The sequence below is a fragment of the Hakea prostrata genome, chromosome 2, assembly GCF_041222555.1.
Source record: "Hakea prostrata isolate BN-2017 chromosome 2, UWA_Hpros_2, whole genome shotgun sequence".
Lineage (NCBI taxonomy): Eukaryota > Viridiplantae > Streptophyta > Magnoliopsida > Proteales > Proteaceae > Hakea > Hakea prostrata.
The window spans coordinates 61,254,397-61,326,485 of NC_142601.1; the positions used below are offsets into that span (position 1 = coordinate 61,254,397).

General features: G+C 40.1%; 1 pseudogene; it reads left to right on the forward strand.

Moving 5' to 3' along the window:
- The first annotated feature begins 32,928 nt into the window (after window positions 1-32,928).
- LOC149025437 (putative LRR receptor-like serine/threonine-protein kinase At1g53440) lies at window positions 32,929-60,108 on the forward strand (annotated as a pseudogene).
- Window positions 60,109-72,089: the final 11,981 nt, after the last annotated feature.

Below are 72,089 nucleotides of genomic sequence, written 5' to 3' on the forward strand. Positions count from 1 at the left end.
TCCAGTTGTCGAGCTGACAGTCAGAACTGGCAGCTCCGTCATCGTCCGTATTCTAGATGGCCTTGTCACCTACTACAGACCCAAGGCTTACTAGAAGCTATGTTTCGTCACCTTAGGGCTTGCAGAAAAGGGGTTTGAGATGAGTCCGGATCAGCGACCCCGAAGGGGAGCACAAAGTGCTCCCCTGACGCTTCCTGGTCACAAACATCAGTGGGGCCCACGGTGAAAAACACTTTTTGGAAAAAAATAAAAAAAAGTTTTTTTTCACCAATGGGACCCACTGGATTTTGTGGTTAGGAAGCCATGGGGGAGCACAGATTGCTCCCCCGACGGGGAGAAGATCCGAATTCGTTTGAGATCCGGTAGAGGTATGGGGTTTCATGTTGTAAAATTGCAATATCAAATCATTAAATATAAAAGTAGAAAATTATATTTACATCTATACCCCGGCAATTTGATTTACCGCTCTCGGATTGCTCCTTGTACATGTTGAGCAATCCTGACTTCTCGGTGCAGAAAATTAAAATCCTTCAAACTCTTTGAATTCGAAGCGTTGGTCGTTAGAAAAACACCAATTCTCTGAAGCTCTTTGACCAATGATTGACCAAAATCATATATGATCATAGATCTAATTCCATTTTTCTTTCTCTCTTTAAGAGCTATACCCGAAGAAAAATGTGGTTTTGCAACTTGACCTCAAGGAGATTCAAGAAATGTGTGATTACATTGATCCAAGGAGATTCAAATTGTTTGACCTCATCATTACCAACTGGACCAAGCCCTTGGGGTTCTAATCCCCAATTTCTAATGCTACGTTCAATTGTATGATTCTACAAATCTCAAATTTGTCGAATCATTAATCCAATTTTTAATAACCATTTGGTTAATTTTGTTAAACTATTCATTATTGTTATGAACGAGCTAGCACAAACCATTGAACCGGAACGAACCAATCAAGTCGGACCAAAGACTCCAGGCCCGAGGAACACAAGACTTGCTGAAAAGGTCCAACCAATGGCACTTCTTGGGACAGGTGATAGTGAGAAGGGCAGGAGTTGCAGGGCTTGATGACAACTGCTGTCATGCAATGGCTTTTCAGCCGAATTAACGCTGGATAAGGGATTCGGAATATCCACTCCCAAACGTCATACCTCAACATTTAATTCAGCATTAAATGTTCTGAATCCCATTAAATGTCAAGGATTAAGCTTCTCATTCGCTCTGATGCTGTCTCGAGTACTATGAAGTTCTCCTTTGTCTCCTCAACTAAGGAACAATGTCACATTGAGGTCAAATTCAAGTTGACTCCCTGATTCACCTGAGAAACCAACAGCTGTCTTGAGGATTGTGCAATCAACCTACAACATCATTCGCATCCAGAAGCCATCTCCGCCGCCCATTTCCATCACAGGGCCAAAGCGTATCTTGAAGCCACCAGGGCTAAAGGTTCATTATAAAAGATGGACAGTTATGCAGGTAAAGGGAGGCTCTCCAGCCATTACTCTCCTTCATAAATCCACCAAGAACATTCTCTCCATTACTGTCCTGCATACTCCTTAAGCATTTACTTCTCTAGGAGTGATTCGCAGCTTTCTTCTTCAAGGACCGATCGAATCATTGGATGTGGCTTCTCGTCCCAAGAGGCGGTCCACTCTCACCTCTCTTTTGATTTCAGGAGACCTGGATCTGGAGTGAACCTGAACCAGTACGAGGAAGATCAATTTTCCCCCAACATTTAGCGCCATTTGTGGGAACTGCTACGAAAAGTGCGGTAGCTTTCCCTGTAGCTGAGAAATATTAAGTCTCGCAGAGATGGCTGGAGACGACTCACCAGATCGAGGGTCCCCACCCCCCAGTCTTCCCCCCAACAAAAAGGCCCCCCCCCCCCCCCCCCCCCCCCCCCCCGGTCCCCAAGTCTCGGGGGGCCCCCCGCATACCCGAGAGTGTGATCCACAGCCCGAAGATCAGGTATCGAGTGATCAACCTCCCACATAAACAATAACATAATCATGAACAATCATAACAAGAGTGCGGAAGATAAATCATAGATTCAATAAAGAAAGAATGAATCATAAATGAATTAGAATAATAGATATAATCAGAGTGTCAAACAGATAAGTAAAGTGAAGCAAAAATCCCACTTTACATCCAAATGGAAAAGTAGCTCTAAAGAATAAACTAGATAAAAGCTAATCCCAGTAGCAAGTACATTGGGTAACTAAATTATTCTCCACTTTGTAGACGACATCCTTGTAGGTATAGATCTCATAAATGGCACAAGGACGCTTCCACTCAATGGTCGGACTAAGCATCGTACGGAGCATAACCACCCGTGGGATCTTCAGAGTAATTGTGGTAACCGCAATCACCTTCCCGGAGATATGTCTCTTCGCCTTGCGCTTCCTCATAGGAACCGTCATAGTACTCAAGACTGCAGGATAGTCTAACAACATTGTACAATAAAGGAATGAGTTTCAAAGAAACTCGCAAGGCGCTTAAAATCCATAATAACATAAATGGCAGGATTCCGTAACAATCATAAATGCAATATGATATGAGACAAACAATGAATGAATGATTCTAACTCTATGTATGCTGGTCTCTATTGGCAGACATGCTTTAAGTCATAGCACCGTACTTCCTTAGGAAAGTCCACTCACATCCTCAACCATTTAAGATATCTTGGATTCCCTCCAACCATTTAAGATATCTCGGGCGACCGATTGGTAATGGGTCCTTCATCCCTCAGGACAAACCTTGGCAGGGGGTTAAGTCAACACACTCTCTCACAACCATTTGGTATAAGTACTTGGCGCATGTCGTGGGTAAAACCTAGCCAAATGCAAGTCTTCTACTTGGTTACATCAAGTCGATCCAGATACTTCCATTCCTCGTCCCCGACGATCCTTTCCGGTATCCTTCACACTAGAGTCCTCATAGTCCCCGACTACTACGGACTCACCAACCCTATTGATCATCCACATATGGTAAACGGGAAGCTCTCACGTCCTCTCACGGGTTGGTTACCGGTCTTAAGCGCCCGTGAGCCCAAGTCTAACCATATGCAACCCTACCAACAAATGGCCCCCACAATGTGATTCCTGTCCTCTCACGGGTTGGTTACCGGTCTTGAGCGCCCATGAATCCCCATTGCTACCACGGGTCGTTCGGTCTCAATACCCCTCCGATTAGGGTCCGACATAACAGACATCCTAGCCAAACACTACTAGACAATCCTATATATGTCATCCAACAGTTTAGGAAGGTGTCCAGAGGGCATCTCCGGAAATATCCCATAATATTCCCGTAGTAGTCCAAGGACAGAAGTGTCAAAAGGACACCTCTCCTTTCCCAAACCATACGTAAGCATACACATGCATCAATTCATATCATCACATATATGGTAACTCCATATATGGAAAGAAATCAATATTTGCAATCACCTTGTATAACATTGGTAAGTAAATCATACATGAATCAATTCAATATGAATAAGTAATGCTACTGTAATCAAAGTTATGCAACAGTAGCATATCATTGTAAGAATCTAATTTAGGAAACATATTAATGATATTCAAATATAGAAACTAGATTCATGCTATCTATGTAATTAAGGAAATAACCATCCTTACCTTTTATAACTCGCAAAGAATCCTAAGAAATCAAGTAAGATCTTGGCAAACTTGAGAAGAAGGTCCTAAACAAGTATATACAACATATTAGGAAAGATCCCTAACAGAATATATATCAAAACATCCGAAATGCACCAATTCGAGTTGCTGTACTCATTGGTCCAAAGGATTGGTCGAGTGGTCCAGTCGACCAATCAACGACCAATGCATACGTAGGCTTATAAAATCGTAGTTTTGAGATATGAAATCCGAATTTGGTGGTTCAAAAGGGTACTAATCAAGGGGTAGACTACATCAGTAGTATTCTAGCATATAGGGGACCTCAAAACACTAATCAAATCAAGGTATCAAGATCCAAATTAGGAAACAAAAAGTTACCATAAATAAATCAAACATGGATCTTGATGAATTTTGAAATAGAAAACAAAGACAAGAACAATAGGAGGATGGATCATTGCTTTTGGTAATGAAAACATGAAAACATGCATAGGTCTTCATGGAATAAGGCTTAGAAGCATAAATCTAAATAAGGAAATAAAACCTACCATATATGTAACTATCATGCATCATGAAGAACACATAGTAAGGTAGAAGAGAACAACTAGAATTCTATGGATTATGGATCATAGAAAGAAAACACAACCATTAACCACTAACATGATCAATGAAAGAAGATCCAAAGAGATCAGAATTCAGATTAGGAAATTAACAGAGATTAAATCATGGTTTGATCATGAATCCTTCAAAAGCTTGCAATGATCATGGTTAAGATCATTGTTCTAGCCTTAACTCCTTAGGATGATCATGAGAACATGTTCAGAGATGTTTGCAACAGAGGATGCAGCATCTCTTCTACTGTCTCAACTCAAAAAGGAAAGAAAAACAAAGATGTAGGAGAAGAAGAGAGAGTAGACATACCTTTTGATGCAAAAAGAAGAGTTCCGACGAAGATCCGCCAAGAAAACTCCAAGGATGCAAGAGAGATGACTTGCAGAGGTCTTTGGTTCGCTCCAGAGGGTTTGGAGGCAGCAAATACGAAGTGGGCTCGAGGTTAGACTTAAATAGAGCAAGAATCAACCTAATTGCCAAAGACAAAGCACCCATTGGTCGAGTGGATTGGTCGACTGGCCCAGCCGACCAATCAGCCGACCAATGCAAGACAAAGAAGGCCAAAACAGGGAATTGAAGGCCCAGGATCAAATCCAAACCTAAAGGGGTTTTGCACACAAGTCAAGTGACTTACCTAGTAGGTAGAAATGCCTTCAAACCAAGATAGAGAGCACTCCAAGTCCATCAACTAATTAGATCTTCATCAGGATTCTGTTTCCATAAATAGAACCTCATCATCAACCTTCATGGATTCAAAGCCAGACACCAAGTCCTCTACTGGGATGGCCCAAAGCTGACTTCTTACTTTACTTCGGGTCATCGGACCTACAAATAACAAGGTTTCCGGGTCAAGGTTAGGGCTGGGTTTCACAAGTCGGAAGGTTGGGATTTCAAAGGAAGTGCAACCCTTCGTGGAACGTGAACAACATGAGACCATTCCTGATCCACTTGCTGATCTTCCCCCACTAGCGCTGACCCTAGCTCTAACTTCCAACCCCGAATTGCCGGCAAACATGCAACAAATGATGTTCAAGATGCTTAGTTCCCTTGACTCCATGGCGACCTAGGGTGGGCATTTTAGACCTTCTCCAATTCCTGCCACTAGCCTCCCCGAAACTGCAAACCCTACCCTCGTCTGCACTATTGATAGGGCCCTGGGAGATGATGGCGACACGCTTCGTCACCGACGAACTAAGCGTAAAGAAAAGGGGAAGGCCAAGGTAACTAGGAGAGGAGCTAACGGGTCTATTTTTTATAGACTCAGAGCTCTTAACGACACATATTCCTGTCCAGGAGCTATCATGAAGCTTCCTCAAGTTCCTACTGCAAAGAAAACCCCGAAGGAGCACATGGAGGAGTCGAAAGGCCCCCAGCGAGATGATAGAGCCTCTGGAACATCCACGTCCTTCGTGACAAAAGCCTCTATCAACAGGTCTAGGATATGAATGAGCGTCTTTTCCAGCTAGACAAAAAGGTCCTTGACGAGGTCCAACTCGTGCAAAGTTAGGATCCTTTTGTACTAGAGATAATGGCGGCACCCCTTTCAATAGGCTTCCGTACCCCTACTTTCACTTCTTACAATAGGACTACAGATCCTATGTCCCACATAAGTCATTTCACATTTATCATGACCATGTGCGGAGGAGGAGATCCCATAAAATGCAGATGCTTTCCAGCATCGTTGACGGGTCTGGCCACTACCTGGTTTTCCAAGCTACCTAGACACTCTATACACAACCTCACAGAGTTGGGGTACGCCTTCGTAGCAAGATTCAAAAGCATCATAAAAAAAGATAAGATGGAGGACAACCTATTGGCCCTCAAGCAGGGACGACATGAGTCCATCAGAGATTTTATTTCCCGTTTCAACGGCATCTCCATTATGATCAAGGATCTCGACGATAAGGTGGCATTCACCACTTTCAAAAGAGCAGTGACCAGCGAAAAGTTGATCATGTCCATCGTGGAAAAGAAGCCAAAAACCCTAGCAAAACTTCTTGACTTAGGGTACGAGATGGCCACGGTGGAAGAAGTTCTGGAGGCCAATCGAAGCCATTATAAGGACCAAGAGGGTCCGCCTGCCAGGAGAACCCCTGAGTCCAGCACCAAATCTCGTTTCTCGAAAAGAGATTCAAGGCCTAGGAAGGAATGGCGCAGCAAGAAGATAGTGGAAGAAGATGAGGAAGCCTTTACTCCCCTTAATAAGTCGCAATCTGTAGTACTGATGCAGATCTGAGACTCAGGAGACTCTGGGTTGTTGAAAACCCCTAGGAAGTTACTCGCGCGCCCACAGAATAGGGCTGATATGGGAAAGTGTTGTCAGTACCATAAGTATAGGGGACATCATACCAATGATTGCCGCATGCTGAAGATTGAGATCGAGAAGCTGATTGCCAGAGGACATCTGAATCAGCATGTGAAGGCCGCACATCGCCGAGAGGTCTCACCCTTGCCGAGAAGGCGCAGTAGAACCCCTCCTACCAAAGGACTGGGATCTAGGGAAAAAGCTCCAATGGCCTTAAGGAACGAGGACCTTCATCGAATAAATACAATATTCGGAAGGCCCACTCCTGGGTCAATCAGGCAAATGAGGCAAAGGACACGTGTTGTAAGCGCCATTGAGCCTATTGCTATAACACATTTTGTCCAAAGCGAACCGATCATATTTGCTGAGAAGGATCTTGTTGATGTTTATACCCCGCCTGTGGATGCTATTGTCATCAAGGTCAGATTGGCAAATCATATGATTTACAAGGTTTTGGTTGATTGGTTGACACTGGATCATCAACAGACATTCTTTCTCTGAATGCTTTTCGAATGATCAAGATTGACCAAGAAGCCCTTATGCTTGCTCATGATTATCTAGTACTTGCATTTATTATTATTGATGGTAAGATCGTGGATCCTGTGACGGATCGCATCCACGGGTTGTTGGGCAGGTAACCGAGATTGGCGGGTGGGGTGTGACAGTCTAGATCAGCACTTCTCCAATTACATAGGATGGTAGTGCACAAAGTAATCGCAGATCTTCTCCCAATGGGCTGGACTATGATAAGAAGCCTAATTCACAGGGAGCTTTTTAAGGAGGAGGAGGGGGTGAGGGCATCAATTGGAGTTGTAAGTGGCCTCATGTCAGCCCTCTTGATGACATTCCATCGTCTCTGAGTCCTTTCGCTAGCTCTCAACACTCTCCTTGTTGCCTCTGGATAACTCTATGAAATAGAGTTAAGTTTGGTAATTTTATACTTGAGATAGCTTGATTTAAGAGTATTTTATTTTTGTTTTAGTGTTAGTTGTCATTAGATGTTGTTTTAGTGAGTCTTAACATTTTAAATCTGGTAAAGGTAGTTTATGTCATTCTTGCATGAATTTCTTTTCAATTAATGGATGAATTTGATTAACCCTCTTTCCCTTGGCATTGTAGGTGAAGACCCATAAGAGAAGAAGAACGTGTCTTCTCACTTTGCTGTAAAGATGCTGCAAGATCACGGAGCATAATATTCCCAGATTGAATTCACGTAGAAATGAATAAAAAGGGCTAACTAAATGGGATTTTCTTCTTGTCAATACGTGAATGATCTCAGCCCTGGATATCAAAAGGGAATGTTCTAAACCTACAGCCCAGGTTCTACCCTATGATTGGAGGAATTTTTGGGGGAAAGAGAAAGAGGGTTGTGGATGGAAAGGAGGCAGATCACAGAAGAAGAAAGGGGAGGAAGAAGCTGAGCTCGTGGAAAAAAAGCAGACCTACTGGATATAGGAAGCCGGAGCAATGTGGAAGCATCTCCTAGTTTTCTATTCAGTTTTATAATTCTAAATCTTCATACTCTAGTTGAACTATGTTGATGATTGTATATATTTTTTTGCTTTTGAATTCTGATATGAGCTAAATTCTTGTGTTAGGATGATAAGAGTACCTAAACCTATGTTTTGAGCTGTAATTATCCAATGTTATTTAGCTTTGCTGCAATACAATCTATTATCAATGAATTCATCATGTTAGTTTATGATTAATTTCATTTATTGACTGATCATCCATGAATGAATGCTTTGATTTTAGTTAACTGGAAAGTTAATTAAGTCTAGATAATTGCTGAATGGCGTGAGTTAGCTTAATCCTTATTTAGGTTTAGCCATTCAATGGGTAGAGTAGGAATACTCACCTGCCTCATGTAATAATGATTGGAATTTGGCATAATTTTCATTCTCAATTTACTTCTCCATAGGAATATGAGGATTATGAATTAGGATGTTAACGCATATGTGGATTGGAAGATACCCGTATGTAATTTTGTTCCAGGTTCTTTGATATATGTTGTACTGCAGTGTTGTTGTAGTTTTGACAATATAAATTAAGGGGAGGGGAAATTGATTCCCAACACTCATTCCATCTCTAATAGTTCCTTCTATTGCATATTTCCCATTTAGTATGTCTAGTTTACTTCACCTGTCTTTTGTCTATTTAGTTTGTTAATCACAGGGTCACTTTATCATTCTTGTTTAAATTAGTCTTCCTTTTACATTGATATTAGAAGATAAAATTCTCCATGGGATCTATACTCTACTTACTATATATTACTTGATTGCGACATGTGCATTTGCGTAGCATTTTTAGACACAAGCAACACCTCTCCTGAACCAATCTCCCAATTTCTCACTTTCTAGGAGGAGATGAAAGCACGCTATGTCATGATGTTTGGCTACCTGTTGAATGGTCCTCTTTTCACTCCTACAAACCAGTTGAACAACATGGCATCAACGTCAAATAGGACTCAAGCTTTCCCTTATCATCACTATAAAGATTTCTTTAATCTGTGCATTGTTTACTTTGTCTCTATTTTGGGCAATTATCTACTACTGGTATAAGGATTCTTGTTTGAAGTCTAACTCTATTTCTAGAAATAGGTATTTTGCCTCATACATACCCCTCTGCATGCTTCAGTCTTTGGTTTGTCGTTTCCTTTCTCGTTGGTTATGATTGTAGCCCTTTTGTTTGCCCCAATCTATATTACTTCTTATGTTTTGTTTAGCTTCTTTATTGGTATTTTGTTACTTCTTGTTCCGACTCTTTTTCTGTCCTTCAATTTGCTGCTTTTGTATGCATGTTATTCGGGCTCTCTTTGCTGTCTTGAGAGCTTTTATGCACAAATGAAAATATTTTCTTGGAATATCCTAGGTTTGAATTGACAGCTTTCCCAACAAACCCTGAGAAAGTTATTTTACAAACATAAACTTGACCTCATTTTCCCGTGTGAAAGGAAGATTTAGAATCATTTAAATTCCTACTCTTCAAGAAGACAATTCCTTCACGGCTACAAGTCAGGAGGTTTTTGCAATAGCCTTGGCTCCCAAGGTCTTAAGGGGGGGGGGGGGTTGGGTGCTTGCACTGGAAAATGACAAAACTTCTTGTCTTATGCTTAGCAACTATTTTATTGTCTCCGTTTGGTGGAACCCTCTCCTTGGATTGCTATATGTGTCTATGCCCCCCCCCCCCTCTTCATCGCATAGATATCCTTTCTAGAAGCTACTTGGGAACTTGGTTGATAAGCTCGATTGTCCTTTCATCATTTTTTAGAGGATTTTAATGAAATGCTTTCTGTTGAAGACAAAGATGGGGGATCTTTTGAACCCTCCCCTTCCTTTTCTGCTCTCCAACAAATCATCTACTACATTGACCTTTGTGAGATTTATGCTCCTGGAACCTACTTTACTTGGACTAACAAACAGAAATATCCCAATTTATTCAAATAAAAGCTTGATCAATGCCTTGTGGAACCAAGATGGCTCTCCCTTTACCCAAATGCTAAGTTAATGAAATTATCCACGTTATGTTTAGATCATAATCTCGTTCTCCTTTCTACCTCTGACCTGGCTCCAGGGGTCGTCGACTGTTCCACTAGCAAATTGCTAGGCATCTGCACCCTAAATTTCTTGATGTTGTAGCCTCAAACTGGACTGCAAATGTGAAGAACTCTCTTCCTCGCAAGCTGGAAAACCTGCCCTGATTCCCCCAAGGATGGAATAGAGTTGTTTTTGGTAATGTTTCCCTTCTTTTTGAACAATTGTCTCTCGAATTTGATGCCTTGGAATCTGAACCTCACCCAAACTAGTAAAGCATCTTTGAGAAAAAAGTAGGTTCTCTCTCAGATCCTTAATGCTAAGGAGTGGTTTTGGTTTCAAAAGTCTATATCATTTTACATCTAGGATGGAGACAGGAATACAAAGTTTTATTTAACTGCAAAAATTCATTGCCATTAGCAGAGAATTGTCTATTGAGCATGATGGGGTCACCTTATCAAAACCCCATTCTATTGCAGATGTTTTTACCCAGTATCTTCAAGACTTGTATACAACCTCCAATCCCCTTGATACAACCTTTGTAGCTAGCTTGTTGCCTCACCTTGATAACTCTTCCTTGTTGGAGGGGTTATTGGCCATCCCCTCTATTGAGGAATTAAAAAAGGTTGTTTTCTCCATTGGCTCATTTAAAGCCTCGGGGCTTGATGGATCCAATGCTTTCTTTTTTCAAAAGAACTGGGATCTCATTCAACATGATGTATTCAAGTTTGAAAAATCTTTGTTTGAGGATCTTGTTCTGCCTTGGGGCACTAATCACACATTAGTCTATTTCATCCCGAAGAAAGTCAACCCAAATGTGTTGACTGATTTTCGACCTATCAACCTCTACAATGTCACATACAAAATATTGGCCTAAACCCTAGCTCTGAGACTAAAACCCTTGCTCTCTACTTTCATTTCCCCTCTACATAAGGCCTTTCTCCCAAAAAGACAAATAACGGAGAACATCTTTTTGGCTCATGAAATTTTTCACTTTATGAACCGCACTAGAGGCAAGTGTGATTTCGTGGCACTTAAGCTTGATATGTCTAAAGCCTATGATAGGGTTGAGTGGCAGGTTCTTTCTAATCTCTTTTCTTTCCTATGATTTGTTCAGGTCTGGTGCAATTTGGTTCACAAATTGTTTAGCTCTCCCTCGTTCTCAATTAAAATCAATGGCTGCCCATATGGATGGTTCAATGGAAGCCGTGGCCTTCGTGAAAGGTGCCCCCTAAGTCCCTAGCTCTTTTTCCTTATAATGGAGATTCTCTCCAAACTCCTCAATGATTATAAGAAGCTTAATTTATTCAAAAGTATAAAAATTGTCATTCAGGCTCCGAAGATTTCCCACCTATTTATCATCGATGATACTTTTATCTTCTGTAGGGTTGACATCGATGATGTCCTCTCTATCAAAGTTGTTCTTGATCTTTTTTCTAACCTCATTGGCCAAATGATGAATTTTAGAAATAGTGGAGCCTTCTTTAGTCGTAATGTGCCAAATGACCAAAAATCCCAAATCCTATCGATTTTGGGAATTTTGAAAATGAAAAAAGATGCGGTCTACCTGGGACAAAATTTGATTTATGGCAAGGCCAAATCCAAAAACCTAAGTTTCATTTTGCAAAAGATTTCTTGTTTAGAAAGCTTTTTCTCTCTCATTTGTTGGGAGGGATGTTTTGATCAAATCAGTTCTGCAACTCCTCTCTTTGTACCATATGCAATGTTTTCGCTTTCCTAAACAACTTTATCAACAATTTTATTCTCTTTGCCAAAGGTTTTGGCTTGGAAATCTGGCAAAAACAAAACAAAAATCCTTGATCTTGTGGGGAAAATGTTGTCAACCAAAACCTAGGAGGTTTGGGCTTCAAAAAAATGAATGAAATCAATTGTGCCCTTCTGCTTAAACAAGGTTGGAAGCTCTTGACAAAAACCCAATCTCTTTGGGCTTTGGTTGTTAAAGCAAACTACTTTCCAAAGACCAGTCTTTTTAACCTTCGGCCTTGGCGGAGTATATGCAGTATCATTCCCAATTTACAAGGGATGGTGTCTTAAAAAATAGGGAATTGGGGTGGACACCTCCTTTTTGTTTGACCCTTGGTTGCCCAGGGCCAAAAGCATTGTTTCCCAACACCCAGACAACATTGTGTGGAGAGAAGAATCTTAAATTTTTAGAAATGTCTCGTTTTTACACACTAAACAGGGAGCACCTTTCAAACTTAAATTTGCCAAATACTCTTCTCTCCTCTATATCTCTCATTTCTACTTTAGATAAGTGGATCTCAACTATTTCTTCTGAGGATGTGTTCTCTGCCAAGTTGGCAAGGCACACTCTGCTGAAAATAGTATACCCTCCCCTCTCAATAGCTTGAATCCGTGGTGGAAATTACTCTAGAAATTACCACTAAATCCTATGTTTAAATTCTTGTTTTAGAGTTCTTTGCATCCAAGACTTCCTATTAAATCTATCCTTGCCCAATGGATGGAGTTGTAAACTGAATGTCAATTATGTGGAAATATGACAATGATTCTCTAGCATGTATTCATCTCATGTGAATGGACCAAGTGGATATGGACTGCAGGGCCTCTAGGATTGCGGACTGAACATCTACCCCAACAATCAATATTGGACTTATGTCTCTCTTTCTTTGGTGGGGGAAACCATATCTACAGGAATGACACCCTCTAGTTTTTTTCCATGTTTATAATTATTTGTTTTCCTATAGAAAGAAAGAAATGTGGTGACCTTTAGTAAAACAAACCCAATCCATTCAAATTATTGGCCAATGTTTCCAAATGGATTTCGGATCTCCAAATTACTCCAATTGTGGCCTCATACAATGACCTACAAACATATGTTATCAATGGTCATCACAAAAATAAGTGCTTATGCCATTCATTACGTTATGATGTAAAATGCGACTCACATTTACTTTTTTGTACAAGGATATTTAACAGATTTCTAAACAGGATTGCATGGAGTGTGGTGATTATTAGTAACCAAAGATCAATGTTGCTTAAAGTATGACTTCTAGAATATGGAAGTGAGTTAGAAGTAGTGCTAGAGGTGATTCATGAAGGACTCAACCACCCAATTGTAGGGTTCACAACTAGACGAAAGTTGGTATTATATAGCAGCAATGCAATCCAGTTTTTACCTAAACCCGAAGGTGTAGCATGGCCCTTCAATTTGCTTCCAGCTCTATTAAAAATATCTACTCCAACATTTACTACTTCTTTTTGCCAATTCAAATCCCCCACCTTGCTAGAATGGTGTTTAATATTGCTAACCAAACCTTTCACGAACCTAATAGTATTACTAATAGGAATGAATTATCTATACGTATTGTACGTATGTAACTGTTTTATGGCTTAGTTATGTAGTTGTTTTTATGATAAAAAAAATGTGGTTCATGTTGGGGTTAATTTTAACTTTAAGTATCTTTATTTCCTTAGTTGCAATTCCACAGCCCTTTCTAGACCTCCAAGTCAAGTTTTTTTTTTTTTTGGCAAGTCAAGTCAAGTCCATTCATATCATGTTTTCATGGTGTCATATCTTAGGGTCGGTCAAAAAGTTTTTTTTCGGTAAAGGAGTCCAAAAGTTATTGGGTATTCATGTTTCCAATAAAGATGACAATTGAAATTGAAAGGACAGCAACCCTTACAAAATGAAGAAAGAAAAAAACATGATTAATACACACTGCCATTTCTTTGTTCTTTACTTGTCTATGCATTAACTATGCATTCTTAACCAAAAAAAAAAAAAAAAAAAAAACCTACGCATGACTTTTTTTAAGGGCTAAACATGCTAACAAATAGCAACTTTTTTTTCTTCCAAAAATAGCAACCGTTGAGATGGTTAGCAGATATTTAATGGCTTATGCAAAATCCATGATTTTCTATTATAATCAAGTCGTAGCCTATAATACTAGCAACCAATGAACAACTTATCACCGAAATTCGATGAAATATCGCCCCTTAACAAACCGAAACCAGGGGGCGAAACGAGATTTGCGAGATATCGCCGAGAATTCAGCAATATCTCACTTTATTAATCTAAATTTCACAATATATGGCAATTTTTTGTAATTTCTTGCTGATGTGTCCAAAATCTGCTCAGCCCTTGGATCTCCACGTGATGTCCTGCAAAACGAAAGCGTCAGATGTGGCCCGACCGCTGGGGTCGGGAGTCCACCTCCGAAGGCTAAGTCAGTAGATGAACTTAATCACAAACGGCTCTACTAGAAGCACAGAGCTAATGAATGAAGAAACGGGAAAGGTGATCTAGATAGCAGGACGCTGATAGTTTAGGTCTATCAGTATGTATCTGAACCTGAGTCTCAGATAGTATTCTCCTTGATCGATTGATCCGTCCCTCACCTTGTATGGTAGTGAGGTTTATATAGAGTGTACCTTCGAATCTCCTTCGTTGGATGCACTCGAGCCTTCTTCGGGTAGTCGTTGGATCTCACTAGTAAGATCCGTTGAGTGATAGACTTCTACTAGTTTGGGCTAGTAGAGGACTCCTAACATAACCGTTAGGTTATGCGATAGTTATCCCTTTGATGATGATTATCCGCAGCCGTCAGTTTGAGTCTGCTGTCATCAGGGTGATTACCCTAATCCATAAGTAAGATTAGGGCACGCTTGTAGCAGAATAATCTTTCTTCTTCAGCAAGCCATCTTCTGGATCCGGTTCGCTCGGGAGCGATTCGGTTTTCTCCGTCTCGACTGGGGTCGGGGGTCGGACCAGGTATGAACCCGGTTTGATCATAAACTCTCCATATCACGAGCCCCCGCGGACCAAGCGTTCGGTCGATCCCGAGGGCTTGGTTTTTAACCTGGGTTCGTCGTCAGGTGATGATCTCTGTGTGCTTCATTAAATGTCATATCACATTTAATGCGGTGGTCACTTTTCCTCGAGCGTTGTGAGTGTAAGGCCACATGTCTTTGTTGCAGTTGATCTGTCGTGGCTCACGTCATCCAAGCGACGGTTTCCGAACGCCTATTTCGGATTCGTGAGTTCAAACTTTCAAAACTTCTTTGAATCTTGATCGTCAATTTTGAATCAATCTCGATCGTTTAGATTCCCGAACACTCGTGCGGGAGTTTTAAAAGCGGTTCGTTGTCTTCGTAGGTTTCATTCTTCCTGTCTGGAATTTGAACCTTTGTCGTCTGCTTCGCACCTTTCTGCTCTCAAGCTTCCGTCTCACTGAATCAGTAAGTTTACTGGTCTTTTCTTTTTGTAGTTTACTGAAACAAGTAATGGCGGACGATAGGGCTTCTTTAGTACCCCATGTTGGTGATAGCAGTGATGCTTTTGCTTCTCCTACTCCCAAACAACCACGGATAGTGATAACAAAACCCTAACCGTCCTCTCGGCGGAGTTCGCTAAAGTTTCTCAAAAAGGTTTTGAAAGAAAAACCGAAACTTCTCCTCGTCCTTGTCGAGTCCGGATCTTCCAAGATCGTTGATTCCTCTAGGCAACCTCGGACCTCCGGGTCCAATGGTGGGCTCGGCTCTGTTCCCTCCATTTATAATGGAGAAACTCTTCTTTCCGCTGTCCAAGATTTTGACCTTCCTTCCTCATATCGAGGTTAGGGCTCCCCACCCTGATGAGAGGGTTGATTCATCCCTTCCGGGTGAATTTTCTCTGTACATAGATACACTGGAAAGCGGGGTTCACTTTCCCTTTTTTAATCCTTTATTTTCCGCAGTTTTGAATCACTGGAACATTTGTCCCGGAATGCTCCTCCCCAATAGCTGGCGTCTCATCGTCGGCTTCTTGGGCTTGTGTTTTGAGCTTGGCATCACGCCATCTCTTTCTCTTTTTGTACATTTTCATGTTCTTTCTATCTCCCATCCTCCCGGATGGGTCTTTCTTTCCAAACGCAATAGGGCTGAACTTGATTGGAGGGGCAGCATCCTTGCCAAAGGAACTTGCCCTTCTAACCACAAAAGATGGCGCGAACGATATTTTTTCTGTCGAGCGCCTCCATCAGATCTTAACTTCCCGACCACCTGGAGGAGGTTTACTTCTTCGTCCGAAAGTAACCGGGGCCTTCCCTTATCCAAAGAAGATGAGGCGGCCATCAGGAAGATCATGTCCATTCCATGGTATCAAGAGATACATGGATATGAAATGGAGTATAACTTCATCCTTCAGTACTGGGGCTTGGCTCATTGTGAGCTTCTAACCATCATCCTTTGATTTGATTGAAGTGATATGTCTTGAATTCCGATTCTTGTCTTTCTTCTTTGCGGTGCCTCCCCTAACGAACCCCGAAAGCCTGCGGGTGAAGGCCGCTAGAGCCGTTGTGACAGCCGAGCAACGATCGCCCAGGGTCTTGACTGTAGATCAAGAGGCTTCTCTTCCCTCTCCCGACCCCTCTTACAGGGGTATCAGGAATATCAGGCCTGCAGCTGATGCTTCGGGTAAAGGGAAGAAACCAATGGTGGAGAGGGCCACCGTCTCCTCCTCCGTCCGAACCAAGAGGAGGCATGACACAATTGATGCTCCCTCCAACAAAAAATCCAAAGCTTCGACGGATGGTGAGGAAGTCTTCCTCCCCCAGTGGACCCTGAAGATGACCGACAGGGTCACTCGGGATCCTGAGAAAGCTGCAGAGTGGAGCTCTCTCAGTCTTGCTCCTTCTGATCGCCAGGAGTTTGAAGCCCTGGATGACACCTCCCTTGTGAGTCAATCTACAAGGTAACGGTCTTCTTGCTTATTTATGTTTTCATAATTTCTTATGACTTCTTCTGATGTCTTCCATCTTCCCAGGAATGCTGTGTTGAGTTTTTATCAACACATGGAAGCATTGAGCCGTGTTGGTCGCACTAGCTATTTGCTGCAAACTTGTGAAGAGAAATTGGCCATGGCCAATTCTGAAATAGACCAGCTGACTGCAGCTACTGTGGAGCTACAGAAAAAGCATGAGGAAGAAGTGACCTCCCTCAAGGAAGCCCTTGAAGCTTCAAGAATTCGTGTCTCTGCTGCCGAGCGCGAGGCCAGGAAGCAAAAGGCAGCTGCCACGTTGTTTGGTGACAGCCTTGAAAGGATCTCGAAGAACATCTGAAGTTGGCAATCCCTAGCAAGCCTGAGCATATAAAGCCAAACCTTCGGAAGGAGTGCATCCGGAAATACCTGGACAGCGTACCTTTCTCCGAATTGCTAGGTTTCTACAACATTCATGCTTATCGCATGGGGCGTAACAACGTTTGGGAGCAGATCCTTGGAACGATCCCTGACTTCGACACTGCTCCTTTTCGTGAGGTATGCCACCCGGAGGTCTTCGGGAAAGTTGGTATGGATCTCCCAGACTGGGCCCAGGGAGTAGATGATCCTTTTCCAGCTGACCCTCAATATGAGGCATATCTAGATGACGAGCCGGCACTTCCAGAGGAGAAATCACAAGCCAAGTCTCAAGTTGTTGCTGTAGAGGATTCAGCCGATGACATTCTTGAGGAAGGCTCTTCTCAGGATCCTGAGAAAAGTCATCCCGACCAGGTTCCCTCGGGCAACAATGAAGAAAACGCTTAGGGTGTTGTTCCTTTGTAAAGATGTACCCTCATTTTAATGAATAGACATTTCTTTATTCATGTTGGCCTCAAAATTTCCCCATCTCTTGCCGAAGTATTGCCTTGAATATCAAAGTATTAATGATAAAACTTATCACTTAACTCTTCATTCCTCGCCGAATAATGATCTTGTAGAAATATTGTGAAGATGCGTTTCGGGAAGATGCGTTTCGGGAAGATGCGATAATCTTCCCCACTTCTTCATTTATTGCAAAGTCCGCACGTTTCCCTTCTGCGAAGTTCAAACGTTTTCCTGCTTTTGTGTACCATTCACTGTTTCCAATGAATCGGAAATACCTCCATTATTTTAATGGCAGTGCGACGATTGGAGGTTTCTCTGCATCAGTTGCTCGCTTCCACATGTTTCCATGTGGCATCCCTTCGACCGTTGATCTTGCTTTTTGCGGATTTTGAAGCGTCATTTTGATCTGGGTAGTCGGTTGTCCTTAGCCTTCAACCGTCGTCTTATACCTGAGGCTATTTAAAGCCTTCGTGGGTACTCTCCATCTATCCTGACTTCTGCAAGATAGATTTGCTAAAGTGCCAAAGCAACCTTTCGTCCTTCGACCTGCCTCCGTATTCCTCGTACTTCGACGACAGCTCTATCCATTTCTGAACAAGTGAGTTTTTTGATTTCTCATCTTTTTCCCCTCTTCTCCCCAAAGTAATCTGCACAGTAGTTATACTTGGGGTTTAGTTTGTTGGTCTGTCAGATGCTTTAGGAAACTAGGGTTTCCCCATTGTTGCTGTCGTTTATTTTTGTACTGATACAGCTGTTTTTTTTTTTTTTTATAGTGGCTCCCAAGATCAACCCAGACTTTATCAGAGCAAAATCTCGCAAGAATAGCATTCCGTTGGTGGTGATTGGGGCCAGTGTGGTGGTTTCAGGTGGTGAATCCTCCAAGCGTAAGGCGACTGCTGGCGGTGAATCTTCAAGTCGATTCCCGCAGCTTCGTTGATGCCGTCCTCGCGCCTTCTTTGCCCGAAGTGACCGCTTGTCTTTCCCGGAAGATCTTGATCACTCCGTTGCCGATGGTGCTGGGGCGGCAATCCTGCTGGTGAGCTCGTTGGTGAGCTCTGTCGGTGCACCCCCGAAGGAGACTCTTCGGGCATCCGAGGCAACTATGTTGGCGTCGATGAAGGTGTGGCCCCAACAGTGCTGCTCCTATTTCTAACTCTAGTGCTTGTTTGGCATCCTCCTCCTCTCCTTCGAGTTGGAGGATTTTGCCACCAGGAAGCGCCGGCGGGTGACAAGTGATGAAGCTCAGCCTTTGCTTGATGTAGTTCATCCTTCTCATCCTTCGCTTGAATTAGTGTCAAACGAGTTTGACAGAGCGTTGGAATGGTGTACTGCTGCTCGAATGACTTCTGAGAGCGCAGTTCTTTCCAAACTTCCGGATGAAGTCTTTACGAAGTCACTGGTGATGTAAGTCTTTCTTCATTATCCTCTCGATTCCGAAAAATTACTTTTCTGCTCCTCGCTAACTCGAAAGTTGTTTGCGGGAGTCTTCTTGGTAACTTCCACAACCAAGTGGAAGCAGTTACTAGACTCGAGAGGTTGAGCAATGAAGTTTCTAGGCTTCAGGGGAATCTCCGAAGCTAAAGATGTTGAGATTGCTCGCCTTCGGAATCTAGCTTGGGAGGTGGCAGGAGAAAAGAATTCGATGATTGGTCGTCTTCGGTCAGATTTGGATGATGCCAGGGAGAAGATCCGGCGACTGGAACAGACAGTTGGAAAGTCAGGAGCTAAAGGATCTGAAACATTACCCGAAAGGCAAGCTGTCGTTCCTTTGCCCGAATCCCTTCCAACCGATGTTCGCAGAGCCTGCGTCTTCAAGTATTTACACAGTAAGCCTTTTGTTGATATGCTGAATGCTTATAACTTGCAGGCGTACCGGGATGGTTAGAACGAAGTATGGGAATCAATATTAAGGAAAGATCCTCATTTTGATACGACTCCCTACAATGTTGTTTGCCATCCTGAAGTATTTACCAACCTGGGTATTCCTCCTCCCGACTGGACCAAGGATAAGATTGATCCTCCACCTTCCGACCCAGATATTATGCAATATCTGGAAGATTCTCCTGTTTATTCTCCGCTGGAAGAAGTCAATTATGACGAGCTTGTGCCGAATGCGAGTTTGGTCGAGGACCATTCTTCTCCTGGACAAGCTGGGCAAAGAGTATGAAATTGCAGAGGATTTTATGAATATTGAAATATTTTTGTAATCCTCATTTCTTCTTTTCCTCACCAATGGTGGACTCATATGTTTGTTCTAGCAAAGTCGCGTCGATCTTGTATAACTTGTTAACAGTCACCTGTAATGACTTTCTTCTTTGATCAGAGATTGTATCCAGCTCTTGTAATTGTTTTGATACTGGCCTCTTTGGATCTTCTGAAGAAATAAGAAATTACTTTATCTTGAACTTTGCTAGCCACTTGAATCGCCGTTGCATTAGGTCTTAGTTGTTTGAAACAATGCCTACACTTAGGGATTTCCGGAGAAATACAATAAGTCTGAGAAGGAACTCACTCGGGTTTTAAACCGATGCCTTATACTTAAGGATTTCCGGAGAAATACAATAAGTCTGAGAAGGAACTCACTCGGGTTTTAAACCGATGCCTTATACTTAAGGATTTCCGGAGAAATACAGTAAGTCTGAGAAGGAACTCACTCGGGTTTTAAACCGATGCCTTATACTTAAGGATAATTCAAAAATTCAATAAGTCTCGAAGGAACTCACTCGGGTATTAAACCGACGCCTTGCAAAAGGAACTCACTCGGATTTTCATCTGATGCCCCGACTTAAGAAAGTTCGAAAGATTTTCCATAAGTGTTGAAGTGTTGAAGGACCCACACAAATTTTCATCCGATGCCTTATAGTTGGATCTTGTTCTTGAATGTGTTCTTGAATGTGGTGTATGATGCCCCCCAATCAAAAGATAGTTTGTTGAAAACCAAAAATTGCATTGATTGAGTTGAAAATGATTACATCACGAACAAAATTGGAATCATCTTCAAGGATAAAACTTTTTGAGATGCCTAGCATTCCACGAACGATCCAATTCTTTCTGGGAATCAATGTTCTTCAGCTTGTAAGCTCCTGAACCGACCGGTTTCACAACCATATAAGGTCCTTCCCGGGGAAGGGTCCAACTTTCTTTGGTGACGCGGGTTGGAAGCTAGGGTGTTTCTCAACACCAAATCTCCGGCTAAGTACCGACGATTCTTCACTCGAGTATTATAATGAGACGCTATCCTTCTTTGATAATGTTGAGTTCGTGCTATTGCCTTTGCCCGAACTTCGTCCAACAAATCAAGACTATCAAGCAGTCCTTGTTCATTTGCTTTTTCCTCGAACTCACGATCCCGTAACGTCCCCGCCATTATCTCCACCGGTGCCAATGCTTCGGATCCATATGCCAACCTGAATGGAGTTTCTCCTGTAGGTGTTCAAACCGTAGTTCTATAAGCCCACAGTACATTATATAGTTCTTCGACCCAAGAAGCTTTGTCAGCTTCGAGTCTTCTCTTTATTCCTTCCAGCAGCGTTCGGTTAGTAACCTCTACCTGGCCATTGCTTTGGGGGTATGCCACTGAGGACATACGATGCTCGATCATATATGTTCCACAGAATTGCTCAAATTGTGGACATTCGAACTGAGTACCATGGTCAGTGACAATTATTTTTGGAATCCCAAAGCGATATATGACTTATTCAAGCACAAATTTTTCCACTTTTTTCTCAGTAATTGTCGCCAGTGCACTGGCTTCTACCCATTTTGTGAAGTAATAAATTGCTACTATCAGATATTCCCGTCCGCCCGATGCCTTGGTGAATTTGCCCATGATATCAATTCCCCACATTGCAAAGGGAATAGGATTTAGAATTGAAGTCATAATTTCCGCCGGGCGCTTCGATACTGTAGCATGAATTTGATGATTACTACATCGACGAACGTAGTCCATAGCAGCTTCTTGGATCTTAGGCCAATATAACCCCAGTCTTAAAATTTTGTGGGCCAGGGCTCTGCCACCCATGTGAGCGCCACAAATTCCTTCATGAACCTCAGCCAAAGCTGAGTTTGCTCCTTCGGGGCCTATACATCTCATAAGGGGTCCAGCATAAGATCTTTTATATAGTCTCCCATTCTGAATGACAAATCTAGCTGATCGAATCTTGATCAACCTTGCTTCTACTGGATCCTCAGGTAACTTGTCATCTCTTAGATATTCAATTATTGGATCCATCAAGCAACGTTCTGCTTCAATATAAGAAATTTCTTTCTCATGATAACTTGGAAAAGTTACCTCTTCAATGTAGACCGAAGGGTCTAGATTCTTTTCCTTGGCATTGGCTAGTCGGGATAGCTCATCTGCCACTGAATTTTCATTCCTCGAAATCTGAGATATCTTCAAATTCCGGAATTGGTTCTGAAATGCCTGCACTATCTCCCGATATTTTTGCAAGCGTGGTTCTTTAATGCCATACTCCCCCTGGACTTGGTTGACTATAAGCTGAGAGTCACTATAAATAGTAACATCTGCAATAGCTAATGCCTTTGACAACCGAAGTCCTGCTATTAGGGCCTCATACTCCGCTTCGTTATTACTTGCATCAAATGCGAATCTCAAAGCATATCAAATAATAAATCCTGCTGGACTTTTTAATAGAATTCCAGCGCCTGCTCCATCTTTATTACTCGAACCATCGACATATACCTCCCAAGTGGTTGGTATAATGGGATCCTCAATAGTGGGTTCCACTGGTGCAGTAGTTTCTATTATAAAGTCGGCTAATGCCTGAGCCTCGATTGTAGTCCTGGGCTTAAAGCTCACTTGGAACTCACTTAGCTCAACCGACCAGGATACCATCCTTCCAGACAAATCAAGTTTGTTAAGAACTTTACTAAGAGGAAAAGTTGTAAATACCTCAATTGGATGAGCCCGAAAATATGGCCTTAGCTTCTCGGCGGCCATCATGAGAGCCGAGCACTGCTTCTCAATCTGCGAATATCTCGTCTCCGCATCCAAGCAACACGTGGCTTACATAGTAAATCGGCCACTGTTTTCTTTCTCCCGAACAAGTACTGCACTGACCGCGGAAAAGGATGTCGCTAGATATAGCTGTAATATTTCCCCCTTCTCTGGCCTGGACAGGATCGGTGGTTGTCCAAGTGCTTCTTTTAATTTCTCAAAAGCTTTCTGGCACTCTTCAGTCCATTTTGCTTCCTTACTGCCCTTCAGGTCTTTAAGTGCCTTGAAGAAAGGCAAACATTTCTCTCCAGACTTGGAGATAAATCGATTTAAGGCAACAACTCTCCCTCGTCAAACATTGTACATCCCGAACGGTTTTGGGAGCCTCCATATCAATCAGAGCTTGTATTTCGGCAGGATTTGCCTCAATTCCCCTCTATGATACCATGAAACCCAAGAATTTGCCCGAGGAGACTCCAAAGGCACATTTTTCGGGGTTCAACTTCATTTGATGTTTCCTCGATCTTGAAAACCTCGATCAAATCTGCAATGTGATTTGCTTTTGTAAAGCTTTTCACCAGCATGTCGTCAACATATGCTTCAACGTTCTTTCCTATCAGCTCTTTGAAAATCTTGTTGACGGCCCTCTGATATGTTGCTCCTGCATTCTTCAGGCCAAAAGGCATGACCTTGTAATAATAGCTTTCGCGATCAGTCATAAAAGCCGTATACTTCTCATCTTCCTTATTCATAAGGATCTGATTATACCCCGAGTAGGCATCCATGAAACATAAAGTTTCATACCCTGCAGTAGCATCTATCAAGAGGTCAATCCTGGGCAACGGGTAGCAATCTTTTGGGCAAGCTTTGTTTAGATCCGTGTAGTCTGTACACATCCTCCACTTCCCATTCGCCTTTTTCACGATCACCACTTTGGCCAACCAAGTTGGGCACTCGATTGGTTCTATGAAACCAGAATTTTTAAGTTTTTCAACTTCGTTCCGAACGGCTTCATACTTTTCAATAGAGAAATTTCTTCTTTTACTCGTATCACTTGGTTTCGCCTTAGGGTCTATCCAGAGTTTGTGCTCTGCAATGGCCCGATCGATCCCCGTCATGTCCTCAGCAGACCATGCGAATACATCCTTATTCTGTTGAAGAAATAACTTCAATTCATCTTTAAACTCTTCCAGCTGTTCAGACCCGACATAAGTAATCTTTTTCGCATCCTCGGTACACAGCTGGATTTGCTCCAGTTTCTCCACTGGTTCGGGCCTTTGCATCTCCGTCTCTTCCTGATCATCTCGAACTTCTATGGGGAGGGCAGTAACCTTCTTCGGACCCTCCTTGTCTTTTAAATAGGCAACATAACACTGCCGAGAGATCTTCTGGTTAGAGGAGACTTGACCGGTTCCCATATCAGTCGGGAATTTTATCTTCAGGTGCTTTGTTGAAACAATAGCACCTATCTTGGATAAAGATGGTCGCCCGAGAATCATATTATAGGTTGGTAGTTCTCGAACCACCAGAAAATTGATTCGGACAGTTGTTTCTTTGGGAAAACTTCCAATGGAAAGATCAAACTGAACCGATCCTTCCGCTACTGCAGATGACCCTGCAAAGCCATATAGGTGTGTAGATGAAGGTTTCATCAAGTCCTGATCCACCTTCAATTTTTGATACACTTTGTAAGAAATTAGGTCAGCTGCAGACCCTGTATCAATCAATACTCTATGCACTTCCCGCCGTGCAATCTCTACCTTGATGACTATAGCATCATCATGAGGTAAACAAACATCTCTCTCATCTTCTTCGCTAAAGGTGATAGAATCTTCACCATTCAGCTTCTTCCGCTTCTGCACCTCTCCGGCTCCAACAAATTTGGATTTGGTTTTTAAACTCCGGAATGATTCGGCTTTGGACCCCCGAAGATGGTAAGGATCGGTGACCGAGTAGCAGCTTCAATCACCTCCTTGCCTTTTTTGGACTTCGGGGCCTCCCCTGATCGTTCTGAACTAACCGAACGGTTCCTTTTAGGGGCAGCCGCACGAGGCCCGCGTGGCTCCTCCCTTCTCCTGCTAACAAAGCCGGACAGATGTCCCCGAGATATCAATCTCTCAATATCTGCCTTCAGATGACGACAGTCATTAGTGTAATGACCATAGTCCTTGTGGAATCGGCAATACTTTTCCCGATCCTGCTGCTCTCCGGGATTCAAAAGAATTTTAGGCGACCACTTCAAAATATTTTCTTTTGAGGATATTCAAAATATCGGCCCGAGGAGCATTCAATGGAGTGTACTCACTTCTGCCAGGGGATCTTTGGCGCCAAGGTTGGGATCTTCCAACCCGATCACGAACATTCTTCTTTGGCTTCTGCTTCTGCTCAGGAGCCTTTTGTTCCTTATTGGAGACTTTATTATCTCCTTGGCGCGCATCTAGAATCTCCATGACTTCAGCACCGCTTCGGCATCTCTCGCACCAACTCGGCATAAGTCGTGGGTATATCCTGTAGTAATAACTCCAGGAGCTTCCGATTTGTGAGTCATGTGAATAGAGCGGTTCTGGCTACCTGTTCATCCAAGTTTTCTATCTCCATCGTCACTTTGTTGAATCTTTTCAGAAATTCTCTGATCGATTCGCTCATTCCCTGTTTGACAGTAAACAAGGTTTCTTCCGTTTTCTTGACCTGTATCCCACTCTGGAATCGCCCTATGAATTGGCGTGCCAATTCATCAAAGTTTACGATCCTTCCCAAGGGGAGGTTAGAAAACCACTTTTGTGCCGCTCCAGTTAGAGATGATCCGAAAACCCTACATAAAATTTCATCAGAATTACCTGAAACTGCCATGGTCTGTTGGTAATAACCAATGTGAGCTGTTGGATCTCCGGAGCCATCGAATGTTGAGAAGGTAGGCAAACAGAAGTTATGGGGAAACCGATATCCCGCAATTGGCTCAGCAAAAGGAGTCTTCCGAATGACTGAGTAAATATCCTCAGTTATTCTTCCTTTAGCCAATTGCCCTAACTTCTCATTGATGTTGGCCAATTCTTGACCAATCTGGGTCGGGTGATCTTCAGCAATACGATCACGACCTCGATTAACACGATCATCACGAATGGTTCTTCTGACAGTGGGTGAATGAGTTCTTACCCCAGAATCCAACCTTGTATTTGAATCGGTTGTACACTCTTGCGGTCTATCAAACCGATCGCCTCGCCTTGGTTGATCATCAGTCCTCCGAAGTCCTCGGTCTCCTTCACGGAAATTCTGATCGACATTCCGATCCTCAGCCATTCTTTGGTCACGTGGCAATGCACGTCTCCCTCAGTTGTGTTGATCAGGTTCTTGTGGTAAAACCACTCGTCTGGTGAGCAAGCGGAGTGCTTGGCTCACCTCCAAGAGTTGAATCTTTACCTGATCCAATTGATCTTGGATTGTATCAGGAGGAAGATTACGTCCTCCCTGGCCTTTATCCACTTCGATAGGATTTTGGCTTTCCTGGGGAATATCTGGATTATTCACCCCAGGTATCTGAACACCGGAATTGCGTTGTGCAGCGGCTGCTGCGGCTGCTGATCTAGTCACCATGGCTTTTTCAAGTCTTTCCCACAGACGGCGCCAAATGATGCGTCCAAAATCTGCTCAGCCCTTGGATCTCCACGTGATGTCCTGCAAAACGAAAGCGTCGGATGTGGCCCGACCGGCCTGGGTCGGGAGTCCACCTCCGAAGGCTAAGTCGGTAGATGAACTTAATCACAAACGGCTCTGCTAGAAGCACGAGCTAATGAATGAAGAAACGGGAAAGGTGATCTAGATAGCAGGACGCTGATAGTTTAGGTCTATCAGTATGTATCTGAACCTGAGTCTCAGATAGTATTCTCCTTGATCGATTGATCCGTCCCTCACCTTGTATGGTAGTGAGGTTTATATAGAGTGTACCTTCGAATCTCCTTCGTTGGATGCACTCGAGCCTTCTTCGGGTAGTCGTTGGATCTCACTAGTAAGATCCGTTGAGCGATAGACTTCTACTAGTTTGGGCTAGTAGAGGACTCCTGAGATAACCGTTAGGTTATGCGATAGTTATCCCTTTGATGATGATTATCCGCAGCCGTCAGTTTGAGTCTGCTGTCATCAGGGTGATTACCCTAATCCATAAGTAAGATTAGGGCACGCTTGCAGCAGAATAATCTTTCTTCTTCAGCAAGCCATCTTCTGGATCCGGTTCGCTCGGGAGCGATTCGGTTTTCTCCGTCTCGACCGGGGTCGGGGGTCGGACCAGGTATGAACCCGGTCTGATCATAAACTCTCCATATCACTTGCCAACCCAACCCCTCTCTCCTCTCATGTCATATTGGGTTCCATGCTATGAATAGAAAAATATATATATGGTGGTGAAGATTCCAACGTTGTTAGCACTTCACTCAAGGCCAATGTTTACTTGTGATTTACATTACTCTTCTACTCTTTCATTTCACTCTCACCGTCTCTTGTTATTAAGTGTATTTTATTCTCCTCTTTTTCACTTATCTTATCAACTACCATTAAAAAAATCATCTTTTAAGTAATTTGTCTTGTCTTCATTAATGTCCAAAAGTATGAGATAATACTACTTGAGGTTGGTTTTCGTTTCTTTTTTCTTTCCTTTTTTTCTTTCCATTTTTTTTTCCATCGGTCATTAAATTGGGAACTAAGAGACCTGCACTAGGAACATGCTTCCAGAGCTAGGCCGTGGAAGATGGCCAAATTAATTTAATGTCAATGACCCACCTCATTAAAGTTGCAACGATTGTCTCCTTTTTCTAACAAGTGGGAAACTCTCATTTCTCGATCTAGATAGTCGAGCAAAACCATCAAGGGGAATCCTATGGAGTTTCACTTTGAGTATCAAAAGGAATTACCTATAAGCATTGCCATAAAACTTGTCATCCGGAAGACTTCTTAGATGCTGACGATCGAATGGGATCATCCCTTCGAGAAGCCAAGTTCAGGCAGCATTAGGATCCCCAAGAACGGTGTCCTCAGAAGTCAAATTCCATCCAGGAACAAACATAGGAGAAGCTCTGTCACGCTCCTCGGGAGCATCTTCGGCACCTCTCGGTCTCTTGGTAGGCTTGCCCGAGCGACTGGACGGGAAGGCCTGAGGAACCCCAATCTCGGTAGGACCCCCAATAGAGGAACTTTTTCTTGAACTTTTCTTCAAGTGGCCAGAGGGCTTAGATGAGTCGGGAGCACTGAGGGCCTGAATAACGGGACTAGACTCCTTCACGGTGCTCTTCTTCGTTGGCTTGTGGGCAAAGGCTTCTTTGGTATTCCCACTTGCAATAGCACGAAGAGCATCAATATCCAACTTGTTAGCCACTTCGATAACAAACGAAGGAGATTAGAAGAAACAAGATGAGAAAATCCAAAAAACTTGAAGAGCGTCAAAGAATAAGGGGCTCACCCAGAGAAAAACCTCACAACTGAAGAATAGAAGGATACTCAGATGAGTATCCGTGAACTATGGCTGAATCTCCTTCAACCTGGATAATCTTTTCTAAAGCCGCTTCTTCGGCGGTGGACAACTCAACAGGATTATTGGGTTCTTCAAGATCTGAGTTTGTTTTCTTCACAAACACGATCGGGAAAGGCGACGGGACTGGGGACTTGTAGAAAAGGAAGTGACGTCTCCACCCCTTGGTGGACGTCGGCATAGACCCTGGTAAAATTATGTTGCCCGACCAGTCTACCGCGTCAGTTACCCAACGATGAAGAGAAAGCCAACACTCCTTAGATTGACTCTTAACTTCGAAGAAACGATGAAGAAGGGGGAAAGTGGGTTTAATCCTTGCATTATAACAGAAGCCAACAAAACAAGTCACATTTCTCCAACTATTCGGGATTAAATTGGAGGGAGAAATTCCATAATGCTTGAGAAGGTCTTCAATAATCTGTTGTACGAGAAGACGAAGACCTCCCAAGAAAGCATCAAAGTAGAGGGAAAAGGCCTCTTCAGGGGGCTCTCCAACCCGACTGGACACAGACGAGAGGATGAAGGAATAATCCTTAGGAATTTCACAGAAGTCTCTCAAACGTTTAAGATGGAGCTGCTTAAGGTCTCCGGAATAGAATTCGGGAAGTGGTTTGGGCTAATCCCTTACCTTTTCTCAACTTATCCATGAAATACATAAATGGTAAAAGAAATGGAGAAAAGTTAGAAGAAACGTACTGGATGAAGGATTGAAGAGCAAATCGAAGCTAGTGACGCAGTGAAAAGGACTTCAGAGAGAGTGAATGCAAGCAAAAAGATAAAAATGAGGTTGAACCTCTATTTATAGTGAAGAGGAGGAAATGAAAAGATGCAATCCAACGGTTAGAAATCAAGTAAGGCAACGATTAAGATCAGGTATATGAAAGGTCACGATCCAACAACCGATGGTGAACAGACACGACGATTGAGATTGAGAAGGCTCAAGATATCAATCGAATGAACCACAATTAGGTATCTCAACGGCTGAGATTACGTAACCATTGGCATATCAGAAGTTGCAATAAAGGTGAATTAATGCAATAGTTGGGAATTAAAAACCATAGCTTTTAACGAGACTTTAGAGAAATGATGGCTATCATTCAAGACGACGCATTATAATTTCCTCAAAAAGAGAAGACTTTCTAAGAAGCCTGAGAATAACATTCCATACGTTTGAGAAGTCAATCGCGCTGAATGGGGGGCTCTGTTGTGGAGAACAAGAGTCCTGAGTGACCCCCTCAGGAGAGATACACACCCCACTCGGGCTGGTGTATATCTTCCTTGGAGAGCCATGCTCGAAGCAAGTCCCAGAGGACCTTATTGACTATGTCAAGGAGAGTTAGTTACGAATAACTACTCAACCTATCCATTCTGAGAATTGGGGAGAATTTAGCAAGTAACGGCTCTATCTGGCTCGCCTAAGGAGTCACTTTTCCGAAGATATCTCACCCACTATTCAACCAACTATGCAAGACTCAAGGAAGCGCCGCCTCCAGGTAACTTCTATATAAACCCACATCCTACATGGAGAAAGGTACGAGATTCATCTGATCAATTACTCATTACGTTCTTGAGAACTCTCTCAAGAACTCTTATTGTTGCCTAGGCTGACTTGGGCGTCAGAGGCGGTTCCCCGGCCAAAACTTGGCCTAACGGTTCTTGTTTTCTTTGTGTGTGCAGGCATCTCAGCTATTCCAACTTGGCTAGGGGCCTCTTAAGGTGGTCATCTCAGTATCCGGCCCTCGAAGAAATTCTAGACGCAACATTAAGTAAATGAAACTGTCTATAGAAAACCTCCTCCACTGATGGCAACACCATGTCTAAATTGCTACTGTGGTAATGTAATATTCTAATCCAAGGCACCTATTCAAAACAACAATGGTCACATGCTGGGCCAAGGATCATGAGAATAAAGTTACCCCAATGCTGGCCATAACATTATAGAATACTACATTTGTCCACACATAGATATATAAAATAAGCAACAATGAAAATAAACTAAACCAATAGATGGCAAACCTATTATCTATTCGACACTGCATACATTGAATTAATTGAAATAAAATAAACACATAACATCCCTCAAAATAGAGCATTAAAATATCTAAATCTGCAACATTGATGCATTAAGATTGAAACCAAAGTTAAAATACAAGGGAGAGCATAGCTTAAGAGAGTAATAAAATTCTAAGGTCTATGAAAAAACCAATCTATTCTTACCTGAGATTCAGCGAGCAAGAGCAAGAGAGAGGGCCAAAGAATTGAGCTAACTATCTTCTGATCCCAGACCAAAAGCAAACCTCTGAAGAAAGGCCTCCTTTTGAAAAACGCAAGGATTGCAAAAGCTAGAGAGAGCCAGAGAGACGAGCACAATCAGATTTTCGGAGGAACCAAATCTGCGATATTGATGCATTAAGATTGAAACCAAAGTTAAAATACAAAGGAAAGAATAGCTTAAGAGAGTAATAAATTTCTAAGTTATGAAAAACCAGTATGTTCTTACCTGAGGTTCAACAAGTGAGAGCAAGAGAGAGTTGAGGTTGAGGCAATCCTATTGAAGCACAACCATTTCTGTCCAACTTGAAGAAGCTGAGGTTGCTATTTGCTTATGGCTGCAAAAAAATTCTGAGATTCTAGGTTGGGGAATCTACACAGCGGCCAAGATTGCGAGAGAGACGTTGGGGGCAGAGGGAGAGAGAGAGAGAGAGAGAGAGAGAGAGAGAGAGAGAGAGAGAGAGAGAATGAGGTTTTCAACTCTTCATCTTCTGAAAATCGGAAGTGAAAATAGTGAAAAATAGGCGCTGACGTGCGAGGTTGGGTAAGAGGAGTTTGGGAAAAGCCGGCAGTATACTTTCAGGTATATACCGGGGGTTCCACAAAATCGACACAAATTAGGGTTATTCGCAGCGGTTTTCGTAAAACCGTTGCAAATATTCTAATATTCAGTGTTGTTAACACGAAAAACGCCACTAATATATTTATAGTTGCCAACGGTTTCCAAAAACCGCCACTAAATGGATGTTTCTTAATTTCATTCCCCTTCCATTCTCTCCTCGGCATCGGGCGGGGCTCGTGGGTTTTTATTAATTAGTGGTGGTTTAAAATAAACCGCCACTAAATGTATATTATTGGTGGCGGTTTATAATTAAATATTAAAACAGTCACCAATTCCCTTTTTCTTGTAGTGGTTGTTGTCTATATTACTGGCAACTCAGTGTTCATGAAGGGACTAGATAGAGTAATGAACCAAGGGAAGTTGTTACGTGCGCTTTGTGGCATTAGTGCCCTATTACTACACTTTGTACTCTTGGTAGGGTTTAACCTAGAGTCCAACTCCCCTTGGTTTGGTATCCTGTTTATAAATAAATGGTAGACTGATGACAATAACTTGCAAGTTCAGTATATCGCTATTCAATAATTTTTCCATCTTCTTGTGCTTTCTCTCTTATCACTAAAACTTTCCTTTTTTAATCTATCAACCCAAACATAGAAGGTCTTCAAGCATTCCAACATCTACGAAAATTAATGAGTTAAATGAGAACAAAAACTAGGCATCATATATCGTAGCACATTTCAAATATTTAAGTACAACATAAACCAATTAAACAAGGAATAGTACCAAATTTGTGATACACAAAGATGGATCATCTTTTGGAAGTGATTGAGATCTCCATTGTATTCATGCTTATTGCTGGATCAACTTCGTTAGGAACTGATTGTTTAGTGGCTAAGAAAGGTCTGGGTGGCAGTTATAAAATTTCATGACTTCCTTCTTGCATCTCCATAACTTTTGTCATGGAAGACGATCCCCAAGCTTTAGCTGAATGCACCATAATGCTACTATGATCAACTTCTTATCTATTTCCTTTTCATCCTCTTTGTTGCATCTCAATTCCTCAAGTCTCACACTAGCTTTTGATGCAATGATAAAAATTGATCAACTCTTGTTGGAGAGAGAAAACAGTGAGATGAACAATTAAACTTTGATCATTGATTCTTGAGGGATCATGCTCGCAAGTGTAACTTTTTTTATTATTATTTATTCTTAATTTAATAAAATGGCATTTTAACAAAAAGAAAAAATAACTTATGAATAGTGCATGACCATCCATTGGCTGTTTCGTTGATTCACCATGATCATTCATTCTTCCATGAAATTTAACGAATTTTAAATTAGACAAAATTTTACACAACACATGCAGCTTCTACCCTTATAAAACCATGTCGTGCTTCAGCAATTAATGCGCAGCACTGAGTTGCCTAATTGTGGTGGTTGAGATCGAATCTCACCACTTTAGATCTGAACTGTAGACAGCTCAGTGCTGCGCGTCTGGAAGCCAAACGCAAACCAGCAATATTAATTAAAAAGTTGAAATGATTGTCTCCATTCACTTTCAATATTAAAAGTGAAAATGAGATAAATCATGATAAAAGCTAACAATACTAATTAAAAAGTAGTGATGATTGTCTCCATTTGCTTTTAGTATTAAAAGTGAAAATGAGATAACTCATGATAAAGCCAACAACACTAATAAAAAAGTGTGGATGGGTGTCTCCATTTTTGAACGATTGAGAAACTCTCATTTTTTAATCTAGAAAGTCGAGCAAAACCATCTAGGGGAATCCTAAGGAGTTTTGCTTTGAGTATTAAAAGTGAAAATGAGATACTGTACTCATCATCGATAATGACAACTAAAACCCTAATGAGCTAAGCCATCACTTTAAATTTTCTTTTCTTAGTAGCGGTACTCAATTGTAGGGATCGAAGAAGGTAGTTGACGAGGAGCTAGCAGTTAATGGCGATGAGACCTGGAATTCATGATCAATGCACTTGCAAACAGCAAGGTTTCATGGGTTCTTCTCATCGTTGTTGTTTTGTTGAATTGCTTCGCTTTGTTGATATCTGAAGCTCAAATCTTGCCGGATGAAGAAGGTGCGTATCTAGCTACAATATATAATGCAATAGCTGATCAGTACTAGCTACAAGTACTCTCTCTTTCTCCTAGATCGATCCAAGTGAAACATTTTCTCTTGAGAACTGAATTGTTTCCCTTGATGTTAACAGTACAAGCACTCAAAACGATAGCAGCAAAATTGGAGAATCGTTATTGGAATGTCAGCTCAAGTTCGTGTAGTGGTGGTGTAGGTTTAATTGTGAGCTTTGGGTCCACGGACACGATCAAGAGCAATGTCACTTGTAATTGCTCCACCACTGTTTGCCACATCACGAATATGTAACACTTCTAATTAACTTCAAATATTGTTTCAATCATCTTAATTTGCTTTTAAATGTTTTTATATATATAATTTCCTCTTAACTCTTGTTTGATTTGTTTGAATTTCAGTCAATTAACGAGGTTGAACCTCACCGGTGTTTTGCTTGAAGAGTTCGCAGATCTTCCCTATTTGCAAGAAATGTAAGTCGTTTTCTTCTCTTCTCTTCTGTACTTAATTGAGCTTTTGAGATCATGAATCACACATATGGTGGATTCCATTTGTTTAGCGACCTGTCCCTGAACTATCGGAGTGGATCAATTCCTCTTCGTTGGACTCAAATCCCTCTCGTCATCATGTAATTATACTCTCTAGCTCCTCTCTTTTTTATCTCCTTAATTTGGCTACTTGATTTCAGTTCTTCAAATTCTTAAGAATCGTTTAGTTAGGATTAGGAAATCTAACCTGACTGATGCTTTGGCACATTAATTAATCGCAGCATTCTTTGGGGAAACCGCATCAGTGGATCAATTCCTAAGGAGATTGGTTACATCGCCTCACTGGAGCAACTGTGAGTATCGATACAATACATGGCCTAATAAATTAAACTCCTTGGTAGGCCAAACTGACCTCTTTTTTTTTTTTTTTTTTTCATTCAAATGGTCACTCCCAGGGAGTTGGATTCTAACCAACTTGAAGGAACCCTTCCTCCAGAGCTTGGTAATCTGCGTCGGTTGAAGAGATTGTGAGCTTTCTCTTCTCTAGCTTCTGCATGTTCTTTCCATTGTTTCCATCGATCAAATAATTAAGGGTTTTTTATCTGGACCTTAAGGTTTAGCTAAAGTCACTCTTAAGCCCAAGAAGAAAAAAAAATCTTTGCATCTGGCTCGCTTAGTTGATTATGCGTCTTTTTGAATTTCTTTCAAAATATCTTTTTAAAAGAAAAAAATCCTTATCATACTAAAAAAAATCAATCTTTCTTTCTTTAATCTTTTTCCTTTTTTTGGTAAGATTACTTTCTTTTATTCCATCTACCAAAATAAATAAAAAAACAATGCTTCAAGAGAGCAAATAAAGACAAGATGAGAGACGAGAAGAGAGTAGCAGTCGAAAGCAGTAGTGCAAACACAACGCCCTTCTCCATAGAAGGTGCCAGAGATGGAGCCATCTCTAGGCTGAATGGTGACCACGAGACTGATGATTTGAGCCATTGAAACATGAGGGAACTGCAAAAGAGTAATTGAATAACAAGAAGATGAACACTACGCAAGCTCTAATTTTGAGACATCTCCCACCTGGAAAAATGCAACATAATATAGCAAGATTTACTCAAAATACAATAAGTAGACAAACGGGATTCAACACGTAAAAAAAAAAAAAAAAGGGTCCCAAGTGACAACAATATGCATGTTTAGAAAATCTACAAGAGCCTTATGAGGGAAAAAGGAGAGCTTGGAGCTCACATCAATGCAGATGGCTTTCCAAATCTGATTGGAGGATCGAGATTCATTAGTCAATCTCAGAAGTTTCGGTTGGTCCCTCCAAATATGCGATATACAAGCCCTTAGAAATAGCTTTCTAATAGTCCTCGTTGATTGAAGACTCTTCAAAAGCATAACCAAATCAATACGAGGCACTCAATGTCCAAGGGCTGGGGGCGCCTAGATCTAGCCCAAATATGGCAGAAAGCAAGGAGCCAAATGTGACGAATGAACAGGCATGGAGGGAAAGGTGAGGTAGAGTATGGTCCCATCATTGGTACAGAAGATGCAAGAGATTGAGAAAATTTACCAGTCTTTTGATTTGATTGCAGACTGGTAATGGTGTCGAAGAAACAATTAGAATTATTTAATAATTTTGTTGTACCTTTATTATCACCATCGACATCAACTTTTAATTACATATATTGATTAGTACTGTTACCATTTCAAATGAAGTCATTAATTTTATGCAGATTTCTTACTCTTGCAGCATCTTATGCAAACAATTTCACAGGAATTATACCGGAAACATATGGAAAACTTAAAAGCTTGGAAGATTTGTAAGTTGGAGGTAGTTGCTTGAATAGTTTTATAAAATTTTGAAATAATGAATGCCTGATCGATCGAATTAACTTGCTATTGATTTGCAGTTCGATACAGGGGACTGGCATCTCTGGGAAGATCCCTAATTTTATTGGAAATTGGACTTAGACTTGTTACACTGTATGTACCAGATTTTTAGCATCCTCTCGTCTGTTTTCTTCATTTGATAAATTTTGAACAAATATGAAGAGGATTAATCTTGCTATTATTATTATTATTATTATTATTATTATTATTATTATTATTATTATTATTATTATTATTATTATTATTATTATTATTATTATCTTTATATAAGAATTGAATATCTTATATATGTTGCCTTCGTCTTTTTGGTTTTTGCAAACTGCATGTCTCTATGGCAGTGATATGCAGGGCACTTCCATGGAGGGCCCTGTTCCTCCTAGCATCTCCTTCATGAAAAGCCTAATTTATTTGTAAGTATACTTGCTTACAGATCCAACTTCTAAAGTTGTTATACTTAATCCACCTGAATATTGAAGGATCAACAAAGATTTGGTTAATTTGTTGCATTAATTTTGAATATCAGGAGCGTGTCTAATCTTCATGGGACAAATATGACTTTTCCTTTCCCTGACTTGCAGAATTTGAAAAATATAGATACATTGTGAGTTTTCTCGCTATGTTTGAAACAAATATATTGGTAATGGAGCCGACGGCGATCCTTCGCAGCTTACAACAAGCTTCTGATTTAGCCTATACCCGTGTCCAAGTGCGGTCGGATTCTCAGGCTGCTGTGGCAATGTTATGGGGCAAGTATAGCATACCTTGGTTTGCTCAAGAGTTAGTTGCGGACATTCGAGACCTCTCGCAACAGTTCGACTATTGTGTTTTTCATCACCACCTTCGGGAGTCAAATACTGGTGCCGACCTTTTGGCGAGATTTTGTCACTTTGTAAATGAAGTTATTTTCTTCCCTCCTAACATTCCTGATGACCTTGCACAATTAATCATAAATGATGTGGATGGGATGTTCTATTATCGTATATAATTTTGTTTCCGTTATTTATACAAAGCTACCTTTTTCCAAAAAAAAAAAACTGATGCCATATTTGTGGATTCTGTAAGTTTCTTTATATGAAACTTCAACTTCTTCCCTTTTGCCTAAGCTAATTATGTTCTTGTCCATGGATCTACTAAGTGATACTTAACAAAAATCAGTGTTTGTATATATATTCTGTTTCACATTCTCATTTAAAATTGATTGAATAAATAATGTACCATGATGACAAATTGAATTGATATTTGCTGCTGATTTTTCCTTAATGGAATTCTCAGAATGTTATCAGAATTGAAAATCACAAAAACTTAAACAACCTACAACCTTAAGTATTGTGGTAATATGTTACATGAAAATTACATAAAACCTATCTAATATTCTTTAACAAGATCTACCAATTGAAGGGGTATGCCAACTTCACTTGATTCAGAGTCTACAATATTGTAGATTTGGGTTTTGCATATGGATAGAGTTGTGCCACATTGTCACTCTCCTCAAGGTTGTAAAGGCCCCATACTAGAAAATCAATTCCCAAGGTAAAACAACCCTAAAATGTGAGATTATCTAGTAGTGTTGTACTCCTAACCAGGTCGCCCAAGCATGGTGCAATATCTTGATCTCAAGGCTCATCTCAGTAACTTAAAACCTAGCATTGTCTTGAGATCTAGGAAACCCAAAACCATGTGTTGATTGCCTTGAGATCTCCGCAAGATCTCAATGAGTTGGTGGAATTTTTTCCCAACTTGAGGCTCCAACTCAAGGACTATTAGGGGTTGATCATTTGGGACTTGATGTCCAGCATGTTTCAGCCCTTCTAAACACACTGGTAACCTTATATATATATATATATATATATATATATATATATATATATATATATATATATATATATATATATATATATATATATATATATTTTTATATATATATATTATATATATATTATATATATATATATATATATATATATATATATATATATATATTTATTTATTTAAAGGCTCTACAGTATATAAGAGCCTCTCATTGGGAGAGGAAAGTGCTGTTTTGTAACTGTTAATATGAAGCTTTTCTTTTGGAATATTTGCGGCATTGGTAATGCGTCTGGTAGGAGGGCCCTTAAAATGCTGTTAATGACTCATCAACCAGACATTTTTTGTGTCGCTGAACCAAAAGTGGATGTTAGTAAGTGCCCAATTCTCTTTCTTAATAGATTGGGATAATCTTCTAATTTTGTGTATAATTTTCGGCAAGAGAAAGTTCCAAATCTTTGGGTCTTTTGGAAGAGAGAGTTGCAGCGGCCCTCTGTTCTCTCTTCATCTGACCAACAACTCTCTCTTCAATTCAAGTGGCAAGGTGTGCAATTTGGTCTATCAGTGGTTCATGCTTGTTGTGATAGATCTGATCGCAGACGGCTTTCGGAGGATCTTATTGCTCTCCCTTTGTCCAGCTTACCATTTTTTGTTATGGGGGACTTTAATGCAGTGTTACGGGTGTCTGAAAGGAGGGGTTCAAGCAGATTCCAGCTAGGTGCAGCAGCTGATTTTCAGGCTACCATTAATGCTTGTGAGCTTTTTGAAGTTCCATCTTCGAGTAGGAAATTTACATGGTCAAACCAATGCAAAGTTGGTAATGTTCGTTCAGTCCTTGATAGAAGTTTCTTCAATGCCAGATGGTTATAGTTGTTTGGTGATTCTAAACAGATCACTCTTCCGACACACTCGTCTGATCACTCTCTGATTTGTGTCTTTGTTGACAAATGTGTCAAACTGGTAAACTCTCCTTTCAAGTTCAATAATTTTTGGATGACTGACGATTCTATTTTGGAGGTGGTTCGTTTGGCTTGGGGGGAACCGGTTGTTGGTGATCCCATTTTTGTACTAGCACAGAGATTGAAGAATGTTAAGCAGCGTCTTAAAGCTTGGGCAAAAATGACATTTCCTAATCTTTTTATTGAAGTACAACAAGTGGAGAAAGATCTAGCATCCTTTCAAACTAATATTGATCAACTTGATATGACAGATGAATATTTTGATAAAGAGACTTCCTTGAAGTCAAAACTTGTACAAGCAATGGATCGTCTGGACTCTCTTGTTCAGCAGAAAGCAATGGTCAGGTGGTTGAGAGAGGGAGATAGGAATTCAAAATTTTTTCATCTCTCTACTAAACTTAGAAGGAATAAAAACTCTGTTAAACCTTTGCGAAGAATGGATGACACTTGGACATCAAGTTCACTTGAACTGCAGGATTATGTGGTGACTTACTTTGAAAACTATCATAAAACTGGTTCCTACTTAAGACACCCAAAGTGGTTGTCTGTGATTCCAAAAGTGCTGATGGATGATGATTGTTTATTACTTGAAGGTTTGCCCTCTAATGAGGAGATCAAAGGAGTGGTATGGGACCTAGATCCTGACAGTTCTCCAAGACCAGATGGCTTTCCGCGATGTTTTTTCCGCAAATGCTGGGATATTGTTTCAGCCAATTTTGGGGCTGCAGTTCGATCCTTCTTTCAAAAAGGAAAACTTCCAAAAGGGGTAAATAATTGTTTCCTCACTTTAGTTCCCAAGGTGGAGAATGCAGCTACACTGGACAAATTTCGGCCTCTATGTATGGGGAATTTTTTTTGCAAAGCATTGTCAAAGATAATGGCTTCTCGGCTGAGTCCTCTTTTGCCTAAGCTTATGTCTGAGGAGCAAGGAGTTTTCCAGAAAGGTAAGATGATTTCTGAAAATATTGCTGTCGCTTCCGAACTTACAAATATTTTACGTTCTTCTGTTAGAGGGGGGGGGGATGGGAATTAAGATTGATATTATGAAGGCTTATGATACTCTATCATGGAAGTTTTTATTCTTGGTCTTTAAGGCTTTCGGATTTTCAAATAGATGGGTTGGTTGGATTCATGAGATGCTTCAGTCTACTAGAATCTCAGTTTTATTGAATGGGGGACCAGTTGGATTCTTTGGAGTTGAGAAAGGGCTTCGGCAAGGGGACCCTTTATCTCCTCTTCTTTTTCTTCTTGCAGAAGAGGTACTATGCAGGGGCATTCATTCTTTGATAGCTGCTAGTAGATTGAGAGCTTTGCCAGGCCTCAGGGGAGTAGAAGTTCCTTCCGTACTGATGTATGCTGATGATATTTTTATTTTTTCAAATGCTTCTTTATGTTATGTTAAAGCTTTGAAAAATTTCTTATCGAAGTATCAAGAATTTTCGGGTCAACATATTAGTTTGGAAAAGAGTAAGCTTTTTCTTGGACGTGTGCCTCCTAGTCGGAAACATAAAATTGTGGACATATTAAATATCCCAATTGCTCTCTTTCTTACTCGATATTTGGGGATAGATATTTTTAAAGGAAGAGTTACTCGTGTCAGATTGCTGTCAGTTTTAGACAAGGTTAAGAGTCGGCTACAAGGGTGGTGTGGAAAGCTGTTATCTTTGGCAAGTAGAGTGGAGTTGGTACATTCAGTTATTTCTATCATGCTGATTCATAATTTTTCAGTGTACTGGTGGCCTAGCTCTATTATTTCTCAAGCAAAGGCTTGGATGTATAACTTCATTTGGACAAGGAGTATAGAGGCTGTGAAGAAGGTTACAGTGTCTTGGGCAAAACTATGTACTCCAAAATGTGAGGGTGGTTTGGGTATTCGGAGATTAAGAGATGTCAATTTTTCTTCCTTATGCAAGTTGGCTTGGACAATTAAACATAAACACTCTGGTTTTGCTCATTTTTTAAAGGGGAAGATGGTGGACAAAAGGGGAAATTTAAAGATTTATAGGCTGCAATCATCTTTGATATTGGGATTGAGGAAGGTTTGGGGTTTTGTTCAAGCTAATGAACGGTGGTCAGTTGGAGGTGGTCAGAATATAAATTTCTAGTTTGACAGATGGTTGGGGAATTTTACCACTGCAGACTATGTTGGTATTCATCTAGATCTAGAGGGTCATTTGAAATTGACTGTTGCAGATTGTTTACAGCAAGGGGAGTGGAGACTTTCATCAGTGGACAATGCCTTCAAGAGGTAATCTCTCTTATTATGTTATATCATGTTCCTTATGCTGGTTTTGTTGATGTTTGTCATTGGCAAGGTTCGGAGGGGGGAGAGTTTAGTTTTCGATCGGCATGGGTTTTCTATTGTAGAAAAGGAGAACAACTGGAATGGGCTAAAAGTATTTGGAAGACTTCTTTACAGCTTAGACAATAAGTTTTATGTTGGAGACTTTTTCATTATAGGCTACCTGTTGATGCCTTGTTGACTCGGAAAGGAATTATGCTGGCCTCTCGTTGTAATCTATGTGGTAAAGCTTCAGAGGACATAGGACATCTCTTTCTTCACTACTCATTTTCACGTGGATGTGGAGAAGCTTTTGCAGCAAAGTTTGGTTATAGTTGGACAGTAAAAGATTTGATTGTAGAGTCGTTCAAGGCTTGGAAACACAAGGCTTCACAGTCTCCTTTACAGACTGCTTGGATTAATGGATGTTGTGTGCTTTTATACTTTCTTTGGATGGTCCGCAATCAAATCCGGTTTGAAAATTTAAATTTTAGGATTGATGAGGTGGTGAGTTTAATTTTTTTAGACTTAGTACAGTTTGGCTTTAAAATGGATGGAAGAAAAGTAACTCATACCATTTTTTCGGATGCAAGAAGACTAGGACTTCACTTTTCTGTCTTTAGTGCTGCTCCTCCACAAGAAATTTTTTGATGTCCTCCTGCTGTAGGTTGGGTTAAACTAAATACTGATGGGTCTTCTTTAGGCAATCCAGGAAGGTCTGGTGGTGGAGGAGTATTTCGAAATGAAGTTGTTGCGGGGGTTTTCAATTTCAGTATTTTTTTAGATGTTAAAACCAACTTTGAGGCTGAATTGGAAACTTTCATTCACGGATTACTTTGGGCAAGGCATTTACAAATTAAAAAGCTTTGGGTAGAAAGTGATTCAAAAGCTATGGTGACTTTAATACAGTAGAAGAAAATATCTTGGTATATCTTTCATATGTGGAGAGAGTTACAAAAATATTTGTTGACTATAGATTGGACGATTTCACATTGCTATCGTAAAACTAATACAGTGGCAGATTTTTTGGCAAATTCGGCAGCTAGGACAGGAACTTCTGATATTAACATTCCTTGGTCAGCTTCAATCCTTAATGAACTTGTTGTGGATGCCTCTAGACGTCCTAGATTTTGTTTTATAAGTTAGTGGTTTTCTAATCTGAGCAGGAACCAGTGAGGAAGGGTGTATTGGGGGCAACAGTTGTTGCGGGTAAGGGAGGTTGGTTCCTTATATGGTATTAATTGATGTATTTTTAATATTTCTTCGCTTAATATAATAATCCTTTTAGCGATATATATATATATATATATATTCCTCTTCAAACCCCAACTTGAAAACCACTATGCTGAAGTGAAACCTTAAAACTTTTTGTACACATCATATACTCAAATAATAATGCTAAATGTTCAAAATTCAAACATGTTTAACACACCACACATGTTTATAGTTCAAATTACAAAGTCTTGTTTACCAAACATAAATTACAAAGTTCAAATGATAATCCAATCGTCAAAGTTACAAATCAAGAGTCGAGACTTGAGACTCGAGACTATAGGTGCTAAGCACATAATCTCGTCTTGCTAAATGGAAAAAAGTGAGATCTTGTGGGTTCATGTACTATACATCCAAGAATACTTAAGGTTGTACTCAATCAGACATGGGCAATGAAGAGGGATAAACCCAATAGAAAAACTGAGACCATATCTTAAAACACTGTTAAAATGGGTTTATTCTCCTATTTATATGGGAAGAGACCATAAATAAGTTTGTCTAAACATATGCTCAAACACCATGTCTTTTCCACAAGACATACTTATGACTATAAAGGAGAAATACAACTTTCTAACAAAATAGACCACCGCATCAGACTTCTAGTTAATTTCAGTTGTATCTTAAATTTTTCTAATGTATGACAAGCATAAATAGTTTATTATAGAAATAACTTTTTTTGTAGGTGTTAATTTGAATTCTATTGTTTTAATATATGACAATAGCAGATTATTCATTACAAAGTTAACTCTTTGTTTAGGTGCATTTTTCTTTAGGCTGATATTTATTGTCTTTCGATGATTTACTTTGCCTTTCCCATATCTTGTGGTTGACAAATTTGATTTCATAATTGTCAAAACACAAGGCAAATTCATTTCAAGGATTTGGGACTAAACTAATAGCCCGATAAAAGTTCCAGTAATTTCAGATTAGTACCGAAGGCAATTTGACTACTAGGAGTGATTCCATTGATTTATTATCTTAAATCAATATTCTCCGTAGACATATCAAGTGAATGTCTTCATGGGCTTAAATTGCTAAATTTAACCTTGTATTGGTTAGAATGTATCACTAGTCCATCATTAAATTACACTATGTGGACAATCTTTTGTAGTTATGTTTTAAAGGGATTTGTTTTTTTCTATCATTTGTAGAGACCTAAGCTTCAACAGGTTGACTGGTCACATTCCAGATGTTCAAAGTTCAACGTCTCTACAGTTCTTGTATGTACAATAAATTTCCATATTTTCTTTTTATATGTCATTATTTTATTTTATTCATTTATGATTACAGACTGTGCATTGGTAAAATTAATCCAAGAATGATATCTCATAATTTCTTATTATTTATGATTAGCATTTCATTAAACTTTCTTATTGGCATAGTCATAGGTTTGTTGAATAAACATGATAATTCAACTTTTCTTATCAATGATTTCTCTTAATATATCAATGAAAATTTTCTTTATTCTCACGGTAGGCACTATATTGTTTATGAACATAGGTTTCTTACTAACAATTTGCTGACTGGAGAAGTGCCACAATGGGTGTTTACAAGCAACATAAAAGCGTGAGTATTTCTCCTCTTCAAAAGTTTCGGCACATGGTTAATAGGATCTTTTAACTTCAATTGACTTGTCTTTTGGATGAATTTTTCACTTGATTTATTTATTGAAACTATCTTATGTATCTCGACATGTTCTTTTCTTTTCTTTTTTTCTTTTTTTTTCCCCTTTATATATATAAAACCTAGAACTACAGTACCATAACATGATGCTACTTTATGTATCAGTGATTTATCCTACAACAATTTTACTAGATACGCTTCGCAAACAAACTGTGAACCACAAACTATGTTGTATATTCAATACCCTGTATTATCTTCTTCCACTTCAATATACAACAAATGTTTTCTTATTTCGCTAATGAAATTGGTCTATAAACAGGAAAAGAATTGCCAGTTATTCATCTTCAAAAAACAATTCGTAAGTATATTTTTTTTTTGGTTGAATGTTATTTTTATTGATTAATAAATCTTGTGAGGAAACTAAATTCATCTGGAGAACCTTTTGCAGAGTTGACTGGTGCTTGAAGAAGGACCTCCCTTGCAATGGAAAACCTAAATGTAATTGTAGAACATGTTTACATTTTTAGATGACAAAACATTAGAGCCTTTATAAGGGGTTTACAAGTGATTGATAGGAAATAATCATATATGAATACATCCTTCTAATTCCAGCTACCTACGCAGATCATTCATTGTTTATCAATTGTGGCGGTCCATCAACAAATTTTGATGGGGAAGCATATGAACAATATTTAACATCTCAAGTGGATGCTTCAGCATCATACATCTATCACACTAATAGATAGGCTTCTAGCATTACAGGAATCTTTTCAGATATACCCGATGATCTATACTTGACCACAAACTCATCAGTGTTGAAAATGACTGATCCATCCATATATATGACAGCTAGAATTGCTCCAATCTCGCTGATATGGAGAAATTATGATTGAACCAGGTTTATACTTGGTTTGACCCTCGACCCCGGTCGAGACGAAGGAAATCGACTCACTTCCGAGCGAGCCGTGTCCAGAAGATAGCTTGCTGAAGAAGGAAACTGAATCAGCCACAAGCACGCCCTAATCCGAAACTTATGGATTAGGTTCATTACTCTAGTGATGGAAGGCGGAACTTGACGGCTATCACTTATCGTCATTGGAGGGATAATCATCAAATTGCCAAGAGATTATCCTAGGAGTCCTCTACTAGTCCAAACTAGTAGAAGTCTATCGCTCAATGGATCTAACTATTAGCATCCAACGACTACCCGAAGAAGGCTCATATACATCCAACGAACCAGGTTCGAAGGTACATTCTATATAAACCCTACTTACCAACATGGTAGGGAGAGAGACCACCAAAGGGAGACCACCAGATTCATTCTCATACCTCTGGACGTAAACACTCACATGCTTATGATCTAGATCGTATTCCAGTTATTCATTCCTTAGCTCTGTGCCTCTAGCAGAGCCGTTTGTGATTAAGTTCATCGACTGACTTAGCCTTTGGAGGTGGACTCCCGACCCCAGCGGTCGGGCCACATCTGACGCTTTTTGTTTTACAGGTCATTATCCAGGAGATCTAAGGGCTGAGCAGAAAGTGGACGCATCATCTAGCGCCGTCTGTGGGAAAGATTTAGAAAGCTATGGTAACCAGATCCCAGATCATCTGCAGCCGCAGCCGCTGCACAACGCGATCTTGGTGTCCAGAATCCTGGGGAACACAATCCAGATATTCCTCAGGGAAGTCTACCCCTTCTTGAGGTAGATGGTGGTCATGGGGGAAACAATCCTCCAGAGACATTCCAAGATCAATTGAATCAGGTAAAGATTCAACTCTTGGAGGTGAGTCAAGCACTCCGCGTGCTCACCAGACAAGTGGTATTACCACAAGAGCCTAATCATCGCGATTTAGGGAGGCGCGAATTACCACGCGATCAAAGATTGACTGAAGATCGGAATATCGGTAAGAACTTTCGTGAAGGTGACCGAGGGCTTAGGAGAACTGATGATTAACCTAAGTGGGACGATAGGTTCGATAGGCCACAGGAAAGCACAACCGACTCAAATACAAGGTTGGATACAGTTCGCGATGAGCGAAATGTTCGTGATGGACGGGCCATTCGTGATGATCGAATAGCTCGTGATGATCCTAATGTTCGAGGTCGTGATCATAATGCTGAAGATCACTCGACTCATATTGGTCAGGAATTGGCCAACATCAATCAAAAACTAGGGCAGTTGGCTAGAGGAAGGATAACTGAGGATATTTATTCAGTTATTCGGAAGACCCCCTTTGCTGAGTCAATTGCAGGATATCAATTTCCCCACAATTTCCGTCTGCTGACTTTTTCTACATTCGATGGCTCCGGAGATCCAACAGCCCACATTGGTTATTATCAGCAGACTATGGCAGTTGCAGGTAATTCTGATGAAATTCTTTGCAGGGTTTTTCCTTCATCTTTAACCGGAGCGGCGCAAAAGTGGTTTTTGAACCTCCCATCTGGAAGGATCGTGAACTTTGATGAATTGGTGTGCAAATTCATAGGGAGATTCCAGAGTGGAATCCAAGTCAAAAAGACAGAAGAGACCTTGTTCACCATCAGACAAGGAAAGAGTGAATCAATCAGAGATTACCTGAAAAGATTCAATCGAGTTACGATGGAGATAGAGAATCTAGATGAGCAAGTAGCAAAAACTGCTTTGTTCACTGGACTCACCAACCGAAGACTCCTGGAGTTATTACTTCAGGATATGCCTACAACTTATGCAGAGTTGGTACAGAGATGCCAAAAGCAGGCTGAAGTCATGGAGATCCTAGATGCACGCCAGGGGGACAATAAAGCTTCCACCAAGGAACAGAAGGCTCCTGAGACTAAGCAGAAGCCGAAGCAGAATGTTCGTGATTGAGTTGGAAAGACTCAGGCATGGCGACAGAGATCTCCTGGTAAAAGTGAGTATACTCCATTAAATACTCCTCGGGCTGATATTCTGAATATCATCAAAAAGCAAAATATTTTGAAGTGGCCCCCAAAGATCACTTTGAAACCTGGGGAGGAGAAGGATCGAGAAAGATATTGTCGTTTCCACAAGGATTTCGATCATTATACAAATGACTGTCGTCATTTGAAAGCAGATATTGAGAGATTGATATCTCAGGGACATTTGTCCAATTTTGTTAGCATAAGAAAAGGGGAGTCACGTGAGGCTGCCCCTAAAAGGGATTGTTCGGTTAATCCAGAACAGCCAAAGGAGGCTCCGAAGTCGAAAAAGGGTAAGGAGATGATTGATGCATCTCGATCAACAATTCTCACAATATTCGGAGGCCCTGAACCCGAGTCACTCCGGAAGTTGAAGACGAAATCCAAATTTGTTGGAACTGGAGAGACGTAGAAGCGGAAGAGGCCGAATGATGAAGAACCCATCACCTTTGGCGAGGAAGATGAAAGAGGCGTTTGTCTACCTCACGAGGATGCCATAGTCATCAAGGTAGAGATTGCATGCCGAGAAGTGCACAGAGTCTTAGTTGATACAGGGTCTGCAGCTGACCTAATTTCCTATGAAGTGTATCAAAAGTTGAAGGTGGAAGAAGACTTGATGGAACCATCGTCCACACATTTATATGGCTTTGCAGGATCGTCTGCAGTAGCGGAAGGATCGGTCTAATTGGACTTATCTATTGGGAGTTTTCCCAAGGAGGCGACAATCCGAGTCAATTTTTTGGTGGTTCGGGAACTTCCAGCCTATAATGTTATTCTCAGGCGACCATCTTTGTCCAAGTTAGGCGCTATTGTATCAACAAAGCACCTGAAGATAAAATTCCCAACAGAAATTGGAATTGGTCAAGTTTCATTTGACCAGAGGATTTCTCGGCTATGTTATGTTGCCTATTTAAAGGACAAAGAGGGACCCAGAAGGGTGACTGCTCTACCAATTGAGATACGAGATGATCGGGAAGAAGCAAGAGATGCAAAGGCCCGAGCCAGTTGAAAAGCTGGAGCAAATCCAGCTATGTACCGAAGATGATAAAAGGGTTACTTATATTGGGACTGAGCAGCTGGAGGAGTTTAAGGAAGAGTTGAGGTCTTTTCCTCAACAAAATAAAGATGTATTCGCATGGTCTGCCCAAGACATGCCAGGAATTGATCGGACTGTTGCAGAGCATAAACTCTAGATAGATCCAAAGGCGAAACCAGTTATCTAGAAGAGGAGAAATTTCTCCATTGGAAAGCACGAAGCCATTCGGGGCGAAGTGGAAAAGCTGAAAAATTCTGGTTTTATTGAACCAATCGAGTGCCCAACCTGGTTGGCCAACATAGTAATGGTCAAAAAGGCGAATGGGAGGTGGAGGATGTGTACAAATTACACAGACCTCAACAAGGCTTGCCCTAAGGATTGCTATCCGTTGCCACGGATTGACCTCTTGATAGATGCGACTGCAGGGTATGAAACTCTAAGTTTCATGGATGCCTATTCAGGCTATAATCAGATCCTTATGAATAAGGAGGATGAGAAGTTCACAGCTTTCATGACCGACCGTGAAAGCTTCTATTACAAAGTTATGCCATTCAGCCTGAAAAATGCAGGAGCAACATATCAGAGGGTCGTCAACAAGATATTCAAGGACCTGATTGGCAAGAATGTCGAAGCTTACGTTGACGATATGCTCGTAAAAAGCATAACAAGAACAAATCATATCGCAGATTTGGCAGAAGTATTCTTAGTACTGCGAAAGTATCAAATGAAGCTGAATCCAAAAAAGTGCGCTTTCGGGGTTTCTTCAGGCAAATTTTTGGGCTTCATGGTGTCACAAAGAGGTATTGAGGCCAATCCTGGCTAAAATACAAGCTCGATTGACATGGAGGCTCCCAAAACTGTTCGTGATGTGCAGTGTCTAACTGGGAGAATTGTCACTTTGAATCATTTCATCTCCAAATCTGGAGAGAAGTGTTTGCCATTCTTTAAGGCACTTACAGATTTGAGGGGCAGCAAGGAAGCAAACTGGACCGAGGAGTACCAGAAAGCTTTCGAGGAATTAAAGGAGGCACTGGGAAAGCCACCACTTTTGTCCCGGCCAAAGAAGAGAGAAATCTTACAGTTATATTTGGCAACATCCCTTTCGGCGGTCAGTGCAGTACTCGTTCGGGAGAAGGATAAGAAGCAGTGGCCAATCTATTATGTTAGCCACGTACTACTTGATGCGGAAACACGATATTCGCAAATCGAGAAGCAGGCCTTAGCTCTCATGATAGCCGCCAGGAAGTTACGGCCCTATTTTCAGGCTCATCCAATAGAGGTATTTAAGACTTTCCCTCTTAGTAAAGTTCTTAATAAACCTAATTTGTCTGGAAGAATGGTTGCCTGGTCGGTTGAACTCAGCGAGTTCCAAATAAGCTTTAAGCCCCGAACGGCAATCAAAGCTCAGGTGTTAGTCTATTTCGTAGTAGAAACTACTGCACCAATGGAAAGCATTTTTGAAGATCCTATTATACCAACTATTTGGGAAGTATATGTGGATGGCTCGAGTAATAAGGATGGAGCAGGAGCTGGAATTCTATTGAAGAGTCCAGCAAGATTTATCATTCGATATGCACTGAGATTTGCATTCGAAGCTAGCAATAACGAGGCAGAATACGAGGCCCTGATAGCTGGACTTAGGTTGTCAAAAGCATTGGCAATAGAAGATGTTACTATTTATAGTGACTCTCAACTTATAGTCAACCAAGTCCAGGGGGAGTATGGTATTAAAGAGCCTCGCTTGCAAAAATATCGAGAGATTGTGCAAGCATTTCAAAAGCAATTGAAGAATTTGAAGATATCTTAGATTCCAAGGACTGAAAATACAATGGCAGATGAGCTATCTCGACTAGCCAATGCTAAGGAAAGAAATCTAGACCCTTCGTTCTATATTGAAGAGATAACATTTCCAAGTTATCATGAGAAAGAAATTTCTTATATCGAAGCAGAGCGTTGCTGGATGGATCCGTTAGTTAAATATCTGAGAGATGATAAATTACCTGAGGATCCGAAAGAGGCAAGATTGATCATGATACGGTCAGCAAGATTTGTCATGCAGAATGGGAGGTTATACAAAATATCTTATTCTGGACCCCTTCTGAGATGTTTAGGTCTCGAAGGAGCGGAATCAGCTTTGGCCGAGGTTCATGAAGGAATCTGTGGAGCTCACATGGGTGGAAGAGCCCTGGCACACAAGATTCTGAGATTTGGGTTGTATTGGCCTAATATACGACAGGCTGCTATGCAGTATGTTCGTCGGTGTAGCAATTGTCAAATTCATGCTACAGTATCAAAGCGTCCAGCGGAGACCATGACTTCAATTCTAGATCCCATCCCCTTCGCGATGTGGGGAACTGATATTATGGGAAAATTCACCAAGGCATTAGGCGGATGAGAATACTTAATAGTAGCGATTGACTACTTCACTAAATGGGTGGAGGCCAGTGCTCTGGCAACAATCACCGAAAGAAAAGTGGAGAAGTTTCTGCTAGAGTCAATTATATATCGCTTTGGAATTCCAAAGGTAATCATCACTGACCATGGCACCCAGTTCGATTGTCCACAATTTGAACAATTCTGTGGAACGTATATGATCGAGCATCGTATGTCATCAGTAGCATACCCCCAGAGCAACGGACAAGTAGAGGTTACTATCCGAACTTACTTGAAGGGATCAAGTGAAGACTTGAGGCTGATAAAGCCTTGTGGGTCGAAGAGCTAAATAATGTACTATGGGCTTATAGAACTACGGTTCGAACACCCACAGGAGAAACACCTTTCAAGTTGGCATATGGATCCGAAGCACTCGCACCTGTGGAAGTAATCGCAGGAACATTACAAGACAAAGAGTTCGAAGAAAAAGCCAACGAACAAGGACTACTTGATAGCCTTGATTTATTGGACGAAGTTCGGGCAAAAGCAGTAGCTCAAACTCAACATTACCAAAGGAGAATAGCGTCATATTATAATACCCGAGTAAAGAACCGCCGGTTCTTGGCAAGGGATTTGGTATTGAGAAATACCTTGGCTTCAGATCCACGCCATCAGAAAAAGTTGGATCCTTCTTGGGAAGGACCTTATATGATTGTTAAATCAGTCGGTTTGGGAGCTTACAAGCTGAAGAACATGGCAACTCAGAAAGAGCTGGATCGGTCGTGGAATGCTAGGCATTTGAAGAAATATTATCCTTGATGATTTCAATTTTGTTCGTGATGTAAATATTTTCAACTCAATCAATGCAATTATTGGTTTTCAACAATTATCGTCTGATTGGGGGGCATCATACACCACACTCAAGATCAGATTCAGCTACAAGGCATTGGATGCAAGTCCATTAGGGTCCTTCTACAAGGCATTGGATGAAAATCCATGTGGGTCCTTCAACACTTATTGAATTTTTTCGGAATTTTCTTAAGTCAAGGCATCGGATGAAAATCCGAGTGAGTTCCTTCCACAAGGCATCGGCTTAATAACCGAGTAAGTTCCTTCTTAGACTTATTGAATCTTCGAAATGTCTTTAAGTAAAGGCATCGGTTTAAAACCCGACCGAGTTCCTTCTACAAGGCATCAGTTTAAAACCCGACTGAGTTCCTTCTCAAGCTTACTATATTTCTCTAAAAATCTTTAAGTAAAGGCATCGGTTTAAAACCCGAGTGAGTTCCTTCTCAAGCTTACTATATTTCTTCGGAAATCTTTAAGTAAAGGCATCGGTTTAAAACCCGAGTGAGTTCCTTCTCAAGCTTACTGTATTTCTCCGAAAATCTTTAAGTAAAGGCATCGGTTTAAAACCTGAGTGAGTTCCTTCTCAAACTTATTGTATTTCTCCGGAAATCCTTAAGTAAAGGCATTGTTCTGAACAACTAAGACCTACTGCAAAAGCGACTCAAGTGGCAGGCGAAGTTCAAAGATGAAGTTGATTTCTTATTTCTCCAACAGACCAGAAGGCCAACCTTTACATCAAACATACATATGAGATTACAAGAGTTGAGTTACATCTTCATTCGGTCAAAAAAGAAAGTCATTACAGATGATTACTAAGGAATCAAACAAGATCGAAGCAGCTTCGCCAGACGAACACAGAAGTCAATCAGCAATTTGGATTCAAGAAGAAGAAAAGAAAGAAGGAGGAGTACAGAAATATCTCAATGATGTACAAAATCCTTCGCAATTCCGTACTCTTTATCCAGCTTGACCAGAAGAAGTATGATCTTTGATCAAACTCGCATTCAGGCCAAGCTCTTCATAATTGAATCCTTCCAGAGGAGGGTAAACAGGAGAATCATCGAGATAGAGCATAATATCCAGATCCGACGGCGGAGGGTCAATCTTGTCCTTGGTCCAATCAAGAAAGGGGAGACCCAGCTTGCCAAACACTTCAGGATGACAATCAGCGCTGTAGGGAGTCGTATAAAAAAAAAAGATCTTTTCTCAGTATCGATTCCCATACTTCGTTCTCGCCATCCCAGTACGCTTGCAAGTTATAAGCATTTAGCATGTCAACAAAGGGCTTACTGTGCAAATATTTGAAGACGCAAGCTCTGCGAACATCAGTTGGAAGGGATTCGGGCAAAGGAATGACAACTTGTCTTTGAGGTAACGCCTTAGATCCTTTGGCTCCTGACTTTCCTACTTCTCGTTCCAACCGCCGAATCTTCTCCCTAGCATCATCCAGGTCAAAACGGAGATGCTCAATCAAAGAGTTCTTTTCTCCTGCAACCTCCCAAGCTAGTTTCCTAAGGCGACCAATTTCAGCAGCCTTGGCTCTGGAATTCTCCCGAAGCCTAGAAACCTCATTCCTTAGTTTATTGAGCCTAGATGCTACTTCCACTTGGTTGTGGAAGTTACCAGTAAGACTCCTGCAAACAACTTCCGAGTTAAACAGGAGCAGAAGAGTAACCTTCAGAATCAAAGATAATGAAGAAAGACTTACATCACCATTGACTTCATAAAGACCTCGTCTAGAAGTTTGGAAAGAAATGCGCTCTCAGAAGTCATTCGAGCAGCAGTGCACCATTCCAACGCTTTGTCAAACTCGTTTGACACTAATTCAGGTGAAGGATGAGAAGGATGAGCTACATCAAGAGAAAGATGAGCTGCATCACTTGCCAACCGACGACGCTTCCTGGTGGCAAAATCTTCCAACTCCAAAGGAGAGGAAGAGGACGCCAAACAAGCTTTAGAGTTGGGAATAGAAGCAGCCCCTGCTGGGACCGAACCTTCATCAGATGCCAACATAGTTGCCTCAGATGCTTGAAGGGTCTCTGTCACAGCATGAGCATCATCAGCACCATCAAGGACGGAGTGATCAAGATCTTCCCGGGAAGACCTAACGATCTCTTCAGGCAGAGGGAGTGAAGGAGAAGCTATGGGAGTCTGATTAGAAGATTCACCAACGACAGTCTCCTTACGTTCAGAAGATTCACCAGATGCAATCACCTCACTGGCCACAACTTCCGTCGGTGCTGGAACATTCTCCTTGCAGGACTTTACCCTAATAAAACTCAGATCGATTCTGGGAGGCACTGCAAGTACAGAAAAAGCCGCATCTGTACAAAAATCCAACAACACGCAGAAAAAGGAAAAACCCTAGTCAGATATGAACTACTCAGAATACCCATAAAGTGAACCCCAAGTATTACTACTGTAGAGTTCACTTGGGGGGAAGGAGAGGATATTTGTGACATAAACAAAACAAAAAGCTTACTGATTTCAGAAGCTGGTTGAAGATGTTGATGGAGTACGAGGAATATGAATGCAGCACAAGAAAAAGAAATGTCGTTTTGCAGATCTAACTTGCAGAGAGCAGGATAGATAGAGAGTACCCTCGAGGGACTTAAATAGCCTCAGGAAATGAGGCAACGGTTGAAAGCTAAAGACAACCAAAGGCCCAGATCGAAGAAACGCTTCGAGTTCTTCAAAAAGCAAGATCAACGGTCAGAGGGAAACCACGTGGATATATGCACATGGTACAAGAATACTTTCAACCGTCGCACAACCATTTTTATAATGGTTACATTACCAATTCATTGAAGGAAGTGAGTGGTATACAAGGGCAGAGAAACGTTTGGACTTCGCAATAAATGAAGGGAGACGTTTGAACTTTGCATTAAAAGAAGAAGCAAGGGAGAATACAAAAGCTAAGGCATCTTTCCCGAACGTCTCTTCAAAGATAAGTGATAAGTTTTATCATTTATATTTGATTTCCAAGACAAGATTTTTGGATAATGAATGAGGAAGAATGGAAGCAATCATTGAAAATTTTGAACTCTTCATTAATAAGGGAGTGTCAATCATTACAAAAAAAAAAGAAGAGAGAGAATGACGCCCTACGCTTCCTCCTCACCACCCGAAGAGTCCTTCAGAGAGTCTTTCTCAGGTTCCTTTTTAGCAGTGGCCTGTGGAGTTTCCTCTGGAAGGGGTGGTTCATCAGCAAGAAACTCTTCATAATTGGGGTCAGCAAAAAATGGATCCTCCTCCCCCAAAGCCCAGTCAGGGAAGTCTAACTTGAGCTTCCCAAAGACCTCTTTGTGACACACCACACGAAAGGGAGTTGTGTCGATGGAGGGGATAGATTTGAGGATTTTTTCCCATATGTCCTTCTGCCCCATGCGGTAGGCTTGAAGATTGAAGGCGCCCAGCAGTTGGGAAAAAGGAAGGCTATTCAAATACTTCCGAACGCAGTCCCTTCGAAGCTCCGGCCTGATATGTTCGGGCTTGCTAGGAACTTTCATCTTCAGTAATTGTTCGTGCTCGAAGGATTTTAAGCTCCAGCCTTTCACCAAACAACGTGGCAGCTGCCTTCTGCTTCTTAGCCTCGCATTCAGCAGCGGAGAGGCGAACTTGTAAAGAGTTGAGATTATCCTTCAAGGATTTTATCTCTTCAGTTTGTTTCACCTTCAGCTCTTCGGCTGCTGTCTTCAATTGGTCGATTTCAGAATTGGCCTTCGCCAATTTCTCTTCACAGGTTTGCAGCAAGGAGCCACTACAACCAACTCGGCTCAATGCCTCCATGTGTTGATAAAAATTCAACACAGCATTCCTGGGAACGAGGAAATTATCAGAAGAACTCATAAGAGATCATGAGAAACAAGCAGCGAAAGATTCAAAAATTGGTACCTTGTGGACTGACTAACAAGGGTATCATCGTCCAAAGCTTCAAAAGCCCGACGATCAGCTGGTAGAAGACCGAGGGAACTCCATTCTGCATCTTTCTCAGGGTCTTGTGTTGCCCTATCAGTCTGCGTCAAGGTCCATTGAGGAGTGAAGATCTCCTCGCCATCTGCGGTCTTTTTGGATTTTTTCTGGGAGGAAGCATCTGTTGAATCATGCTTCCTTTTGGTTTGTGTGGCAGAAGGGACATCTAGCGCTTCTGCCATTGGTTTTTTCCCTTTTCATGAAGCCTCAACCACTGGCTTCAGATTCCTGATACCCTTATAAGAAGGGTCGAGAGAGGGAACAAAAACTACCTAATCAGCAGTCAAGGCTTGAGGGCGACCGCTGCTCAGCTGTCACAACGGCCCTGGGAGCCTTGACTGGAAGATTTTCAGGGTTCATCCTTGGTGGCATTGCACGGAAGAAGAAGAATCAGAATTTCAGAAAGGCATATCAGTTCCATGAATTTAAAAGAGGGTGTCAAGAAGCTCACAATGAGCCAGCCCCCAATACTGAAGGATGGAGTTGTATTCCACCTCCAATCCATGTATCTCCTGATACCATGGAATTGATTTGATCTTCCTTACCGCCATCTCGTCTTCTTCGGACAAAGGAACAGCCCGGTTACCTTTAGCATATGAAGAGTAATATCTCCAGACGGTCGGGAAGTCGAGGTCCGATTGAGGCGCTCGACGTAAAAAGTATCTCTCGCGCCATCTTTTGTGATTGGAAGGGCAAGTTCCTTTGGAAAGAATGCTGCCCCTCTAGCCAAGCTCTTTACGCTTGGAAAGAACAACCCAACCAGGAGGATGGGAAACAGAAAGAAGGTGAAAATGCACAAAAAGAGCAAGAGAGGGCATAATGCCCAGTTCAAAACATAAACCCAAGAAGCCGACGATGAGACGCCAGCTATTGGGAAGCAGCATTCTGGGACAAATGTCCCAATGAGTCAGAATGGCCGCACAAAGGATTGAAAAAAGGAAGGCGAACTCCGCTTTCTAGTGCATCAGTATATAGGGAAAATTCGCCCGGAAGGATCGAATCAACCCTCTCATCAGGGTTGGGAACCCTAGGACAATAAAAAGAAGGAAAATCGAAACCCTGGGCCTGGAAGGAACAGAATCAGGACCGCCACTGGGCCTGGAAGTTTGTTTTGACCTCCCAGAAGACTCGGTGGTCGCCCTAGGAGTCATGGATGGTCCAGACTCAAGCAGGGTAGGAGAAGTCTCAGCTTTTCTTTCTGATCTCTTTTGGTTAATTTCAGCGAAGTCACGCCAGAGGGCAGTTAGGGTTTTATTGTCACTATCCGACTGTTCTGAAGGAAGAGAGACGAAGGCTTCGTTACCACCATCACTCTTACTAGCACTAGGTACAAGGGAAGATTCGGAAGAAACCCTAATATCTTCCATTACTAAAAGTCTCACTATGGAACAAGAAAACCTAGAGACAAAAAGTTAAACTTTGCAAAAAGATCAGTAAACTTACTGATTTGGTAAGACAAAGAGCTCGAGGGCAAGAAAGCGCGAAAAAGACGACGAAGGTTCAACTTCCAGACAAGAAGAATGAAACCTACGAAGACAACGAACTGCTTTTAAGTACCCGCACGAGTGTTCAAGCCGTGAATGATCGAGGTTTATTCAATATCGACGATCGAGATTTGAAGACATTTTGAAAGTTTGAACTCACGAATCCAAAACAGGCGCTTGGGTTACGTGAGCCACGATAGCTCCACTGCAAAAAAAACACGTGGCATTGTTCTCACAACGCTCGAGGAAAAGTGACCACCGCATTAAATGTGACATGACCTTTAATGGGATACGCAGAGACTATTGCTTGACGACGAACCCAGTTAAAAACCAAGCCCTCGGGATCGACCGAACGCTTGGTCTAGGGGGCTCGTGATATGGAGAAATTATGATTGAACCGGGTTCATACTTGGTTTGACCCTCGACCCCGGTCGAGACGAAGGAAATCGACTCACTTCCGAGCGAGCCGGGTCCGGGTAGATAGCTTGTCAAGAAGGAAACTGAATCAGCCACAAGCACGCCCTAATCCGATACTTATGGATTAGGTTAATTACTCTAATGATGGCAAAGCGGAACTTGACGGCTGTCACTTATCGTCATTGGAGGGATAATCATCAAATTGCCAAGAGATTATCCTAGGAGTCCTCTACTAGTCCAAACTAGTAGAAGTCTATCGCTCAACAGATCTAACTGTTAGCATCCAATGACTACTCGAAGAAGGCTCATATACATCCAATGAACCAGGTTCGAAGGTACATTCTATATAAACCCTACTTACCAACATGGTAGGGAGAGAGACCACCAAAGGGAGACCACCAGATTCATTCTCATACCTCTGGACGTAAACACTCACATGCTTATGATCTAGATCGTATTCCAATTATTCATTCCTTAACTCGTGCCTCTAGCAGAGCCATTTGTGATTAAGTTCATCGACCGACTTAGCCTTCGGAGGTGGACTCCCGACCCCAGTGGTCGGGCCACATCTGACGCTTTTTGTTTTACAGGTCATCATCCAGGAGATCTAAGGGCTGAGCAAAAAGTGGATGCATCGCTCGCTAAGATATTATGGCCACTGCTTACAAAGTGGTAGTTATATAGTGCGTCTCCACTTTGCTTAAATAACCTTTACAAAAGACCGGACATTCGGTAGCCTTGGTAGGCGTATATTTGATGTATCAATCCAAGTGAGTGATTGACAATTGCCATATTTGGTATTTTGTTTATATTGTCACTTAGTTTCTCTTAAGAAACTATGCTCTTGTTCCATTACTTTTTTCCCCTTAACATGTTTCTTGAATGTATGTTCCAAAGAAACTTTCTAGCTAATTTTTGAAGAACATTGATAATCAATTTTTTCCCTTTTTACACAATGTCTCCAACATTCTTTTGCTTTCTTACAGGGAGAAATATGTTTGAAGGATTTTAATACTGCACAAGAAGCTAATGGGTCCGGAAAGAGCGTCATTAAGGAATTTAACGATGTTATCACAACGGAAATACTTTGGAGATCCACCTCTTCTAGTCTGGAAGAGGGACTATTGCAATTCCCGAAGGAGGAGTCTATAGACCCCTAATATCAGCTATTTCAGTGATGCCAAGTACCACACCTATCCACTTTCTATTTTCCCCTTTCTTCACACTTCTTATTGTGATACTGCAACTTGTTTGATTGTGTAGATTTTGACTCTGGACTTTCAATTGGAGTAATCAACAGTATTGTTGTTGCTTCATGTGTCCTCATAGCATTGATTTTACTAACTCTTTGGGTGAAAGGTTGCTTGGGAAGGAAGGATCTTGATGACAAAGGTTGGACAAATGGATCATCCATGTGTTTGTAATGCAATGCATTATTCTAACAGCATTCCTAGAATATGTTTCTTTTATAATTGATATGAAACTACATTTTAATTAGAAATCTTAGTTATTATTTAGGGTTAAAAAAAGTAATATGTTAGAAATAGATAGGGAAGAGGCCGGGAGCTAATGGGAAAGGAATAAAATAGACATGTAGGGGTTTTAGTATTAGTCAATTAACAAATTAAAGTAATTTATTTTGGAATAGTTTTAGTTTGAAACAAGGGTTATCGGTTGAGAGAACAACATCAAGCCACAAACATCAATAGTTAAGATGGTTATCACAAATTTAAGGGTTCATAAAAATATCCACTATTTTGTTGTGATATAAAGTGGTTGCATTCTACCCAAGTGTTCACAAAATGACTAAAGACATTGAAATCCATTCTAATATTGTGTGGATGTAGTTATGTAGAAAATAAATGTGACTCCATTCATTTCCTTTGTCAAACAAGTGGGTGATATGTTTATCAAGCCTTTTATCTTGTCTCACCTTCTAGAAAGATTGATCCAAGCAGGGCATGGATGATCTATATGCTCCAATTTTAGGGAGAATGTTAGGCCATTAAGTGTGTCCCTCTAGTATTATTATCTTTGTAGTAATATGTTAGTTATCATCACAATTAAAGATTTTTTATGTGATAACTGTTTTTGTCTTTTCTTTAGTTTCTTTTCATCATGTAATTGGGAATTAGTGTTTTGTACTTTTAGTAGGTTCCTACTTACAGTCCACCTTCCCTTGGCTTGTAATTTTGTTTATAAATAAATGGCAGTCTAACCACAATAACTCCCACGTTGAGTATAGCATGATTTAGTAATTTCCCCTATCTTCTCTTCATTTTTCTTCTTCTTTTATTTTCTCTCTTTGTCTTCAAGTCTTTATTATTGATTGATTCTTGGTCTATGCTCTGATATTGTATCAGAATTTCTATATGCTCTCCTTTACTTCACATGTCTACTCTTTACTCTGTATTGATTTATTGGTTTGATCACTAGTTTTTATGCATCACACACATATCATATCTTCATATTGTTATCACATGTTCTCATCTACATGTGTGTTTTGTATATAGTATCTATGCAAAATGATTAAAGATGCTAGCTACATGACACATATCATTAACTAGATATATTATGTATCATTATAGTTTCATGTTTATAAGGAATATTACTAATTCTATTGAATGTAAAGCCATAGAGCTACAAACAGGTCACTTCAGTTTGAGACAGATTGTAGCTGCAATAGGGAATTTTGATGCTTCAAATAAGATAGGTGAAGGTGGGTTTGGGCCTATATATAAGGTATGTTAGTGTCCAAATCTTTGACTCAACCTCTCACTTGTCACAATCAATCTATATCTTATTTTGTTGGTTGAGGCTTTAAATTAATCAGGCAGCAATGTGCCACAACACTTTGATGTTGTTAATTTGCTTTAGTCTTCAATAGGAAAGACGAAAGGTAGGATGTAAACGAAAAGTTTAATTAAGGTTGGGGAACAGAAAAGAAAAGAATATCAGTTTTATTTCAAATTTTACCTTGTCTATTTTGGTGAAATAGTGATTCAAATTTTCCTTGTTTTGTCATAGGGTATACTATCAGATGGTAAGGTAATTGCTGTCAAGCAGCTTTCTTCCAAGTCCAAGCAAGGGAACCGTGAATTTGTAAATGAAATAGGCATGATCTCTGCTTTACAACACCCAAATCTTGTGAAGCTTTATGGATGTTGTATTGAAGGAAACCAACTACTATTGATTTATGAGTATATGGAGAATAATAGCTTAGCCCGTGCACTATTTGGTAAATCCTATACTATCATTGTGGATATAAGTCTACTCTTTTAGTAAATGAATGATAGTCAATGACATTGTCTATAATAGGTTTGCAAAAGAATTTATGGCTAAATGATTTTTTGGATGAATTTATGGCTAAATGATGATAAGTCATGATATGCATTTAGGTTTTGAAGATCAAAGAATGTACCTAAATTGGCCAACGAGGCTCAATATTTGCTTGGGGATAGCACAAGGTTTGGCTTATCTTCATGAAGAATCAAGGCTGAAAATCGTCCATAGAGACATAAAAGCAACTAATGTGTTGCTTGATAAGGATCTTATTGCTAAGATTTCGGACTTTGGTTTGGCTAAACTTGATGAAGAGGAGAATACCCATATTAGCACTCGAATAGTTGGAACTATGTGAGTAGTTTCTTTCTTTCTTACTCTTCTTTTTCTGCATGTGAATATAATTTTCAGCTGACTCATGTCTTACCCTAAAAACTGCCTATCCATTCATGCATTTTCTTATGTCAAGATGATAACATACATTTTTCTTTCACTAGTTTATGTTGATTATTTTGCTTAGTTTTTAGATAAATATGTATGATCCGGACTTCGTCTATTATGCATTGATATATCAGGTCGTTTCTAGCTAGTTTTATCAGATTGCTTGGTATGATTTCTATGTTGCATATAAGAATGACTATATGATATATCATTGTTGTTACATATCATTTTTTTTACAGCAAGCCTAAGCTTCCTCTTCAACACCTTGGATTGTCTAGTGACCATGACAATTATGCATGTGAGGGATTTCTTATTATTTTTCCGCCAAAATTTATGAGATCTACATTCCATTTTAAAAGTCTATACCATATTGAGCTATTTTGACCCAAAAAAAAAAAAAATTATGGATTAGGTCATGGAGATAGAAGGGCTTATGCACTTGGTCCATCCATTTAGATAGATCATAATTGGTGATCATTTTTTTTTACATTGTGTATCATATCAAATGAAAGCAAGAAAAAAGGAAACAAGCTGAAAACCTAGTCATTCTTGGATTAGTGCAAAATTCAAAATTTATCTAGCATAATTAGATCCAATTAATAGTGGAAATAAAAGTAACTCAAGTTAAACATGTGCTTTGCAAATACGAATGTGAAATTATAGTACTAGCTAATCAAAATCTAAATAACTAGAAAAGAAGAACTACGACATAAAACATGGTTGCAATCAAAGCCTTCAAAATTGATTAGCGAAAATATGAAAGTTAAATTTTGAAACAAACCCAAATTAACTTCATTCTAGTGAATACTTTGAAGGAAAAATAACAATAAATGGTCAAATGACCCTATGAGCTAATCTAAACAACTGTTAGAAAAATGCAAAACTTAGTTTGATGTAAGATCAAGACAATGTGAAATTAAAATTATTTTAACTAAATTAAATAAATAAACCTAGTGTCTGAAATTGTCTTATTTCATTTAAAAAATAAAAAAAATCTAGAAATATGCAAGAAATAGAAAAATGTAAGACTGGGGGCTACTATGAGTTAAACGTGCCTACTAAATGCAATGATGCCAAACGCACATAATGACCCCCCCCCCCCCAAAAGAAAAAAATCCTAAAACTTGTGATTATGATATGGTATGGAGAAAATTCAAGATATTTATTTATTAGTGGATTTATTTTCCTTGCACATCACTTTAACATGGATATCCTCAAAATTTTCATTCTACACATTTAATGTTCAACTTTAGTATGTTTCCCATTTGTTTGCTGACTATTGACAAACATACAACCTAATGTCATATAGGACAATCCTGGAACACCTAGGAGAAGGATTTTAAGGTAATAATCCCAACTTGAGTGAATTGCTTCATCCACAACATCTCTTTTCATGCTTCAACAATAGCGATGTATTTTGCTTATGTGGATGACAACGCCACACATTTTTGCGGCTTAGATTGCAATGATACTGCTCCCCCTACAAAAGTAACTAGATATCTTGATGTGGATTTCCTAGAGTTAATGTCTCCTACCAAATCGGCATCTTTATATGCTTGTAACATAGGTTTCTAGCCTCCAAAACACATAGAAATGTTAGTAGTATCTTTAAGATATCTCATTATCCACGTCATCGCTTCCCGCTTTTCTTTTTCCAGATTGGATAGAAATCCACTAACAACTCCTACTACATGTGCCATATCAAGTCTAGTACAGACTATGGCATACATCAGACTTCCTACTACTGAAGAGTAGGGAATGCGCTTCATTTCATCCCTTTCTTCTTCAGTTGCGGGACTTTTTTTGCTACTCAACTTGAAATAACTACCAAGGGGAGTACTTATAGATTTTGCTTTGCTCATATTAAAATTTCCAAATACCTTCTGCACATACCTTTCTTGTGATAGCCATAACTTTCTAGCTACTCAGTCTCAATAAATCTTTATGCCTAAGATTTGTTGCGCTTGTCCCAAATCCTTCATAGAAAAGGACTTGCTCAATTGTTTCCTCAACCTGTCAATTTTATTGACATCTTGACCAACAATCAACATGTCATCAACATAGAGCAAAAGAATAATGAAATCTTCTTCAGCAAATTTCTTAACAAATACACAATGATCTGATGTTGTTCTGTTATACCCATGATCCATCATGAATAAATCGAACTTCTTGTACCATTGCCTTGGTGCTCGTTTAAAGCCATACAAGCTCTTTCTTAACCTACGGACCATGTGTTCCTTACCTAAGATTTCAAAACCTTTTGGCTACTCCATGTAAATTTCTTCCTCCAAATCTCCATGGAGAAAGGCCGTCTTTACATCTAGTTGATGGATTTCCAAATCCTTACTAGTAGCTAAACTTAACACCACCCATATAGAAGACATTTTTATTACAGGTGAAAAAATTTCATCAAAGTCAATATCTTTCTTTTGCCTAAATCCCTTCACAACCAATCTTGCCTTGTACCTTGGTTGTGAGCTTTTCTCTTGGGCTTTTAGCTTAAACACCCATTTATTCTCGAGTGATTTCTTACCTTTAGGTAACTTTACCAGGTCATATGTGTGGTTTTTATGCAGAGAATCCATCTTTTCTTGCATGGCTTTCAACCACTCATCTTTATGCTTGCTTGTCATGTGCTTCTTAAAGCATTCTAGTTCACCTACGTTTGTCATCATTACAAATTGACTAGGTGAATACCTGGTAGATTGACGCCGTGGCCTGGTGGATCTTCTTAACTCAAGTTCAAATGGTGGTTAGTGAGCCGGTTGCTCCTTTTATTCGCCATTGGTGGGAGTGTTGCTGTCGCTATCACTATCACCTTCTTGAACATCTCCCCTTCACCTTGTACCGATGGTGAAGTGTTTGGACCAAGGTCAATAAGATCGTCATTATATGGTTGAGGTTTCTCGATAGTATCATAGTCTTGGATCATTTGGTCATCTAGAAAGACCACATCTCTACTTCTAATCACATTCTTGTCAATTGGATCCCATAATCTGTAACCAAACTTGTTAGTAGCATAACCCAAGAAAATACATTGTTTTGCTTTCTCATCAAGTTTGGTTTGTTTGTCTTTTGGGACGTCCATGAACGCTCTGCAACCAAACACCTTCAAGTAGTTATAGGATACCTGCTTTCCACTCCAGATTCACTGAGGAACATCTCCATTTAGAGGGATTGATAGAGATAAGTTGATTAGATGAACAGCAGTGCACATTGCTTCTCCCCAATAACACCGTGCCAACTTTAAGATGAAAGTATACATCTTATTCTTTCAATAATGGTGTGGTTCATCCTTTCAGCTACACCATTATGTTGTGGGGTCTTTGGAACAGTTTGTGCGAATTCCATGCTCCTTACAGTACTCTTCAAATGTTCCACTATGCTCATCTCCGTTGTCAGCTCGAACACATTTAAGAGTTTGTTTCTCTTTCAACAGAGGCATAAAAAGTTTTAAATACATCAAAAACTTGAATCTTAGTTTTTAATGCATATGCCCACACTTTTCTAGATGCATCATCTATGAAAGTTACAAAAAACAAAGCTCCCCCAAGAGTTTTTACTTTCATAGGACCACATACATCCGAATGCACTAATTCCAAAATTTTTCTTTTTCTTTGGGAAGAGGTTCTATTAAAGGTAACATGATGTTGTTTTCCCTTTAAACAATGAACACATTGTTTTAGGTGTGTACCTTTAATGTTTGGCAGAAGATTCCCTTTTGTGAGAATTTGCATACCTTTTTCACTCAGTTGGCCAAGTCTTTGATGCCACAATTCTGCACTGGACTCTTCCTCTGCTGCAATTACCTCTATTTTGCATCTTTGCATTTGTGTTTTGTACAAAGTACAACATTTGCTACCTCTTGCCATCATTAGAGATCCTTTGGTAAGGTTTCATTGATCATTGCTAAAATGGTTATGGTATCCCTCTTCATCTAGCTTTCCTCAGAGAGATTAGATTTAAACAGCAATCTGGCACATACCTTACTTCCTTGAGAACCAATTGACATCTGACATTTGTCTTGATGCACATATTACCTTTTCCCACTATTTTTAAAATGTTGCCCATCTTTACTGTACCAAAATCACCAGATTCAAAAGTGGTAAAGAATTCTTTGTAAGGGGTAACATGGAAGGATGCATTTGAACAATGACCCAATCTAAGTCATGACATTTAGAAGTGAGGCAAAACTTGTCACTAGTTGAGACAATGATAATATCTCCATTTGAGCTAATGACAGTGGTTTCTTGGTCTTCTTTGTCCTCACTTTGGTTCTCCATTCGTGCCTTAAGCTTTCTACAATCTTTTTTCATATGCCCTACCTTTCCACAATATATAGTAGCATGTGATCTTGCTTCTAGACATGGATCTTCCATGTGATTTCTCATGAAGATGAGGCGGTTTAGTTTTACTTCTCCCTCGCTTCTCAGTGACAAGGGCTTCACTGTGAGATGAGATCAAGGATTTTCTCCTTGTCTCTTCATTCAATAGGCTTTCAACCACTATATTCATTGTGAGCTTTTCTTCTGGAGCCAAATTGCTAAGGGATACAATTAAGGTCTCCCAGCTTTTTGGCAATGACCTAAGCAATAACAAAGCCTGCAACTCATCATCAAGTGTCATTTTCATATAACTAAGTTAGTTAACAATACTTTGTACCTCATTTAAGTGTGCTGCCACAAAGCTCCCTTCCTTGAATTTGAGATTTACAAGTCTATTGATAAGGAATGTCTTGTTGCAAGCGGACTTTCTCTCATACAGACCTTCTAGCTTTCACCATAGTGAATGCGCCGAACTCTTTGTGGAAACGTGATAATAAACATAATCATTTAACCATTGGCGAATGAAGCCAATGGCCTTTTGATCTAGGACTTTCCATTATGCTTCGACGTTTGCTCGGGTTTTGATGATGCACCTTCTATGGGAGCATACAAGTCTTTGTAATATAGCAAATCTTCCATCTTGGATTTCCATATCATCCAGTTGCTCCCGTTCAAACTGATCATCCGTCCTACGGCGCCTGCCTCCATCGACATCAAACAGTCACGTGAACCAAGCTCTGATACCACTTGTTGGGAAAAATACAAAAAGATAGTTTTCTCTTTTCCTGCCTTTGTAAAAGATCGATAGAGAAAAAGAACAAAAAAATGTGAAGGATACCGAAAAGGATCGTCAGGGGCGAGGAATGGACGTATCTGGATTTGAGTTGATATGACTAAGTAGATGACATGCATTGGGCTAGGATTAACCTTGAAATGCGTTAGTACTTAGACCAATGGTGATGTGAGAGAGCGGTGACCTATAACCCCAGCCATGGATTGTCCCGAGGGATGAATGACCCACTACCAACCGGCGTTGTGTGATGAGACCATCCTAAAGAAGTATGGTGTTATGACTTACAGCATGTCTGCCTATAGGGACCAGTGTACATAGAGTTAGATTCATACCCTCATTGTCTATTTCATATTGCATTACATCATGTTATGTTCTGAAATCATGTTATTTATGTTGTTATGATTTAACTTGCCTTACTGAGTTCATTCGAACTTACTCCTTTTTGTGCAACCTCTTTTGTTAGATTACTCTACAGTGCAGCTTTACTATGAAGGGCAATATGAAGAAGCGTACTACACGCAAAGTGCTGGCTACAATGAAAATCACATTGATGATCCCACGATTGATCACGTTGCGTACTACGATTAGACCTAATGTGGAGTGGGAACGTCTAAGTTGGATTGATGAAGTCCATTATTTTGAAGATGTTATTTATAGAGTAGAAGACTCTTAGTTTAGTTTGATTTATTTTCTTTACCTTCCTTTGAGAACATTTGTATTTCTTTTAGACTTACGTGCTACATTTCCGTTGTAACTGTGGAGTGAGATTCCGCCTCACTCTACTCCTTTTTGATGTTTACATTTAATATCATTTTTCCGCACTCGATTATACTTGTCATTCATTTCCTTATTTGGATCTATTATTTATAATATTATACTTTGATTATATTCGTTCATGATTATGTTATTGCTTATGTAGGAGGATGATTTCCTCGATACATGATCTTCGGGGCTGTGGATCACACACTCGGGTATGCCAGATAGGGTACCGGCTGGGTGGATGTGACAACAATAGTCTTTCCCAAAGTGAGTTTCAAGGTCACTTTACCTTTTCCCATAACAGGGCACTTTGGGAATTTCCCATAAACACCTTTTCATCATTTGAGCCCATGGAATAGGAGGAAAACATCTTGAGATCACCATAGATGTGTCTTGTAGCACCGCTATCCAACACCCAATCTTTTGGTTTTTCAACCAAATTGGCTTCTGAGATCATAGCTACAAGTACATCTTCTTCAACTTGGTTTAACTTTTCAGTTTTTTTCTTCTTGAACCTACAATCTTTCTTGAAATGGCCAACCTTTCCTCAAACAAAACAAGCCAATTTCTTCTTCTTAGAAGACTCATCATAGTCTTGATGACTTTTCCTCTTCTTGTTTTGCTTATTGGTTTCCACCAAATTCGCTTTTAAACGTTTTTCCCTAAGGTCTTTTTCATTCTTGTCTTTGAACCAGTTCCTTTCTTCAATCTTGATCCTTACAACCTGGTCTAAGGTCAATCCTGTCTTCTTATGTTTTATACACATCTTGAAAGCATTCCATGAAGGTGGAAGTTTCTCAATCAAGGCACCGGTTACAAATTCTTCAGGTAGGACCATTTTCTCTTTTGCTAGCTTCCCAACCACAATTTGAAATAAATCAATTTGGGTTAATATGATGTCACTATCTTTCATAGAAAATTTAAAAAGCTACCCACCAAGTATTTCTTTGAACCAGCATCTTTAAGAGAATACTTCTTAACCAAAGCATCCCAAATCGAATAAGCATATTCTGATGAACTATACACCTGGTATAAGTCATTAGATAATTCATTCAAAATTCAATTCTTGCATTGGTAGTTCGCTTGAATCCAAGCCACCCTTTTGCCATCCTTTACAGGATCATTATGTTTTTTCTGGCATGGGTTCATTCAAGGCAAATGCCACCCCAATTTGGGCTAAGTCAAACAACAACATTTGCCTCCACCGTTTGAAGTTTTGACCTCCAAACTGTTCGATTTTGTCAAACTCAGTGACAAAATCCGAGATAAGATATGTCACTATTGGGATTACATTGGTGGGGATTGAATCATGGGTAGCAAGGAATGGATATTTCATACCATCTAGGCCAACGAATGTGTCGTCTCCTTGTTTGTTGACGTTTCTTTCAACGGTATTGTTTGAAGGATCTCCTTCGGTGTTAACTCCATCAACAACCTCAATGTTGTTGTTCTCGTCTTTGTTGAAGTCTCCATCTCCAAGACTTGCCATTGGATCTTTTAGAAATTAATTACCTTAAACTTGTTGAGGTAATTGTATTACAAGTTCTACAAAACACAAAAAATGAAATTGCAATACAATTGAAAGATGAAGATCCTTAGCCAATCCGAAGAGCTTGATGTTGCTGTCGAACGAACTACCGATCAATGAGGTTGAGTCACACCTTGAGTGATGTCTTTAAGGTAATTGACACACCCTACTACCAAGGGTTCTTCGCACCACCACCTCCAAGATAACACATCCAACTAAAAGATGAGGTAGTTCTTCTAGTCCCTTCAAGGAGCCAAAAGCTAGACCACAACACTTAGACAAACTCAAAGGAATAAACTTTTAAAATAAGTAACAAATAATGCAAGTGTGAGGAGTGTTTCTATTACACACCACATGCAAGGAAGGGTTGGGTTTATATAGGCCCAAACCACACCTTACACCCCTTGAGATTCTCAAGGCAATGAATTGGGTCATTGAATCACAATAACTCACCTCCTCACAGGGGGGGGGGGAGAGTCAATTCCCTACTAAGAGAATCAATGGGCTTGTCCCTTCTCCACTAATGAGAATAAACTACCTTGACCTAACCTCCCCACTACTTCGAGAATTAACTCTCATATTCAACTCTTTCGTATGAATTGGATTTAATACATTCAATAACCTTAACCCCACTCATGGTAATGGCCATGAATAGTCATGAAGTTGAAATGATAATTGAAGGTCGAGGGTTAGAATTTAAGTAAATTTCACCTTACAAGTAAGCCCACCTCATCACCATGATCAAGACCTTTAAGACCCATGACCAGTGTCATGAAGAGCCTCATAACCAAGGTCATGAAGGGCCTCCTTTACTCATGGGTGCTTCATTACCACCCTTACCTCATGGGTCCCACACACACTAACAAAACAATTAAAATAAAAGAAATGCAAAAACTAATTTTGAAACTTAATATAGATTTTAATTAAAAACCTAACAAAATGGTAGTTGAAGCTACTGAAGAATTGAAAATGGTAGTTGAAGGTTGGGGCGGGAAATAAAGCTTGCGTGAAATGTGCAACGGAAAGGAAGAGAGATGGGAAAACGACAGAGAGGGATGCAAAACCGGAGAAGTCTTTGCCGGAGAATGTTGCCAAGGTTTCAGCTGTCGGCGGAGATTCCGACCATGAGAATCAGTCTTTCAACTGGATTTAGATTCGGCTAGTACCAAGGGTTGAGTTTGTAAATTTATAAACTCTAAAACCCTTAAAATGCAAAAGAAAAAAAATAATATTTGTATATAATACCTTTGAGTTTTTAATCTGACCTGTTAAATATAAGTTTGATGACATGGTCGAATCTCAACCATTGGCTGCTGGCAGCAGCAACTGCTACAAATAAAAATCCGTTTATTGACCCCAAGGAGATTCAAACTCGGATTTTTATATGTTGAAGTGGCTCCAGCCTGCATTGAGCCGTTGGGATATGCCACTTGTACTATTAACCATCCTACGATGGTAAATCAAATTGCTCGGGGGGTACAGATGTAAATATAATTTTATTTTATTTTATTTTATTTTACATTCAAGGATTTAAGATTTTACAAAATTAAAAAATAAAACCCCTGGCTCCACCCAATCACCAAACCCCTATTTCGCAAGCCCTAGGTGACGAAAGCAAAACTTGCGGTAAACCTTCGGTTTGTAGCAGGTGAGAACGCTACCTAGAATCTAAACGTTGATGAAGCTGCCATTTCTGGTGAAATATGAGACCATTAGTTTAATGCCATAAGTAACACAAATAAATGAAATTTTGAGATCTACACAAAAGATGAATCAGGAACCATAATCTTGTTTAAGCACACATATTTAAAGAATTAGGTTTGGCAAAGGTGATACAATTTCAGATGAATTTTTTAGTTTTTCAAATTCTAGAGTGGCGTGTGGATAGAGGATAGAATAGATGAAAAGAAGTCCCCCAATCCTCTCCCAATGGCTTCCCTTCTTTCTTTCTCTCTCCTGAAACCAAAACCCAATTTAATCAAAGCATCATCAGCTTCATCCCCGGGTAACGGAACAAGCCCAACTAGTTTCTAGACTCTCAGTTATAATTTCGGCTGGAAAAGGGATCAAGTTCACCGAATCAAGAATTCTGTTAAGTCGTGTATTTGACGTAAAATTGAAAATTTCCAGATTTCGTGAGCTTAGATTCCTTCAAATTGATATTGAGTAAAGAAAAATCTTGAATCAATGTCATGATAATTTCTAAGTTGAATCAGCTCATAAGATTAGGGTAATCAAATAGGTAACTTTAACGAAACGATTCTGTGAATTCTAATTCCATTAATTCAAAATCAAAATCAATTCAAGCATGGATGGAATTAGAAAACCAAACACACTGTAAATTCCCACACAAATAAATGATGCAGGATGCTACAATATTCTCTCCCATCAGATCAATGGTGGCTATGTATATAAAATTGTGATTCGCCCATCACAGTGGTCTATATTCCGTTACAATGTTTATCTCGACCGTTCAAACAACCATGTAGGTAATTGTTCCACTTGTATATATATATACACACACACAAGTATCTAGTTTTACTAAAAGAACTTAGTACATTTCCACATAATGACTGAAAAAACATTTGCATTCTGATCAAGTTTTTGTGCAAGAACAAGATCTAAATGGTTTCTTTTATAAATAACCATTTCATGTTTCTATTTGGAATGTTATAATCATCTTGTCCAACATAGTTGTTGATTGTATCATCAAAATTGGAATGACAAATCTTTCTATGGAAGACAAAACATCAGATGTGGAATGATATATATATATAACAATAACATCATTGAAACATATTAACAATTTCCATATTTCTTGTTTGGAATAATAATGTAGTCAAACTTCATATAAAGGTTGTTACATCATCAATGTGGAATGACTTCACAAGGCTTTATACTCCACAATCTTACCAAATTATCTGAAATATTTACATTGTCATGAATGCTAACAATGGCTAGATCATATTCAAAACAATTCAAAATAACATAGAATTTTGGATTAAGACCTATCTATGTGGTCTTTAACTCCATTTCCCCCGCCCCCCCAGTTTTGAATGTTCGATATTTGTCTAATCCCTTTGTAAGGATATCTGCCATGTTCACTCTTTGTTCAATAAGATAATTCAGCACAGCCTGTCTTAACCTAATTTGTCTCATCTTACTATTATAGAGTGAGTTATTAGCTATCATTGTCGTTGCTTGATTATCACATAACAAACTCAAAGAGGTTACCTTCAAGTTAACCAATGGAATTTCCAGGATCAAATCTCTTACCCACTCTGCCTCATCCCCTGCTTAGGCTAGAACATATAATTTTGATTTCATAGATCTCAGAGCAATGCAAGTTTGTCTCTAGATTTCCACACAACAGTTGCTCCACCTAGTGTAAAAATATAACCACTAGTGGATTTGTTGTTTCCTATATCTGAGCACCATGATGCATCGAAATATCTTTCCAAAATTTGAGGATGTCCAGTATAGAAAAGGTTATAATTTGTAATACCCTTAAGATATCTCATTAACCTTTCGAGGGCAGTCCAGTGCTCTGTACTAGGACTACATGTGAAGCGACTCAGCATGCCTACTGTATAGGGTATGTCTGGCCTAGTGCAACTTATTGCATACATGAGACTACCAATCAGTTTAGAATATTCTAACTAATTCATAGCTTTACCATTATTCGGTACAAGCTTTTTGTTATAATCATATGGTGTCTCTACCGATTTGCATCCACTGTATCCCCATCTAAAAAGTAGTTTTTCAATATAACTTGATTGGCTAAGGGTAATTCCTTGCCAGAAATACTTACTTTCATACCAAGAATGATGTCTACAACACCAAGATCCGTCATGTCAATTATTTAGCTAAGGTTTTTTTGATTTTACTCACTACAGAATGATCAGAACCAAGAATCAGCATGTCGTCTACATACAAGCAAATAATTACAACCTTATTCGACATAGACTTATAGTAAAGGCATTTATTTATCAGAGTTACTAGTTTGAAACCCAAAGCTCTTTACTGTTTTGTCAAATTTTTGATGCCATAATTTAGGTGCTTGTTAAAACCATATAAAGATTTGTTTAGTTTACAAACTTTATATTCGAGACTTTTCATGGCTCATGTAAATTTCTTTAGCTAGATCTCCATTGAGAAAGGTTGTTTTTACATCCATTTGATGCACAACATAGTGCTCAATAGATGTCAAAGCAAGAAGAATTCTAATCGTGGCTAGATGGCAAACTGGTGAGTAGATATCAAAGTAATCCACCCCACTGACTTGAGTATAGCCCTTAGCTACTAAATATGCTTTGTATCGAGCTACAGAACCATCAAGATTTAGTTTCTTCTTTGATAAGTTGATTTCATGCATATTATTTTATATGATTAATTTATTATATTTCCATGTATTTACAATTGTTTTATATCAATTTACCCTAATATGATATGAAAATGAATATTTTGCACCCTTTCCTTTAATTTCTATAATT